Consider the following 72,089-nt stretch of genomic DNA (forward strand, 5'->3'; position numbering starts at 1 on the left):
GTACTGTTCTTGAAAAACATTTGCCAGGAGTTGTAAAATAAGCCCTATTTATGTTCGATTTTAAGTAAACTAGTAATATTAGTGTTTTAATATAAATCACTGACTTAACGCTTTTCTCAGTAGTGTAAAAAAATCCAATTTCATGTTAAACCACACCTGAAAAAAGTAAAAATCGATCTACATTTGTCAGGAACGGGAACGGGAACGATGGTTAAAATTGATGAAAAGAGCATTTCGACATTATTTAGCTATTCGAAGGAAGATATGATTATCAATCTTGTTTGACCATGCAGTCGTAGCCACCTTAATTGCATCCTCCGCAAGGCCTTTCGTTAGTACAATTACGAGACAAAGTCAGTTGGATGAATGATTTACAGTTCCCAGAACTGAATTGTCAGAGAAAAAGATTAATCCTCTTCTAGGTTTTTCTTCCAACTTTTTCCTTTACGGTTCCTCTTGCCTAGAAGATAATAAATTATAAAAGGTGAGTGCCTTTGTTCTTGTTTGTTGTGTCTGTTGACTATTTGATCCTAGCAACTTTGAAGAAAAGTATCCAATGAAGACGCTTATTGAGAATAAGGGGAACCATCCTCGTAAATGGATCAAGAATGTTAAAGGTTAAGTGTCTTTTCTTTGGCTCTTTCAAGTTAAAATACTGTGTATAATATGTAATTATGAATCATAGTTGGCCAGGAAATATGGGATCCGTAGAGTAGGCAGCATAGAGGCTTCGGTGCTTCACAAATTCAACTGTATTCGTTCTCAATTGGTTTCAAATTTTCTGGACTCCTAAACGACACTGGTCTGTATACGAAAAAGATCACCTTCCCTGGTTCCGATTGGTCATTTTTCTTCGAAGTGGCCAAATTCCATGCAGGTCAGAAATGGGTCGAGGGCTTCATTTTGAAATATTTGCAAAGCTCTATTTCAGTGCCCTCCAAACCGTCCACTTAAGTTCTATTCCTGTCTTAACATGTAATTAACGGCCTGTTGAGCTGATCTCTGTATACTGGAATTCAAAATGCTTCATTGTGCCCATACTAGTTCCACTCCTTTCTACAGCTAGAGACAATTTATGTATTTAAAAAGTAATTAGTTTTGCTCTGCTCCACCCCTTTAAATGTTGAGCTTACTGCAAAATTACCCACATGGAATTGTTTTGTGTTGCTACAGCATTGGAAGAGGAGAGGGAGGGCAGCCTATCAAAGAGTTTATGTTTGGTGTTTCCTGGGTTGAGTTTGCAAATTGCTGGAAACGTTATACTTTTAAAACAATCCCAAGTGCGTTTGTCTTTGGAGAAAGCTGCTTTAGGTAGCCTTGCTGATAGCTTCAGTACAAGGCAGGAAAAAAAACACCACTTGCGATTGCCCAGGGCAAGTAAATTTTGCTCTTGGGCTAGTGAAAATGGAAGATTGATAGTCCGGTGGGCAAGTGAAATTAGCCTCAGCAGTCTTGTTAAGGCCGCCGCACACTAGCCGATTTTTTGTCGGCTGACAAAAAATCGGCTAGTGTGCGGCGGCCTTTAGTTGATAAGGAATGAACAAAGCAGACTTATTGGGCAATTAATATTTTAGTAGGGGCAACTGAAAACTGAAATGTACTGGCCCACTGAGCAACAGGATTTCATTGTTTTCCTGCCCTGCAGTACCATTCATTTTCTATTGGTGCCATTTTGTTCAGTTCATTTTTCCACATTTACTTTGATGTAAAAATACCTGTTGTAAGACCTTGGTGTAGGCCATCTACTAACTGCTTGTCAGCACCTAAAACAACAAAGAACTGAGTCAATTTAAATCACTATTACTGTTACTGTTATTAAAAACCATAAAATGTAACCCCTTTACAACGACCACAGAGGAGAAACAAAAATGGGGTCGTATAACATGTGTACCAGGGTAGATTCTAATTATGATAGCAGTACTGATGTGCGTAATGAAATATGCATTTTCCTTTAAATCATGTGACCAACGACTACCTTTTGGAGTCCGAACATCATGCTTTCACTTTGAATAATTTACTTCTTTGATACCATCATCCAAAATGCCTGATGAGCAATTCTAAATTAGGGACAAGAAAAGCGGCAAATAGTAAAGATCAATTCCACTGACGTCATGACGCGCGTTCCAGTACGACTTTCCGGCCTTGCTTTTCCCTCGTGTAAGCCAGCTGTTTTCTCCTCATTTTAACGCTTTTTTCACTGTTTAAACAGCCTAGTTCGAAGATAAAGTATGGAATCATAAAATTCCGTCCAAAATAAATGTTTCTTTGTCATTTCTGCAGAAAATTTAAACGATTTAACCATCTACCGTGAGCGACAGTCGTATTTGTACCGGGCCGAACAGTCGCAGATGACGAGCTCTGTATGTACTGAGCTGAGCTATAACTGTTTTTTGCTGTTCAAAATGTATTTTATTAGGATCAAACTTTTTTTCTTGCTGATTACGTTGTACAAACACCCTGATCCTGCTGTAATCGAGCTTTTTATCAGTATTATTTTGTTTTGTGGTTGAAATTAAGCCTGAGAGGCAAATCTACATAGGTCTCGCAGATGTAAAATGGATGCAGGAGAAAGAAATCCTCGTCATTAATCAAGCCTATGTGGTAGAATAGAATAAATTCCCTGGTTTTGGTGAACGAAGCCATTTTTGTTAAGACTCGTAGAGGCCGCACACGCCGTTGCGCATGCCGTACAGCACAATCTCAATCAAGTCCATCCTTCATTCATTCATGAGCGCGCACTTAAATAAATAACCACGCGTGACACCACGCGTGTTTTCCTGATTTTTTTGACGTCAGCGTGACCAAATAAATGCTAATTTTCTCGCGTTCCCTTGGGTGAATTTTTCTTTAATTTGGCTCAGTTCTAACCACAAACAATGCCAATAAAATACCCTATTTTTGTGAAAATCTCTCAGAGCTAATCTAATATATTTAGAATAATGACAAATTACAGATTATTGGAAAAACCGTCTGAACAACCTTGACTTTTTACCAATTCAAAGTGTCAGGCAGTATCGTTTCCATGATGTGGAGAAGTATGAAACAATTTCACCAAAGGAAAGTATAAATATTAAGGAGTTTAGGTCAAAATGAGGAATACATCTGCCTGTCATTAGATTAGATGTTGCCATGGTAACGGCGTTAATCCAAAAGTTGACAACCAAAACATAAGCCTTATTTTAACAGTACCCATACTGGTAAATCTCTTCGGGTAAAACTTTAAGAGAAATTAGTTAAGTTTCGTTTTCTAACTCGCGCTCTATAGGGAGGGTGTTCGTAATTACCCTAGGGAGCCACCTTAAAAATAACCAATGAAAATGCTTCATGGAGGCTGCTTTTGGTGTTTTTACTTTATGTGCACCACAACATAAATGGTAATTTTGCAATATATTGCTTATTTTGTTGCCTTGTAACGCAGCCTAACCTTAATAAATCAGTAACTGAAAGACTGACTGACTGATTTACTGACTGACTGACTGACTGACTGACTGACTGACTGACTAAATTAATACATTAAGAAATAAATAAATATTATGACAGTTACCTTTTCTAACCAGGGCAGCCTTTGTGAACTCTTCATCCAAAGCCTGTTGATCAGATGTTGATATAACAATCATGAACAAGTACTGTGAAACTAAAACAACTGATATTTTACTAGGCAGAGTTCATACTTAAGTTTTCACTTGTATTAAATGATTCTAAAAACTCATCACATGTGATCAGTCAGTCACATTTGATGAATTTCGCATTCGGATGGTAATATTTACCACTAATTAACCGAGACTGAGGTCTTTACGGGAAAATCTCAAACCGGGACCATGCCGCATTAACCGAGCAATAGAGAGTTTAAGAAAGCCACGACGGCAACGGCAACGTCGCTAAACAAAAGGTTTAATGAGCAGAACAATGACTGTGCACGCGCGTTATGATTCTTGGTACATTTCTTTGCCGTCCCCTGCAAAACAAGAACGTGAAATGGCCAAATTCCGCGTTGTCTGAACAACGTAAACCACAACAGCTAAGGTTTGAAATTTCTATTTCAAATTTATCTCTGTGTCCCAGATTCAGTTTCGTGATACTTTTGACAGTCATAAACAAAGTAAATGACTTAAGAGTATCACGAGATTCGTAGGTAACATATAAATTCATTTTTTAATCGACGTTTTCCTCGGCGTCGTCGTCGTAGCTTCTTAAACTCCCTAATAGCAAAGTCAATACGGCAAGGCCGTGGCTTGAGATTTTTCCTTATGGACTGAATGTTCGAGGTTAATAAGTTGTTTATTATATGGCTTTTTGCTTTAGTTTAGCAGGCCCGTAATCGACCCGTGGGCATTACGGGAGAATAATGCCGTATAATAAGCTAATCAGAGCTCGCATTCTAAAGGCTACAAACACAGGCCATCTAACAAAGCGTTGTATTGTTTTTCCATTTTTTAGAAGAGAAGTTTTCATTCCTTTTCATCCACCTTATTGCCAAATTACATCATTTGATTACAAACTTCTGCAAGGAATTACTTTCCAACATGCCTGTCTGAGCATTTACTTAAACCTTTTGTGTAAAACATTGTGGTAACTGAAAAAACGTCAGTACTGTAGTGCTTTAATACACAGCTAATCCCAATAAACAGATTTACCAATTTGTCCACATCATCCTGGTCCATTCTGGCATTACTGCTGGTACCTAAATATATAGAAATCAACAAAATTGAAACAGAATACTTAGTTGTTTGAGCCACTAGTTGGACATTTGTATAGAATTCTGTATAGTTTCTTTCAGTACCTCTCATTTCAATAAAAATATCATGAAATAAATATTTTAATTTTAATTATTATAACTTAGAGATATATCATTGCCATCAGAAAGTAGCACAGCTATTGCATTTCTAAAGTGCATTTATACTGCCAAATAAAATTTATAATTCATCACCTTCTTCCTTTCCAGTTTTTGGCCCTTTAGACCTATGAGATTCCATTTCTGCAGGTATCAAAGATGAAAAGACCACAGTCAATTATAACCATTTTTCATGGTTTGAACATACAAAGCGTATTACAAAGAGAACTGTTATTTATAGCATTAATTTTGATAGACAGTCAAGTCCTTTTTAGGACATAATTTGCTCTAACTTTGTCACGATAAAAGGGCATAATATTGTTCCAAAAAGGTATTTTCAGTATTTGGCGAACATTCTGAAGTAAAATTTCGTCATCATCAACAACAGTCTCCAAAGGGGTTGATACCTATAAAAACAATAATCTAGAACTTACTTTATTAACATATTACAGAAATTGATTATAAAAAATTCATTAATACTCAATATAATTACTTTTGTGCTCTTGCCTGTAAATATGAAGAATCATGCAACATGCAGGAGTGAAATTTTATAATTTATTTTATTTTACCTGAAAGACCCCTTGGAAAACTATTTTCAAAAATTATGTTTACAAGTCCTGCTGCATTTTTAGTTTTGTGAATTTAAGAAAAGTTCAAAATACCTACAAATGCCCATGTGGGCCCCCAGAAAAATTGTTAAAATCATACATCTTTAACAAGTTAAGGTTGTGTGCATAAATGAAACATTGTGTAGTTACGCCATTTCAACAGTGAATAAACCATCCACTTCCCTGTTCTAGAATATAAAAATTAGGAGTCAATGGGTTAAAGTGAGAAGCTAAATATTACCTTGTCATTTAAAATGGTATCCACAGGAACTGAAGTTCCACTGGCTTCTTCTTCACTCTTTAAAACAACATACAGTGTGTTACAGCATTTTTTTTCTTTATTTATTTATGGATTCTACAAGAAGTGATAATTTAACATGGGCCACGAGCATCTTTGTCAATATTGCTAGCACTTTACATAGGTGATGGAACTGTGTAGCACAAGACTTTAAATTTATTATTTATAATTCTATGAGTCCTGGATTTTTTTTTTTGAGATCAGGTGTAATGTCTCACAATATGGCAAAAGAGAAGGATTAAAAATTAATTTTTAATTGGCAGTACTTTATAAAGACAGACAGCACAGCTGTTAATGGGAACTACATTCTTTTGTTGTTAAGATTATTACTAACTGTTAGTAAGTTATAACTTGATCAATTTTAATTATTTTACCTCTTTGAGGACATCCCCAAAAACTTGATTCTCTGGTTTCTTCATATGCTGAACGAATGTTTGAAAACAAAACAGAAAAAGTGAGTTCTGTACATTGACTTTATTCCCAAGTTGGTATATAGACCACATTTCAAAAAAGCCAAAAAATTATTTCATGGTGTCTGTTATTGTTATCTCAAAAAAGGCTTTAAACATGACAAGGAGGTAAAAACAATGATAATACAAAAACATCAAAGAAAATATATTTTTGACAGATAATGTTATCTAGTAACTTTAACAACACTTCAAACTTATTACTCAGGGGGCTAATGCAGCCACCACCATGACAGAAACACGAATGCCACCAAACAAAAGATTCAATAAGCTGTATAAGGGCTCTGCATCTGAGTTATCAATCTTGGTACATTTCTTAAATCAATCTACATTGTACAAAACAACAACTTGGAATAATAAAATTCTGCATACTGTTTGAGGAAAACGGAATCACTATCAATGGTGAATTTGTAAATTTTCAAGTTGGAATTCAACATGATCATATTTAGTTAGCTATAGACAAAGTGAATGCACGCATGCAGATTGTCATGAGATTATCATTATAGTTGTCCAACACATCACTGTCTTGCCGGTTGCATAACTAATAACAGTCAAATGGAACCAGGGGAACAGTAAATGCTAGTCACAGTGGCAGTCACTCATTGACCTGTGACATCATATATCCTCAGTTCCTAGCCCTGGACACCTTTGGTGTGTTGTTTACTATCACCATCAAAAAATACTGTTAAAAGAATGTCACAAACCTTCTCTATACGCATATACCTTCATCATTGTTGATTAGTATCTCGGTTGAAAAAAGGCGCCTTTGAACGTGCAAGCATCCTGACAACTGTCCTCTTCCTGGCAAAGTCAGTCATCCCACACATCCTCTTCCCAGTGAAAACAAGTGCTTCATCTACAAGTACTTTAAATCCTAAGACATCGCCACACTTCCATTTGGTTAAAGATGTTTTTGGGATAAAGAAATGCTTTGTCTGAAAAAAAAATACAATTACATAGCCAAAATGAGATTGGTTAAACAGTATTAGGCTATAACGAGCAATGTGTCTTACATGTATGTGTGATTAATTCCTGCAGCCTGACTTACATGTAACTCAGGATTGTGTCATTTGTACATTATTTTTCACTCAAGCAAATTATAAGTTATTGCATTTGACATGTTATCCAAAAGTATATAATAAACCAAAACCAAATTAAGCAAGACCTTTTCAGGAACAACGGAACAGCTTTGAACAATCCTGTTGACCACTAGCCGTCATCTCTGCCACTTCCTCCTCATTATAATCAACAGCACTGTCTGCCCTCCCTTCATCTTGATCCAGAAGCTGCATGTGCCTGGGCACTACTTTCTCAGAGAGGAGGCTCTCTACTATATTAAGATAGGCTTCTTTCAATTGGAGTTTCCCTAGTATCTACAAGGAAACAAATTTCAAAATTAAGCTCCCTTGCGGTATTTTATTGATGTCAGTCTAAGGTAAAGCTATTACAAATAATTTGCCAAAAGTACATGTTGTAAGATTTTTTAATTTTCTTACTGTTAATGAATAAACCTCTATGACTCAATTCTTAAATACCATGACCACATCCGTAACATATAACTGTTTCCCAGCTAACAGTCTAGGGAGTTTTGAAACCCAGGTTTCATAAATTTCATTCTATATTACTACCATTGATCTCATTCTTAATCTCCATAGCAATGTATGTCTGCTCAACAAAACTGTCTGTACAAAGATCAAGTCACAATCAAAAATATATAGTCTTGTGTTTGTAGCTCATCTTCATCTGTTGTCAGTGGTTATAGAGAGACTCAATTTTACAAGTACATTTAATTGTTCACAATGACTGCCTACTTTCTTGCACGATCACTGGCTTACATGTATTTTTATCATCAGTAGGAGTACAGACTCACAGCTGACATCATCGTGAACAGTTTCAGCGACATTTAGCATATGATTTTGATTTCTCAATATAGCCAAAAAGTGCATCTAAACAGGATTAACAGATAGCTAGCCTGAAGATCAGCTTGTGAATATAATGAATTCAACTGTGAAGTGAAAGAGATTGGGTAAATTATTGTAGTTTGGCATGAAAATTTACCGCAATACAGTAGAACCCTTTTTTTGCTGTGTTCGAGTATTTGATGAAAACAAACTAAACTTGGGAATAATTCAGTATGTTTTCAGGAATTTCCCAGTGGAATAAAGGCCGTGATTCTATGGATCATTTTGGCTTAATTCAATTTAGCTTTTAACCGGTGTTTTCCTCTAGTGAAGCCTCCATTTGACAATTTTGGATTTTGTTAACAGTGAAACCTGTATTAGGCAGACCCCATATTAAGCAGACACCCTCTTTTAAGTGGACACCAGCTTTAATAAGTCCCAAAATTTTTTCCCCACATTTACAGTTACTGTAATTAAAAATCAACCGGCATTCAGCAGACACCTCTTAATTAAACAGATGCAGACACCAATATTAAGACATTTTGTTGCACAAAACCTACAGTAAGCGGACACTTAAAGGGCTCATTTTACTTCTAAAGGTTCAGCTGAGACTCCTGTACATTGTTCAGCAATATCGTTTTTAAGCTGAGTGATTATTCCAGATTGATGCAGTGATCAACTGGACATTGTGCTATGAGCAGTCTTAGCTATTCTTTGATGTTACATGCTAAGCTGTGTTACAAAACGGTTAATAATTGACTATTATTGCACAACATACTAGAACCTGTTTTGAGCTGACAGCCTGTGTTAAGCAGACACTAGTAAGGGTGTCTGCCTAGCAATCACTAGAAGGGTGTCTGCCTAATACAGGTTTCACTGTAATGAAAATAAAAAGCACAGCAAGTAGATTCTTATGCATCTGTGTTCTTATTGATGATAAATTTGGTCATAAATATTACATTGTCAAAGTTGTATGGATGAAGGCAAGTGGATCTGCAGACTACTTTGACAATGAACTTTATGATGCAATTTACCATTAATAAGAGGACAGATACTTAAAAAACCAGTGTCAATTTGTTAAATTTCACAACTTTTATAAGACCCACATTCATAAATATCACATATTTTTAAAAGTATGGTATGGATTCACATACTTTGCCCTGGCATGGAAACCAGAATTCAAATAACTTCCACTTCTATAATATTACTGACATTTTGATAACACAGACAATAAACTCTACTCCTTAGGTTCAACTAAATTGAAAATTGAAGTACAGATCAAACTCTGAAAAAAAAAAGGAAATTTCTCTTACTGATTCTCTAAAGTATTTTCAGAGAACCGAAAACAAAATCAAGATTGTCAGAATTTTGTTGCATTACCTGTCTATATACTTACCTTTCCAGTTGCAAACAAAACAAGAGCATAATTCATTTGGCTCCTCATATCCAGTCTTGTTTCTCCCATGATGTTACATACATCTCTTTAAAAAGGTCATCTTCTCTCATTGTTGCAAAGGAGGATCCCAGCTCTATCAGTGTCCCTACACTGAGAAATGTCCTTTCAAGGACTGGCTGTAATTCAGCTTTTAAACTAAGGCAGTGTTCCAACCTTTGTTTCCCACCAACTTTACTGATAGGAATAACTGCTATTCTTGAAAAAACCCTGGAATGCACATTTCAAAAAGAAACAATCAATTACAAGTACAAAATACTTGATGCACTACACCTGAAACTGAGAATGCAATTCTCTTGGAATGATGGTTACCTATATGCAAAACCGTGTAATTGATAAACTGGTAAATAATTATCCATGTTGCAGTTATGCAACTTTAACATACTAATAACAAAACTTGTAATTATATATACAAATTTATACCAAAAAATATCTTACCGTATTCATCTATACAGGTGATACTCTGAATCTGCACAGACAAGCAGTGGTGATTAAATTTTTTTCAAAATGAAATGATTTAGAAAAAGAGGAACAAACATTCCATCCTGTGCAAAATCATAATAATAACAATCACATTCTAACTGGCTGCAGTACTACTACAGTGCAGCTCAGATATATCCGAACCAAAAAATACACGTAATTCGCGTCAGCCCAATACGCGTATGTGCGTATACATACATATATACGCACATATGCGTATGCATATACACATAATTATACAGTATATACGCATATGCCTGATTAGTACATGTATGTATGAGCTAACCTATTGTTTTTTTTCTTTTCTTAACAGGTCATTGTTGTTTTCAATGGCTTGACAGCTTGCCCCAGAGCAAGAAAGAGTTTTCTTTATTTTGAACACATGTATACAGTATATGCACATATGCCTTCAGACGACTTATTAGCAAAATGTAAGCTGAAACTAACATTTTGCAATTGGGCACTTGACACAAAATTAACTGACTGAATATTAATTAAAAGAGAGAGTATTTTGCCGTTAAATCATAAATTTACTGTTTTTTTTGTCAAATAGAACCGGGGATACACACTTCAGCAATTTCATCTTCATGGAGCAAACACAACCGAAAGATAACATTTTTTTGACGCAAAGTGAACAAGGGTCCAAGCAAGCAACTTGGAGACATGTGCTGAAACACCCAACTTTTCCTTGAAGAAAATTAAAAATAACAAAATGTGAGCAGCGCACCATAAAAACTTCGAGTATTTTATGATTTGAATGAACGGTTTGTGTCAGATACATGTACATGTATAATGGGAGATATCATTTTTCCACAAGGTCTTCGGAATACTTCAAAGTAGCCTTCAAACAGTAAACATCTCGCAAGCGACTTGCCGACGCATGCTGAAACACAGAACTTTTCCCTGAAGAAAAAAAATAACTAGATGTGAGCAGCATGCCATAGCAACTTTGGTAAACAATTCTTTGGCTAAAGAAGGATTATTTCACAGTTTAAATGAACCAGAGATATCATTTTTTCAAAAAGGATCCTCAGAACGGTTCAGACAATAAACATTTTGCAAATGACTTGCCAATGCGTGTCGAAACACAGAACTTTTTCTTGCAGAAAAAATAACTAAACATGAGCAGCGCATCAGAGAAACTTGGATAAACAATTTTTTCGTCAAGGAAAGAGTATTTTACCATTTGAATAAATGATCTGTGTCAAATATAACCAGAGATTTTATTTTTTTGACTAGGATCTTCAGAACGCTTAATTCAGACAAAGAAACATTTGCAAACAACTTGCCGACACGTGCTGAAACATAGATCTTTACTTGTAAAAACATAGAGTTCACGTGTTAAAATAGGGAGTTCAAGAGACTGCTTCAATTTTCTTCCCATTTTTGGTAGCTAAAGATCAAGCAAGTGTTAATAAACGGTAGTTTGTCAGCGAATTTGCAAAGTGATTGAAAACTCAAAATATAATAGCTTTCATTGATTGGCACAATGTTTTAACAATATGCAAATTTCGCTTTGAAGCATTTTCATTCCCAGAAATATAATGTCCTTTGTTTGACTAACAATGCTTCACATAAAGAACAAGGGCACCCAACGGAATATTTCGGTAAAATATCTGTTCGGATGGAAGGTTGCCTAAGAATTTCGAAATTTTTTTCCCAGCGACGCTCTAGACTTCTCAAATTTTTTCGGAAAACCATAAAGTTTCCCTAGAATTTTCGGAATTGATGTGCTCACTTTTATCATGTCCCATAATTTTCGGACGGTTTTGTTTGTTCTCTAAAATTTTCGTTTGGCTTAATTATTCCAAAAGCTGCTAAAAGTTTCGGTGAGCATTAGAGGTAATCAGGAATGTACGTGAACCTAATGAAAGATAAAGGCAATTGAGGTGATTGAGCTCGGCATTAGCCTACTTATCAGATTATTGGAGAAGTTATTTTTGTGGTCAGAGCATCTAAAACGATCAAATTATTCGGTTTTGACCGTAAAAAGATTCCTACGCCAACAACAATCCCTTGATCGGTTCAGAAACGCTCGTAAACCTACAAGAAAAGGTGTTTGTCCTTGTACAGTATATGCAGTGTTTCGTCACCAAATGTGAGATCAGAACGGAGATATAAAGAAAAGCCTATGTTTTCAGCTTTGCTTCTTTCTAAATGCCAGCAGTGCGTGCCTATTATGTACTATCACTTCTCCTTCCTCGCCACGTTAAAGAAAGCCATATATGCAGGATTCATCTCTGCTTCGTTTGTTTGACCCTGTTTACACCTATTATTTGTCAGCTCTCCAAAAACCTTCATTTTTTTAAGCCCTGAATTTGATTGAAGACCGGGATTTCATTAGCTTGTTCAATAAACAGATGGCTGTCTAGCTTGCTCCAGTTTCAGAGTTTGTGGAAGCCAGTTAGCCGTCATGTCAGCGTGTGTCCTGATTTTAACTTGCGCAAGCTTCTATTCCCATTTTTTCGCGCTTTAACTTTTTAGTTTATCGTATCTATAACAAAAATCTCGATCGTGATTGGTTTTCAGCGCGCCTATTTGTCACGTAATCCGCGCGCGATCACGTGGGTGTCCAATTACAGGTATCCAATTTGAACTTTTGTCGCTGGATACCTGTAATTGGACACCCACGTGACTCGCGCGTAAATTACGCGCAATTTAATGGCTTCCTTCGCACTGTTTCTTACAGTTCTCAAAATTTCTGAAAAGCGTACAGACGTTTTCGCTCAAAAGAATTTCTCAAAAAGACATTTTTAATCCCAAAATTTCTTATAGATACGATTAATTAGTAATTGGACCTCGTGTCGTACAATTCAGGGAGTAATCGTGTTCGTAATTTCAAATCGGCATCGCGCTTCGCGCTCGTCAGATTTTGAAATTACTCGCGCGATTACTCCCTGAATTGCACTCCACTCGGTCCAATTACTATTACTTCTCGGGCGATAATGGCGCGGCGACGTTATTTTATCGCGCGATAAAATTGAAAGACGTGTCCTTTATAGGGCACTGTGAAACTGACTTACAGCAGTCAATAGTGCTTTCGTAAATAAAACCACGCATAGAAACGCGGGAAATTCGGCCAATTTAGCGGTTTTCGGCTCAACTTCAAGGTGGATTACATTGTAATGCAAATGACAAAAGTTCAAGTATATGTGAAAAGAACAGTTCAAAGGGTAGTTGATAAATTTTACTTGAATTTGTCAAAAGGTGCGCAATTTTGTAGTTTCTCGTTTAAATTGTTTGTTCACAGATTTCCATCCAAGTTTTCGACGAAGACTGGTGGTTTTTCGACCAGTTATCGTTGGTGGTCAAGTTTTGAGCTAAAATAGACAATTTAGCCATACAATGCTATTTATTCATTTCTCCCAAGTGGGTTTTTGAGAACTAACTATACAGCAATATACGACTTGAATTTATACGAAAAATTAAAATTACAACAAGGTATTAAGGTATATATATAATATGTATTGGATCTGAAAAATAGCAGGAAAACCCTAACGTGTGCAATGAGAACACACAGAGGTCCAAAATATAGTGTGTATATATAGTATGCACTATTTTATGTCTGGATGAAAATGCTAGATTTTAATGATTGAAGGCTAATTAAACATACAGTAGAACCCCCATTTTCCCCGAGAGGGGCTGTTTAAGAGGGGTTGAACCGTACTTTCTAACCCTAAAAACTGCTAAGGGTACAACAATAGTGTTTACACCAGGTTATAAGACAACGCGGATAAAACCAATGGACCTGAACGTATTCCATGGGGTTAGCAATAGTCTGGCTAGTAGTATCCTGATGTTGTAAGGGCCCATTAACCGATTTGCTAAGGTCAGCCTAAGCACGGAAAATTTGAACAATTCAAAAGCTTTCACATTCGGTGACATTTATATATTTTTTTTCTTAGTGTTTAACACAATTCAAAGTAACAAAGTGACAAAGTACAAACCAAAACAAACTAAACGAAAAACAGAAAAACAAGCACAAAAGAGAAATCTTAATCACCTCCGTGGGGCTTTCGTGAGCTTCGTTTGACCTTATCGAGCTGCTGGTAGTGTAGACTGCGTACGCGCTGATAGAGTAACTTCCGATAGATATCGTGGGGACTTTAAATGCTAAGGGAAATGCTGTTTCCATTAAAAACAGCTCTTTTTGACGAGTTACGAATTAAACCAACGTTGGAAACAAAAAAATCATACTTTTTTTCCCGTAAATTACGAAGTTTTCAATATTTTGAAATTCTCTCAAAATCTGACCTTTTAGAAATGAAGCAAAATCTATGCATAGCGTAATATAGATTTAGGTTAGAATACTGAATCAAGGTATAAATCCCCACGAGGTAATATGCTTGGGTGACTTTACATTTTTTCAGATTGAGTCACATGACCATGCGCGTGGCCTGATGACTTCAACACTTGTGTAACTGATGATGGTTAAGATAAAGTACATGAAATAACCCTGAACTATGTACAAATGACAAGGTTATAAGAAAATAAATTTTCCTCAGCAACGGCTTAAAAAGATAAGTTAATGGGCCCTTAAAGTTGTAGTGATGCAAGTTATCACTCTAAAAGATATACCAGTTACCGCAAAGTGCCTACAAAACAACTCAACTTTTGTCTTCTAGGAATTAATAAGAACAGAACATATACGCACATTTCTTAATTTAAAGTCGTTACGAAATCTAACTGAAAACAGTAACTTATGATTCTTAGTTTAGGCAGATTTGGTCCGTCAAATCAAAGGCCCCAGTAGTTTCGTATACATAATACTACAACTTGCTGCTTATCGCTGCCACGTAAAAAATCACAAATACCCTTCGACCTTCACACTTTCTTCGCTTCTCGGGCAACTACAGGAACATTCTATTGTTTAAATAGAGTGTGGTCTATTGCTTAATTATTCAAACTCTTTTTCACTTACTGGATACTTCATCCATAATAGTATTTTTAACTATCTTACGGAGGGAGAGAATGTCTCGGTGGGAGAAGTTTGGCTTCCATGTAGACCACTGTAAGTCTCTGTTGACGAATTCCAAGAACTGTTCGAAACATTTCATTACGTATAAACCACAGTCTTTGTCGTTTGGCTGTTGAGGGACTGTAGGATAGCTGACCTCTTCCACCTCCAGGGTCTTTTTTCCACCTTGTGGTGGTCTACCTGACCACACGTCTTTAAGGTATCTAACTATCCTACGTTCAACAGTTTTTTGCTCCTTGTGTAGGGAATCGAGTATCATCAGCCTGATGCTGGAATCTATCCTGACGATTACCAAAATCCAATGGCGACTATTACACACGGGAATTACTAGATACTTCTTGGAGAAAATGTCTGTATTTTTTGTCCATTTCATTAACGCCTGTGGGTTGAATTGCGATAATTTCTTATAGAAACAGGAATTATATAGATATAACATCTTCTTTAAATCGCAATGTAGCTGATTTTCAGCGGCGTGGAGCAAATAAAAATCCAGAACGTCATCATTCATTTCTTGGTCTTTCTCGAGGCACACCGTAAAGCAACTGTGCACATCTACACTTCCAAAGCTGGTTTGATACGATAACAGACTGGACACAGGAAGAATGAGGACATCGTCACTTTCTGCTGACTTTCGTTCTTTGATGTTCAAGACGAGTGCTTCAAATGTTAGATCATCTATGGTGAGACTTCTTTGAGAGGTTGCAGCCTCAACGAAGGATCTTATGTAATAGATAAGGGCATTAAAGTTGTCAAATTTAAGCACCACTGAAGACCCCTTTTCATCTACCATTCCTCTCGAATTTCTTGCATGAGAATCTATGACATGCCATGTGGAATAGCTTGGTGCACAGGCAATAGTGTAGTCTAAAATTCGTAACAATAATCCAGTTGCTTTCTCTTTTTGACATTTTTCAAAGATGTCCTCTAAACTAGCGAAGTCATCATCGTCTGAGGTAGTGTCCCTTTTATCAATTGTCCCACCTACTATTTCTCTCTCTGTAAAAAACTGAAAACGGAAACATTGCAAGTCTTTAGGAAGTTCATCAAGAGCTAACTTAAGTCCACCGCTTGCGGATTTTCCAATGTAGCAAAGCTGGTTGAAATGTACTTTGTCTCCTGTGAGTAGGACTTGGTCAAGATCACTTGCTTTCCAGGACTCTACAGGTTTAACTGTAGTATATAGCAAAGAGGTAAGGGTTATCGATGAACACTGCTGTCCAGGACACTGGAAGTCCTCATGCCAAGACTGGTGAAAGGAGCCTCTGCACACTTGTAATTGGTCTCCATCGCTTTTTCCGTTATCAGACCAAGAGCCGCGACTGCTGTGGGTGGTTGATGGGTCAATATCATCTCCATGATCATCACCAGCGTATGACTGTCTTTTCTCCAAAATAACATTTACGCTTTCACCTAATTTACTGCCAGGTTTTTCACTTGGAGTCTTTCGTTTACATTTCCTCTTGGTTTGCGGAGCAAAATGGGTTTCCAGGTCGCTTCCACTGGAATTGCATTCTGGCAGAGACTGGCTGCGAAGGGACTTTCTGAAGTTTTTTCCGTCTTTCTTTTTGGTAGATTTCCTCTTTTTACCTGTCTTGGTGAGGGGAGTTTTCTTTCTTGGTAATGGAATCTTACCAGTAGGCACATCTTTCTTTATTCTTTCATGACTCTCTGAATTTGGATTATTGGCTGTCGTAACATTTGAACTCTTCATCTTCTTCCGTTGCTGGACTTCAACTTCGCCTTCATCTTTGGTTCTATGTTTCCGCGCTCTCCCTCTCTTTGAAACAGTCTGAAACTGAACAGGCTCTCGGAAAGAAGAACTTGGAAGCCACATGTCGTCCTCAGAGCTATATCCTTTGAAACGCACTTTGTACTCCTCGGAGTGGTACTGTCTATTTAGACGGACGTCAATTATTTTTTCAACCTCGTAAAATTTGTTGTCGTCAGCACACTCAGCAATTTCATCAATGCCTGTTTCACTACGGTTGTAATTTGCAAGCCCAGTCTCCAGGTCGAGTTGGCTCTTTTCAGATAACTTTGCTATGCCATCACTGTCGGTCTCAAGCACTACTTCCATTAGTACTTTACTGACTGGCAACCATCGAGAGACAAAAACAGAGCTCACAAAACCATACTGGTTACTTTCTACATCTCGGTAGATTATGCCTCTGACGATGTGTCTGCATTTAGAACTGGTGCTGACTAGTTCTTTTCCATCTTCAGATAAGATAGACAAAATATGAAGAATGAAGTAGTCATCTTTGTCTGCAACTGCCACGTCCCTGAACTGAATTACATCGTGAGATGGGTCAATGGGTTTGAGAGAAGTGTGGAGGGAATTAGTAACCCAATGTCTGCGGCTTCGTTCTTTCGAGATAAACTCTCTTGGGATCAGCAACTTCAAAGCTTTCTTTATATGAATCGGAGAACCATTCCTTTCAATGTACCATTTAGATTTCCTCTCGCTAGGTTGTTCTGAATCTAGGTCCTCATCATCATCTGACTCCAATTTCTCTGTTTTATCTGCAGTCATTTGCTGCTCATCGTCGACTTCATCAAGTTGGGAGGGTTGTCTCATAAACTCGTCTTCCTCGTTTTCTATAAGTAGGCTCTCCATCACTACTTCGTTTTCTACACTGTTCGGCGTATTTATGTCAAGAAAAACTTCCAATTTATCATAAGACGGCGGTTGGTCTGATACTATAACGATCTCAGCAGGCTTGGTAAATCTGTAAGGCATTGTCCAACAACCATTTACTGTTAGGGTAGTCTCGAACTCATCTGGTAAGAATTTTCTTATAACATCCTGTGCCTGTTTAACGCCAGCTCTATGCATAGAACGCTGTCTTTCTAAAAACTCTTTATAGGTACATGGGTACTGGTATGGAGTATCATTCCCTTTGCGGACTTGGAAGTGGGACAATTTCCTATTGCTTGTGGCAGGGATTCGTATTCCTTCATATGATGATAACTCAGACAGAGCTTCGTTGATGAATGCCAGATCTTTCGTCTTACTGATCATATCAGCATATGTTGGCGAGGTATCTAGTGACTGGAGTTGATTGGTTTTGCCCTGCAACTGTCCAATGATCTTCTCTGTGGTAATTGTTCCGGATCGATGTGGCGAACATACTTCAGGTCCAAGATGCTTGAAGTGTAAGAACATTGCCAAGGAGTGTTGGCAGCCAGCAGAGAAGAGTAGTTCAGATGTTGTGTAGGCTCCATATGTAATGAAGTTTCCTCGCCTTTCTTTGATTTTAGCTGCATTTTTTTGGGAGTGGAGCTTCATTTTCTTGATTTCAAGGTATCTTTTCCAAAGTCGCAAGATTGTAATTCCTGTTGAGAGAGCCTTTTGGATTTCTTCTGGAGAACCATAGCTCGCATTGAAGAAAGGTTCAGTTAAAAAATGTACAGCAGTAATATAGAGGCAAGTTCCTTCCGAGCCCTTGACATATTTATGAAGCATATCGACAACCTTTAGTGTAAAGATTCTATTGGCCGTGTCTGGTCGTTGGTCAAAAAAACTTATTAGGAGAAGATCGTTTGCTGAGAATGGAACACTCTGACCTTTTTCTTTACATATATGCATCAGTTCATGAAGGTGATTGATTGTGGCTACAGCACTTCCACGTGCATCTTTGTAGAATGTGAGATTTCGAGTGCTATATTTCAGTACACGCAGAAATGTTCTCCTTAAATGGTCATAGTCTCCATACGCAATACTAGGCAGCTTCCAAAAGTATGGGGCAACAAATTTTTCATCTGGAACATCAAGGCCTAAATAGTTAATACCCTCAGCAACTGCAGATTCTGTTGGTGTCATGAGCTGCACAGATGCTGAGAGAGAAAAACCAGCCGAGTCAACAGAGTGTCCAACAAGGTTAACATTATTTGCTGCACAGTGTTGTATAACCTTTCTCCAAATTTTCAGAAGATGGGAGCCACCGTAACCGCTGTTTGGTGTTGGCCACATAAGATATACTAGAGGCTGAGATACTTGACCTGTTAGGTTACACAAATTGTGTATAGCAACTTTAGAAGCTAACTGTCGGTTGCAATGATTTCATCCACCATTCTCTTAAGGGACGCAAAGTCATCTTCATCACCTTCAAATAAAAAGTCCATAATCATCAGAGAACTTCAATATGACACCTAGAACCTTGCTCCTAACAGCGAAAGTTCAGTAGGGAATTTTTGAAATGTTGCATCTTTTAAAGAGGCACTGTCAAGGAGAATAGAAAAATACTGCTTTCAAAAGACGACTAAATAATATTTTAAATAGGTAGAGAAAGTGTTCAAGAGTCTACTTTCATCTATCATAGCCCAGAATTTCCGCTCAAAGAAACGTTGTGTCTTGCTACCTGTATTGACCGGTCACCTCTGTTAAGCAGTTGCGGTCACCCTTTTTTAGTCCCATATTGCCTGTCTTCGATACGGTTACCTGTATAAGTGGCCATACTTGGAGGGCTCCTATACCCACATTTTATTACACGACTTTATTTTGCTTGAAAAAGGATTCATCATTGCTGTGCTTTTACCGATTTCGCAATTGCTCTCTAGAAGTCAGTGAACGTACTGTAGCATACAGCGGCGGATCCAGACCTTAAGCTAAGTGGGGGGCCCGGTGTTGTTTTGATTGCCCTGCTGGCTTTTCTTTGTTCTGTGATTTCTTCCTTTTTTACCCCAAATAAGGGAGAGGCGGGCCCCCCGGGCCCCTCCCCTAGATCTGCCACTGGCATAAAATGATAAGAAATTGTTTATGTTATATTTGTTTATTATATATTTTATTGTGTTTTTACTGGAACGAGTCGCCATCCAGAATATAATATCACAGGGTTCTCAGACCACAGCCGCCATTTGCACCGCCCATCAAAGCAAACAAAGAATCCTCGCGCGGAGTGGATTCTTCGGTTCCTTTGATGCACCATTAGACGAGCGATCCTGGATTAACCTGTTTGTAAAGAGACTCAATATCCGTTTTTGGATTTAAGAATGCAATCTTGGATTTCCCTTCCGCAAAACACCCTTAATCTGGGCCAAGTGTTCCAGGGCGACTCAGGAGCAAAAGAAACTTACTGACATAGCTATAATCGTACCTTTGCTCTCATCTTTCTTTGGAATTCTAAGAACATCATTGTCCCATTTGTCAACATCAGCATTCCAGCATTTTCCGATTAACGTAACATCCCCACTTTCATTCTGGACTGCCTGGAGGAATCTGCACTACAAGGAAACATATTTTACTAGCTGATATATGTGGTCTACACAATTATGGTATATTCAGTGACTTAGGCATACAAGGAGTTTGTGCTTAATCAGTAATTAGACCTTTACGGTGACGAGGGTCCCCTGATGAGACAACGACCAACGAATCAAATGCATCAATGTGTCGAATCAATGTATTAGTTATCCCTGCGGGAAACAGGTCAGCAGTGGTCACTGGGGCACTTGTTCTATTCAGATTTTCAATTCTATCACAGCGCTGCAAGCTCAAGGTTTTCAGAGATCGCCTTTTGGCGACCTTCTTCTATAAAATGTTCGCCTCTAAACTGCAATATTTAGAGAGGTAACCACATCAGCCTTAGTTGGTTTTCATGCGGGCCCTCTATCCTGGTCCAAATGGAATTTGTAGTGATGATTTCGTGGAGGAGGAAAACCGGAAAACCCGGAGGAAAACCCTCGGAGCAAGGCGAGAACCAACAACAAACTCAATCCAGATATGGTACCGGGCCGGAATCGAACCCGGGCCAAATTGTAGGAGGCGAGCGCTCTCACTACTGCGCCCTGTTCCCTGCTCACTCAGACAAATCTGGTCACCAAAATCTAAGCTTTTTCAAAGAAGGACACTTCGAGACTAATTCTTTTGACTATATTCGTTCGAGGAACGTTCCGACGCTATTAGTTTCGTTTGCCACTACTGTTCGCTCTGTGATCGGGAGGTCACCAGTGCTCCATAGGAAAATACCTTGCCAAAAAATCGCGTTAATTCCGATTTCTATCAAATTTGTACTACATGAATCGGATGGAGTATAATCAATGACCCAATCACTGGCTGATTTTGATCCAAGACACTTGAATATGGTATACATGACCATTCTTCTATCGTCAAGCCCTTTCGTAATGGCGGAGACACCACAACGAATCTAAGAGATTCTGAAGATGGTTTCTGGGGAGGAAAATGACGCAGGAGGTATCGTAAATAATTAAGGAAGTAAGTTCCAGAATTATCTTGAAATTCGGAGCAGGAATTATGGGTAAAGGTTCCCACGTGTCGTTTTACACGAGTTCTCGATGTGAAGACGTGTGTCCAAATTCGACTAAATACTCCTCGGATCGCCAGTTTGGAGCGATTTTTCAATACCGGGCTACTTAATTACACATGTCTCACTGCCTTTAAGAACGAAGCATACAGAAACAAAAGGAACCATTCAAATTCAATAAGATGCAGATGAGTGGCCCGGTAATCTACAATCCTGCCGAGTTTTGGTTACTTTTAGAATCTCACTTAATTCTTGAATGAAACTTAAGGCTTATGTGTATTAAGCCAACTTACGAAGCGTAGAGCTCAGTAACTTTGGATAAAAGGTTTGCTTTGCAGCGTTCGTTCCAGACTGCAATTTGCACATTTGTGCAGTTGCCATGGCGACTGAAACGCAATCTTTCTGTTAACGTCTCGCAAAAAATTATTGTTAATTCTAGGTTTTCTCGATTTCTGTTTTGTTTTTAGGATGCGTCTGCTCATATATACATGAGAAATGTTTCTTTCTGCAACAAATTCGAACAGCAGAGTTTAACAGTATTTTTTGTTTCTCTCAAATTTTTACTTTTTATTTTTACCAAGTTCTGCTGATTAAAATTCTGTAAATTTAATATTAGTTTCCATGGAGCCAGCCTATTTTTTTCTGGAAACTACCTTTTTGCCCTTTCAAATGATTAAGAGATGTGATATTAAATCTGCAATACTGTAAATACTTGGCAAGATATTAAATACAGAATCTGATGTGGTCAATTGTGATGTTTTTGTGAGCTTCCATTAAGGTTAAATTCATTAACATAGAACTCATGATGGCTAAGCCAGCAAAAGAATTGCATTATCCAATGATCCAGTTTTTAATACATGTCTATTCAACAATGTGCTATTGCATGACAATGCTATTTGAAAGGCTGCTGTATATGTAACAGGTATACAGATCTTACCTAAGAGCCCTTGCTTCATCACTAGCTTCAATCACTGGTACACCATTGTATAGTTGAGCTGCATGTTTAATGACAGGAAGATTAAAGCCTGGCTGAAGTTTTTCTTTGAGCATGTAACTGTCACATGTAGTGCTACAAGGAAGGCCAAACATACTCTGAAGAAGAGAAGAAAAATAAAATTAACATGAGGTTTTCATTGTAGCCATAATATACAAACTTCTGTTTCAGGAAATCAGTGTTACTCTGAGGAATGAAAAAAATGTCATTTATAATAACCGTGCCATATTCCTAATTCATTGGTATATTCATGATATTCAAAACCCCAAAACCACATAGAAGCTTCTACACCAAACTTTTAGGCTAAAAGAGGTTCTCAATGTACAATGGGTCTAGAAGGCAAATCTTGGCTTAGATTCTTAACCAACATGTTTATTTTTAAATACAGGCGTTTTTGCTGTATTGCAGATTACATACTTACACTCATTAGATCGTAGTTGGTCTCCCCAAGTCGTGTTTTGTGTAACTTGGCAATCATTTTTATGAGTGGTATGTATTTGTGATTGACATTTCCTTTAAGTTTTCCCACGTTGGTGAGAACTGTGACTTGCACGGGTTTTTTTACGTCTATATCCTCTCTAAACAATGCAAGTAAGTCAACAATCAGTTTCTCTTGATAACCATGCTTGCAACTGTTATGCAGCATCTCCTCGCAGCTCAGCACATCTCTTTGCTGCATCCTTGTTACGACTGTTTTCTCCAAATTCCTCTTCTCTGAAGTTATTGTATGCAGTTTTTCCTTTAACTCAGTCTGTGTTGCATAATCAAGGCGAAAACCTCTTTTTCCTACTCTTCCTTCTCCCTTCTGTGTCAGTTTTGCTCGAGACCTTTTCTTGTGTAGATCCAACAGATAATGCTGAAGGTTGTAACAGTTATCACAAGTGAATGGGTGATTGATGTTTCCGCTAGGTTTACCAGAACATGGAGGGTCTAAACTCTTGATTGCTGCTTTGACTTGGATGCTTTTTCCATCATAATTAACTTTCCTGTTAACTGTTACATATGCTGCCCTGCTTGATCTACTCTCAGTCAACTTTGCGGCTTCCTCTGCATGTATCTCTTTCCATCCTGCCCATGTTAAACATTTTTCATGTCCAACCTTGTGGAAGCACTGGAACTTTCCTTTACTCCTTTCTCGTTGAAACAATGTCTTGGCTGTCATCCGTCTTATACCAGAACTGTCTTTGTAGGATTCCACTATTTCTTGATTTTCGAAGAAGCCAAGACAATGTGCAACCTTACTTGTAGTGTTGGACTCATTCAGTTTTAGGGCCTGGAAAATAGTTCTCTGTTGTGTTTGGCGAACATCCCAATTGACGTTCGATTCCACCATTGTGACTGTTGCAGAAGAGCCACTGAAGTATGCTAATGCCGACTGGTGCAGACGGAGCTTATGGTGTATCATGGCCTGCGAGATTCCATCTAGATCTTTACCTCCACAACTAGACACTTTTGAGAAAACACCTTGTCTGGTACATCTTTCTTGGTAGAGAGGGCACACCACACATTGTATAGAGAATCTGGTTCGATTCCTAATGGAGCTGTAGCATGTACCAGTGAACTGTGGCAGGACATCACTAGGGAAAGTTAAGCTGCTAAAATCTTTTGCTGCAGCGTTGCACACCTGAACTGGTGGGAAGGCCTTGATCAGGAATGCCCTCAGACAGTTGTTTGAGTGGCTGGTTGAGTAACCAGATGACTGGTAAATCGCCATCCTTTCTTCACTGTTTACTCGTGGCAGTGGTTTAGGAACGGAAAAAGACAAGTACTGTTTAAAATTCTGGCAATCTAACTCTTGAGGCTTTAGATCCTTGACATTTGCATTGTTCCACTGTCTACTTGACAGCATTACCTTGTTACAAAACATATCCTCAGCACTAGCAATAGTACATGTGTGTTTTAGTGTTACTTCATCTGCCTGATCCATATCATCTGAATCAAGGTCACCATCACATTTCATTTTCATTGCATTCAGGTCCCACCAAGTTTGCTCTTTCTCAGTGTCAATTGTTACACCTTCAATATCTTCACTGACGGCTTTGCTGTTGACATTCCTTTCTTTTTCATCTTCTCTTCCTATCTTGTCTTCTTTGTTTCCACCAGTTTGCTCTATCTCAGTGTCAATTGTTACACCTACAATATCGTCACTGACCGCTCCACCATGGACATTCCTTTGTTCTTCATCTTCTACTCCTATCTTCTCTTCTTTGTTTCCACCAGTTTGCTCTATCGCAGTGTCAGTCATGACACCTTCAATATCTTCACTAACTGCTCCACCGTTGACATTCCTTATATTTGCATCTTCTCTTCCTATTTTGTCTTCTTTGTATCCACCAGTTTGCTCTTTCTCAGTGTCAATTGTTACATGTTCAATATCTACACTGACTGCTACACCACCAGCATTCCTTTCATTTTCATCTTCTACTCCTATCTTCTCTTCTTTGTTTCCACCAGTTTGCTCTATCTCAGTGTCAGTCATGGCACCTTCAGTATCTTCACTAACTGCTCCACCGTTGACATTCCTTATATTTGCATCTTCTCTTCCTATTTTGTCTTCTTTGTATCCACCAGTTTGCTCTTTCTCTGTGTCGATTGTTACATCTTCAATATCTTCACTGACTCCTCCACCACGAGCATTCCTTTCATTTTCATCTTCTACTCCTAACTTCTCTTCTTTGTTTCCACCAGTTTGCTCTATCTCAGTGTCAGTCATTACACCTTCAATATCTCCACTGACTGCTCCACCACGGGCATTCCTTTCATTTACATCTTCTCTTCTTATCTCTCTACCTTTGACATTCTTGTTATTTGTCATTTGCATCTTCTCTTCCTTTTCTTTGTTTCCACCAGTTTGCTCTATCTCAGTGTCAATAATTACACCTTTAATATAGTCACTGACTGCACCACCATGGACATTCCTTTCTTCTTCATCTTCTACTCCTAACGTCTCTTCTTTGTTTCCACCAGTTTGCTCTTTCTCAGTGTCAATTGTTACACCTTTAGTATCTTCACTGACTGCTCCACCACAAGCATTCCTTTCATTTGCATCTTCTACTCCTAACTTCTCTTCTTTGTTTCCACCAGTTTGCTCTTTCTCAGTGTCAATTGTTACACCTTTAGTATCTTCACTGACTGCTCCACCATGGGCATTCCTTTCATTTGCATCTTCTCTTCTTATCTTGTCTTTTTTGTTTTCACCAGTTTGCTCAATCTCAGTGTCAGTCATTACACCTTCAATATCTTCACTGACTGCTCCATTGTTGACATTCCTTTCATTTTCATCTTCTCTTCCTATCTTGTTTTCTTTGTTTCCACCAGTTTGGTCTATCTCAGAGTCAGTCACTACACCTTCAATATCTTCACTGACTGCTTCACTGTTGACATTCCTTTCATTTTCATCTTCTCTTCCTATCTTGTCTTCTTTATTTCCACCAGTTTTCTCTACCTCAGTGTCAATTGTTACACCTTCAATATCTTCACTGACCACTCCACTGTTGACAGTCCTTTCATTTTCACCTTCTCTGCTATCATTTTTAATTTCACATTTCATTTCTGTTGAATTGCGGTCTCTTGCTGATTGTGCAGCATTACTACCTGGTCGCACCCCTCTTTTCTGCAGCCCTCTTATTTGTTTCTTCGATTTAAGATTAACTGTCATGAACTCTGGGATCTTTCCAAAGATATTGCGGCCTATTATCTCAAAAAAAATTCTTTTATTGGATGCAGTGTCTGAAACCTTGAAGTAGTCGATGGCTTCTCTGAAAAGGTTGTCTTTAGAAATGTACCAGGATTTGTCTGTCTCCTCATAACTGCTGCACAACCACTCGGTTAGGGCTTCTAGAGAAAATTGGTTTTCTGTTTCTTTACCTAGAAAAAAACATAGGCACGCAAGACGTGCAAGAGTTATTTTTTTCTGTGAAGTTTTGTAGATAGAAGCATTCATGGTACAGTAATGATTTGGTTAATTTGACAAGTTTTTTTGGTTGCGATGTTACATCGGTCATGGTAAGATAGCTAAATAGTAAGCCATAAAATGTTTGACTGAACAAACTACAGTAATCTGACATGTCTCCAGATCAATGTAGTTATCATCTTATTTTCTAACGGGCAATTTGATTCGCTCTTTGATACAACCCGCACTGTGATTGCTGTGACACCCGCACATGCATAACTCCCTCGCTCACCGATCACATAACCCTTCCAACCCCCAAGAGAAATTTTTGCTCAAAAATACTCAAGTTAATTTAGAGACTTTTTCGCATTTTACACAAGTCGTAAGTTTACCTTTTTACACAACACAACACAACACAATTTCACCGAAAAAAGAAAGAAAGAGAAAAAAAAATCTCTGACACGTTGAAAGTCTGATTTAATTAAATGCACTTTAACTTGGTGCCACGCAGTCTTCAAAGAACATTTGAACAGTTTTCATACTTTTTCCCTTAAAAAATATCGGGCTGAAATGAATGTCATCAAATAAAACTATTAAACCGCTACTGCAGAGACGTAAAAACCGTCCAGAAACAAAACCTTCTTTTTTGTTTAATATCCTGGAAACAGTAGCCGATAACTTGTCAGCTCTAATTGAATTTACTCCCATATAAAAAACAAAAGTGTTAAGTTACCATTTGTTACTAAAGATAGCAAACATCTCGTGGGAAAGAGTGATGACGATTCGTCCGCTCTAATTGAATTTACTCCCTTGTGAAAAACAAGAGTGTCACATTACACTTTGCAACTAAAAACCAAAAATGTCTCGTTATATTTGCATGCAACAAGAACAAAACAATTGTTACCCGCACTTACTATTGTAAACGTTAGAACTGTTTCAAATCTAAAGTCTCGTCCCCTCTAAAGCAAGTCCTAAGAACTAGACGCGACGATTCGTGACCTCTAATTGAATTTACTCCTTGTGAAAAACAAAAGTATCAAGTTACCTTTGTAACTAAAAATAAAAATATCTCGTTGCATTTGCATACTACTAACTCACGAACTGTTTCAAACCTCAAGGCTCATCTCGTTCATTTAACTAAAATCCTCAGCCTAACCCACAGAAAATGTCGAAGTAAACCCAATATATGAATACTTCCTCCTCTTTTATAGAAGAATAAATATGGCCGTTCTGAACTCTATCGGGATCAAATCTTCTCACATACCATTTACCTTTACAACAAGAAATTTGATTGGCTGTTTATAGTAGATCCAATCTGATTGGTGTGACATACATACATCTCTCACTCACTCACTTACTCACTCACTCACTCACTCACTCACTCACCCATTGACCCGTCCATAACATACCCGACGCGCCGACTAAGAGGTATTTTTTTTACAAAAAAATAACTCAAAAATTGATCAGTTTTTTTAAGGTATCAGTTTATTCAAACCAAATTTGAGTTGTGAGTTTCTTATTCAACTTAACCAACAATAATCAATACCAACAGTAGTGGTTTATTGTGCAGTGAGTACAACATGTGTGGAAGTCAGCATTGGTTCTGCTAAGAGCATGATGAGGTTAAGTGACAAAATGAGCAAATGAATTTACCCCAGTATAATGAAAAAAATTAATTTTGCAACCAAATATTACTTTAACTTGTCCTTCAAAAAAATAACATTTTCTTAGATGCTAGTAGTTTATTTTGGTACACATTTGAATATTACCTCCTCCAAAGACAGGACCCTTTACCAGTGCTAAGGACATGACATCACATTTGAAGTCTGCTAGGTTATGAGCAGATGTAATCTGTAAGGAAATTGAAGTAGAATGAATTCAAAGGGCAGTTTTTCCCTTACTTAAAATAGATCACTATTGTGTGGTAAAACAATTATGGTCTTTAGATTTGCTCTACAACATGATTTTGAAATTGTTTTCACAGATATTAGAAGAGAATTACACTGCTTATTTTGTCCTGAGTGAATGCTCAGTTACTATGTCCCATCCTTGGGGAATTTCTCAAGTCATCACTCAGAGGTCTATGGCCAGTCATGGCTGGGTACCCACAGTGGCTATTTGGTTATTGACCTACCAGTGTGTCCTGATAAAACAGTCTCTGGTTCCGGGGTGGAATCTCTGTTAGGGTATACAGTTTTAATTGAAGTTGCTCAACACTTGTATGGCTTGGTAGACACATTTTTATTGTATACTGGGTATGAAACACTATAAATGTCATCCTATTAATAAACAAAAACAAACTGTATGTAAGCTAAGGAACCCATTTAGCAGTACCCTGTTATAATAGTACAGTGGATACCTCTTTGCTGGTTTATCACAATATGGGAACTAATTTGTTGTTCAAACAGCCTGTTGTCCTGCTGAAAAACTTTACAGGATCTTTTAGGATCTTACAACTATTATAACTTTTTAACACTTGCTTAAGATCCTTAAAGATAATGTTCTTGACCAGATCTTTGAGGATCTTGGTTAAGATGCTTGAGGATCCTTGAAAGATTCTCACTTGTGTGGCCCTGTGAACCTGCATGCTTGCCCACCGCATTGCGAATCTGGCACAATTTGTTTTTTTCCTCAATCACTACATGAACACATATAAAATAACCTCAGACTCAAGATACATCTGAGAAATGTACACTGTAGTTCCAGGGAATAATTATACTGAATAAACCAATGCTAGCTAAGCATTCCATTGAATGTACAACATTTTTTTTTGACATTATCCAGGGTTTTATCCTGGCCAATGTATCCCTGCCTTCATGGGATTTATTTAATCATTTACATGAAATGACTGAAAAGAAAAAGTAGATGGGAAGGTGAAATATGTTACCAGCTGGTTGCAGGTTAAAGCCGTTATGAGCCCAGAAAAAAATAATATATAGAAAAAATGTACACTTAATTGGCCACTCCCCATTGGGGCTTTTCAGGACCAATATGTAAACAATCAATGATAAATAAATATTGAAATAAACATAACTAGGTTGAGAATCCCAGCTGGCGGGAGTCATACCAGTTGGCTATAATTTACAAGTGTAGCCGAGAATTGAACTCGGAGCCACCGAGAACAACATCAGCTAGTGGTCAGAGCAGGATTTGAACCCGGGACCTACGGATTTCAATTCCAGTGCTCTAACCACGCAGCCAGACTGCCTCCACAAACATGAAAAAGACTGTTTGACTTGTACACTTACTTATCGACAGGATGAGAATCATCTTCAGAAAATGAATCTAATACAGGAGAATCAAAGTCTAGTGTGCTCCCGTATGTGTCAGATGGAGGTAATCTCTTGCATTTCTTTCTGCTTACATGGGCTTTAGCCTATGACCAGATACAAATTAAATTAATTATGCTTTACATCACATGTCAAGCATGGTAACTTATGCACAACACTTTTTTTCAGAGAAGAATTGGAAAATGTGACTGCAAAAGGAAACAATGTGACCAAGATTATTCGGACTTAAAATATCAAATCTGCAGAATACTATCAATAAATTACGGCCTTCCTCGAGTTTTTTCATAACTATCGAAAGTTTACCCTTAATTTTCCACCAATGTCTTCAAAACATAAGGTGTTTCCTTGGTTGCTAAAATAATTAAGTGTTGGTTAATTCACTCTGAAGCACGTAAAAAAAACCCTCCTCTTGAATAAGTAACAGTGGTACGGAATGTCATTTTCTAAATAAACCCCTGGAGAAGAAGGTATTTGAGCATTTACAAAAACAATGCCTTCATGATAGTTTGCTGACATGATAATTTACCTTTCCATTTTTATGGTTTGAGGGTATACAACTTGCTGGGGACTTGTTTCTTTTCCTCAACTTTTTTGAAGATTTGGGTAGGAATATATAGCTTGGCTCTGGTTTACGGAAAAATTTTCTGTATGCCACCAAATCAGTAGGATATTGCTGCAAACAGACAAAGAAAATTAAGCAAATGACCACTAAAAGATTCAGATACAAATATAGTAGATAGCTTATACTTATGGTGTAGAAATTGAAGTTAGTCAGTGTGCAAGAGACAACATTTGGTTAATTTGTTACAAGTTCCTTTTAAGCATAGAATTACTTTGTCTATATTTTTCTCAGTAAGGGTTTTATCCTTAAACTTTATGACCTAATTATATATTGTGTCATTGGCTATTCACAGAAAACAACTGTGAAGAAATAACTAACAAGTAAATGAAATAATCAGATGGGCAGAGAATCACTCTTTTCTTGCCCACCCCATGAGACTTCAACTAAGGGTGGCATCAGAAATATAAAAGCTACATTTCTTGCATCAGAACAATATGGCCATGCGACAAATTAATTAAAATTTTAAAAGTATCAAGATAATTGTTATAAAGGTGTTTTTGTTTAGACTGTCTTGTTTTTGTGGCATAAAACTGACTTCAGTCAACAATTCAGTTGGTAGAGCAAGTGGAAGAATTACAGTGGTCATGGGTTGCCTTGGAATTCAATTCAATCCTGAAATTTTTTTAAGCTGCTTTGTTTCTGCAGCTTACAAAGTAGCATACATAAATAAATTGAGATGATATTTCATGAAATGATGTTTCATCACTTTTACCCGAAAGTGTTCTCCTGACTCTTTACAAGAAAGATTTAAATCATCTGCATTGATGTAGTAGTTTTAAACCAAAAGACTCACTTTATGAGCTACATGTATTATAATTGGAGGGCTAGATTTTGAGTAAAAAATGGTGAAGTTCTTTCAATGAAAGCCTACACATACAGCAATGTATATATTAATGGCAGATATATGTGAAACTGGCTTGACTTTTTTTTTCCTTTATACTATATATGACTTCATTGCAAGGTTTTGTTACACCAGGTATTATTAGACCTCATTAACCAAGACCTGGGTCCTTGGCGATCAGATAATTAAGTGACAACGAAAAGTTACTTGCCCAGGAGGAAAATCTACTAGTCCCGGACAAACGGACGGCACTTTTTTCAAGCCCTGTGATAAATAGTGTGTGTTTTTGGGACCATTCATACACTAAATGATATCAATAATTTCTGGGACAAGTTTAGTGTTAATTATTGATTGATCATTAATTGACTAGCCTAAATCAGTGCAGCATGTCCAGTTCCTATTTTTTCCCCTTATTTTTTGAGCAGTTTCCTATTTCTTCTATTTTGTTGAAGTGAAACCTCCTATTTTTCCTTTTTTTGGCCAAGCATGTGTTACAAAATTAAAAATAGATTTAAGCCTTACTGGGTGTTTCAGATGTACATGTCGACTTATAATTAAACAATCAGTGTCATGACTTTGATGATATAAAATTAATCAACAAAACTGTTAGTGACAGTAATTCATTCTTTGTTCTCTGTTGCTTACTGGATTTCTTTCCATAAGTTAGACTTACTGTTTGAAACATATTTTTGCAATGATTTTCTTCTGCACCTCTTTTATCTACTACATTTATTAATGTAGTTCAGGTGACTTGTGTTAAAGTCAACAGATAATAACATTGTGCATTAAACCATGGAAAATATATTAGTTATCCATACATGTCCTTATGCCAAACTGTTGCATCACTGACTAAAGTGGCAGACTGACATAGCTGATGGGTTGCAGGGAAACTATCTTAGTCCATCAAAATAGCATTGATTTTCCTATTTTTTCAAAGAAAGTTCCTAATTTTCCTATTTTTTGCAATAACAAGTTTCCGATTTTCCTATGTTTCTGAACAACCATGCTGCTGAAACACACTGTCAGTGTCAAAATTAAACTTATGCTATTGATTGATTTAATTGACTGATTGAGAGTGCTTGATTGATTGATTGAATTGTTTATACTCCTTGGTCATTTTCATTGATAACATTAGCATTGTCTGGGACCATACAAATGGTTTTAACATAGCACATGAATTAATAACCAGTGCAGTACAATACAAGCTCTCCTGTGACCTGTATATTACATATTAAATTGTTATATAGCTGGCTTTTTTCCCACTTCATTACGCCCATTCATTGGCTAGTTAATGTTCACATGAAATATAACAATGAAACAGCTGTTTTCCGCCAAATGTCATGAGCGGGCAATATTGCAAAAACCATGACATCAAACAGGAAGCAGTTTACTGTTACCCGCGCAATGTTGACTGCTGTTGCATATCACTTGGCAATAAAGTGATTATTTGTTTTCTGTCGATTTGATCCATTTGTTTTGCTATACTGTAAATCTTCGCACTAGTGCCCCCCTCGAATAAGCGCCCCCTTTGAACAAGTGCCCTCTCGAATAAGCGCCCCTCCTATAGGCCAAAATTTACAATAAGTGCCCCCCTTCAAATGAGCGCCCCTTCCCCTCCCCCCATTTTGTGGACGACTAATACAAAGGATGTATACAGCAGTTTTCGTTGTGTAGTAATAGATTTGTGCATTGTTTCAGTTTGTGAACCGGTAAGTGAAAAAAAAAAATTTCAAGTACCAATGGTGCCGCAATTTAAAGTTTAGGATCAGCTTTTATGTTGACATACAGTTTATATTGTTGTTTACGCACAGATGATTTTTTAAAAAATGATCATGTCAGGCTGTGATTTGGGAAAAATTAAATAAGCACCCCTCTCCCCCCCCCCCCCCTTCTTCTCCTAAATTTGAAATAAGCGCCCCGGGCGCTAATTCGAGGATTTACGGTATAAGAAATCACTTGATGAATCGAAACTCAATGTTTCCTTCGACTTTGTCTCGGGAAACATTGAAATTCTTGGGAAACAAAATTCACTCTCCCCCAAGGGGCCAGTCACTAACATAACTGTTAATAATAATTATGATATTGTTTTGACGGTCCCACTGGTAATAATAATACAAATAATAACAACAACAACAACAATATTTAAACAGGGTGCATTCATCACATCAGTGTTTTCCAAATTGGTGCAGCTGTCTTCCAATATTACACCACAAAAATATGGATTAGATTTACAAAAAACCTAGATAAAAACAAGAGTGAATTCCTCATTTCTCAAACCCCCAATGACTCAAACCAAAAGTTGTTTCCCTAGTACATGTAACTCCACTGTATACCTTTCATTTCGGTACAGTTTGCATTTACTATTATCATTATTATCTTTAAGAGTACTATTATCATTGTTGTTTTCATTTTTATTCTCATTAATTGTTATAAATTTAAGAAATCGAATGTGGTTTATCGTGGTCTGCGCTCTTATCAACAACGATAACGTCATCACAGTGATCAAAATGTTGTGGACTCAAGAGGCGCAGCCAAGTGAGTCCACAACAAATCAATGTCAAAAAAAATGTTTTTTTTCAGAGTGCAAGCTGAAGAAGGCATTGCGTGACAACAGCAAATTACCTAATCAGATTGTGAGATTAATAGCAGTCGTGGTAAAATGATACATGTCCTCCTTGTATGTACATTTTGTAATTAGGTTGGGTAATTCAGTATCAACTGCAATAGAGTTTCAATTAATTATATGTCATGGTATTAGATATATTTTTAGTACTAAGGCCGGTATAATATGCAGTCCTTTACACCTACATGTACACATATGAACAGCTATGTGACTTTATAGAGACATACCTTTTTATGGCAACCAGATGGACAACATAACAATTTGCAATAAGCACAAAACAACACATTGCAGCACAAACTGTTTTCTGGGAAGCAACATTTCAAACTCAAAGTAACAGTAATTTACTTCTTCATTTCATAGAGGCCAGAAACTTTCTGGGAACTGACTGGTCTGCTAGTTTTGTCCCTTATCAAGAACAGTCACTCATGGGAAGGTACTGATCACTTGGTAGTGGCAACTTCTAATCATTTGTGCCGATCATAAGGCTGCTTCTGACATTTTGTCGAGTTCAACATGTGAACTTCAAAGTAACAGTATACATTTTTATCATGGAAAGTGATAGGGAAACTTACTGGTCACTTGGTGGTAGAAGTTTCATAAGTCAGTTTCGCCAATCAAAAAGCTACTAGAGACATTTTGTCTTCACCAACTGAACTTCAAAGTAATGGCATACATCTTCATCATGAAAAGTGATACGGGAACTTACTGGTCACTTGGTGGTAAGAATTTCTAATCACTTCTGCCAATTAAAAAGCTACTTATGATATTTTGTCCTCACCAAGTGAACTTTAAAGTAACGGTATACATCTTTACCATGGAACGTGATACGGGAACTTAGTGGTCACTTAGTGGTAGTAATTTCATAAGTCAGTTTCACCAATCAAAAAGCTACTTGAGACACTTTATCTTCACCAAGTGAACTTCAAAGTAACGGTATACATCTTTATCATGAAAAGTGATACGGGAACTTACTGGTCACTTGGTGGTAGTAATTTCTCATAATCATTTGGTGCCAATCAAAAAACTGCTTGAGACATTTTGTCTTCACCAAGTCAACTTTAAAGTAACGGTATACATCTTTATCATGAAAAGTGATACGGGAACTTACCGGTCACTTGGTGGTAGTAATTTCTCAAAATCATTTGCTGCCAATCAAAAAACTGCTTGAGACATTTTGTCTTCACCAAGTCAACTTCAAAGTAACGGTATACATCTTTACCATGGAAAGTGATACGGGAACTTACTGGTCACTTGGTGGTAATACTTTCTCATAATCATTTGGTGCCAATCAAAAAACTGCTTGAGACATTTTGTCTTCACCAAGTCAACTTTAAAGTAACGGTATACATCTTTACCATGGAAAGTGATACGGGAACTTACTGGTCACTTGGTGGTAGTAATTTCTCATAATCATTTGGTGCCAATCAAAAAACTGCTTGAGACATTTTGTCTTCACCAAGTCAACTTTAAAGTAACGGTATACATCTTTACCATGGAAAGTGATATGGGAACTTACTGGTCACTTGGTGGTAGTACTTTCTCATAATCATTTGGTGCCAATCAAAAAACTGCTTGAGACATTTTGTCTTCACCAAGTCAACTTTAAAGTAACGGTATACATCTTGACCATGGAAAGTGATACGGGAACTTACTGGTCACTTGGTGGTAGTAATTTCTCATAATCATTTGGTGCCAATCAAAAAACTGCTTGAGACATTTTGTCTTCACCAAGTCAACTTTAAAGTAACGGTATACATCTTTACCATGGAAAGTGATACGGGAACTTACTGGTCACTTGGTGGTAGTACTTTCTCATAATCATTTGGTGCCAATCAAAAAACTGCTTGAGACATTTTGTCTTCACCAAGTCAACTTTAAAGTAACGGTATACATCTTTACCATGGAAAGTGATACGGGAACTTACTGGTCACTTGGTGGTAGTAATTTCTCATAATCATTTGGTGCCAATCAAAAAACTGCTTGAGACATTTTGTCTTCACCAAGTCAACTTTAAAGTAACGGTATACATCTTTACCATGGAAAGTGATACGGGAACTTACTGGTCACTTGGTGGTAGTACTTTCTCATAATCATTTGGTGCCAATCAAAAAACTGCTTGAGACATTTTGTCTTCACCAAGTCAACTTTAAAGTAACGGTATACATCTTTACCATGGAAAGTGATACGGGAACTTACTGGTCACTTGGTGGTAGTACTTTCTCATAATCATTTGGTGCCAATCAAAAAACTGCTTGAGACATTTTGTCTTCACCAAGTCAACTTTAAAGTAACGGTATACATCTTTATCATGGAAAGTGATACGGGAACTTACTGGTCACTTGGTGGTAGTAATTTCTAATCGTTTTTGCCAATGAAAAAGCTACTTATGATATTTCGTCTTCACCAAGTGAACTTCAAAGTAACGGTATACATCTTGATCATGAATAGTGATACGGGAACTTGCTGGTCACTTGGTGGTAGTAATTTCTCATAATCATAGGGTGCCAATCAAAAAACCACTTGAGACATTTTGTCTTCACCAAGTGAACTTTAAAGTAACGGTATACATCTTTATCATGAAAAGTGATATGGGAACTTACTGGTCACTTGGTGGTAGTAATTTCTCATAATCATTCGGTGCCAATGAAAAAGCTACTTGTGATATTTTGTCTTTAATTTCATAAGTCAGTTTCGTTAATCAAAAAGCTACTTGAGACATTTTGTCTTCACCAAGTGAACTTCAAAGTAACGGTATACATCTTTATCATGAAAAGTGATACGGGAACTTACTGGTCACTTGGTGGTAGGAATTTCAGATCATTGGTACCAATCAAAGAGCTGCTTGAGACATTTTGTTTTCACCATGAGAAATTACAAGCGGTAATGGTATACATCGTAATCATGACAAGTGATACGGGAACTTACTGGTCACTTGGTGGTAGTAAGCTTTTGTAATAATTTTTGCTTATTAAAAAGGTGCTTTTGTGTTCATCATGTGAATCTCTCTTATTTTAAGTTACGGTTATCATCTTTGTCATGAATACTTGACATGAAAAGTGACATTATCCAGGAAATGCACTGACCAAAAGATCACAACAGTAGTCTTATCTCAAATTTTTATTGTGCTACTCACCTTGGAAAACATGATTCAGAACCATCCCCTAGGATTTGGGCCTGTGATTTAGGTAAAATATAATATGAGGTATTATTATTATTATTATTATTATTATTATTATTATTATTATTATTTCTGAATTTTTACCCTATACATGTAAGATGCAAGTTCCTTTTTATTATCATTATCAGTATCATTATCATTACCATTACTATTACCATTACCATTACCATTACCATTATCATTATCATTATCATTATCATTATCATTATCATTATCATTATCATTATCATTATCATTATTATTATTATTATTATTATTATTATTATGTCAGCATTAGTCAAGGTACAGAGAAAATTTAATACTCGGACTTTCGTAGGAAAACCCCAGCCATAGCCTTTTTGTCTTGTACGATGATTCTGTTTTAGTTTAGTGCGTGAACTTGCAGTTTAATGGTCACCCTCTTCTAAGCGGTCATTTCTTCTGAGAGGCCAGTTCCAGGTCCTAAAATGTTCACGTTATCAGTTTATGGTCAATGTGACCAGTAATATCTGTCATTGATAATTTCACTTTTCAAGAGCGGACGGTGAATTTACAGAAGTTGTCCACGTTCTTGCGTGATTGACATCTTGTGGTCATCAAATAATTTTGGATTTTAAAATGGCGGAGACGTTGACCAAATTAAAAATTGGTTGCAATAAGACTTTTCATAATTTTCAGCAAAGCCGAACGAATTTATTCAGCCTAGTTCGGATGGGTCCTATTGAAGTAAATGTTCCTGACTACTGAGTACGAAAATTCGAATTGGGGTTTTGTTCACTTTCCGTGCCATCGTCGAAACTGGGTCTCCATTTCCGGTAACAACTCAGGGATGCAAAATACATTGTCTACCAAAACCAAATGTGCGAAAAAACGCGCATTAACAAACGGAAACCCGTGAGAAAAAATAATGACGATTTTTGAGTTTAACATGATTACCTTCAGCTCTTTTCTGGCATGTGACAAGGCATGCCCTGATGTATTTTCCCTTCTAAATCGCAAAGTACAGTTATTAGATCCGTAAAAACCATAACTTCCACAAAGGCACAAATAAGCCCGAATAAAGATATAACACATATGAGAAGAATCCTGCCTGGCCGTTGTTAGATCAGAATTGTTTCTTGAATTGGCACCGTGCCTTTAGATCAGTCGAAGTAGAGTGGGACAGTAGAGTGTTGGTTAACACCTATTCCCGGGCAACGTTTCGGCTGTACCAAAAGGCAATAACAGGGAATCAGCTTTCGGTTCTATAAAGAACACAATCGGACAGTAAAGAAACTGATGGAACAATACTTTCTTACGCCGGGGAAAAAATAATCAACAATCATTACACGATCTCGTTTTGTCAGAAAAGGCAGATGTGTTTCCATAGTCTGCATAGTTCATGTTCGCATTGAAAGTACCAGTACCAGGATTTGATTTTACTCAGTGGTCGTGACAGAAATTGCACTTGGAAGTAAGATCACAGTAGATAAAGAGACAACTTCGAAAGCCCTTCCAAGTTCGAAAACATTTTAGACCCTTTTGTGGTCTTGCCTTTGACCAGCTCAATGAAGCTGTACTTTCGGCAGTTCGGGTGCGTTTGAAATACAATAATTGCGAATACGGTTTGAAAAACAGTGCCGGCTTTTCCCGCGGACTTTGCTTAACGTTGGCAATATTAAATATAATAATTTATAGGCTCATTTATTTACAACTCGAAGTAGTTCTTACCTCAACCTCAGGCAGCAAACGCTCCAACAACGGGTCGGCAAATCCAGACCGCGCTTCCCACCGTTGGACACAAAGTATACACTAAACATAGGGGAACGATCAGAACGATGTTAATTACAAAATATTTTGACGCTGCAGCCTCGAGCAAAAAATTGCAAAATGTGAACAGACTCTACGTACCGAGAAACGTAATTTCCAGATGACCAGATGTATCTAGGCAGAATATGACAGCCATGATAATTTTCCGCGACCAGATCAACGGATACAACTCAACGTGGGAAAGGGAGCGTCAAAGGATAAGAACAACGATCTAATTTCACTAAAAATGACAGCAGAACAGACCACTATTGTTTGCAGGTAAGTAAAATTTTAATAAACAACTAATTCTCATTTTTCAAACAAAAAAAGGTTCTCTACGCAGTCAGAGGATCAAGTTGCACACCTCAGTTCACAGTAATCGCGTTTCCAGCCAGAATTAATTTACAACATTTACAAGATGGATATTTAAGCTTTACTTGATTTTTTACTGGTAAACATTGTGTGTGTGCGAGCGCCGCTCAAGATAACAGAAAGATAACAGAGGTAAAAGTTCGATTTTACCATGTGATCAGGCATGGTTTAAGTCGGTAATCGAGGTCGAGATGACAGATACATCCGCTTGCGGTCGCATATTATTTCACATCCCGTGGTGTCCAGATTGCGTCGGTCTCATTCTATCACGTTTTCCAGCAACATTTGTTTTCAATTTACGTACGAGTCATGGCAAAACACAAAGACATTGGTTAATCCTTGTTTGCCAAATCCGGACCAATCACTCGGACAATATTCAAACGTGCATCTAGATATTTTGAAGTTATCTTTCCACCATTCTACGAAATTTCCGTGTAAGGCCCTCTACACGACCCCGGGTGGTTTTTCCTCCGGTTGAATCGCCGCGGCGGGCAACCCTTTTACAGTCAAATTTTTATAAGCGTTTACATGAAAGCAGTAGTCAAGCCGGGTCAGCCCCCCTTGCCGGGTAACCCTTGTCGAGACTCGGGTTGACCCGGCGAGAAGGGTTGAAATTTCGTCAATTCTTAGATGTAAACAGTGGCCTAAAAGCTCATGGTTGGAACTTTCAGTCAAATAACCATTTGTTTCACTTTTCTTTGGGTTCCATCAGGACCTACCACCATCCGTTATACCTGTTATACTTTCAATTTTTTTGTTGTTTGTTTGTTTGTCATCTTTCTAGCCCATGTTTTCAGTTTTTGATCTGTATAAAGGCTGGCCCGGGTCAGGCTCGACGTTCCCTGGGTACCAGAGGTTTTTACTCGCGCGAAGCAAACGAAAATACTTCGCTTCGCTTGGGCTGCCGGAGGCCGTAGCCACGATCGGCGAAGTCGCGAGAAAAAGCCCGGAAAACCTCTGATACAGAACGGTTTCATTCACTGTTCTCGTTGAACTTTGATCAATTTTATTAGGTTACATTTAAACCAATCACAGCGAGCATCGCCCACTGTGATCACATGGACCGGCACGTGAAGACATGACACTGATGATACATTCGCGTGACATGACAGATCTGCTTTGGTTCGAATTCATGGTTTCTGCGGGACTAAAACCTACGTTATACTCCCGTGAAAAAGGTTCCTAATTCGAAGTCTTCGCTGTCGTGCCGTTTATTTGACGCTACTGTTGTGTGTAATGGTGGATATTACAGCCTTGTATCTGGAAATGCTCAACAACTGAATCTCTCTTTTAGCGCTTTTCACTGTCGAGAATAGGCTCGATTTCCGCCGCTTTCTCGAGTCCGGTCTACGTTCCTCCCCGAGAAGAGACGGCTGGAAGCGTGAGCGGCAAAGCATGTCTGTGACGTCTCAAAATAATGTAATTCTTGCGACGCTTCAGGTGGCCGGAAATGTCATCTGATGACAATCATAGGCAGGCACACATGACGCCTACGGCTCGTAAAATTTGTGGCGTTTTTTTCACATTATTGTTGCGGAAGGGCTTTACATGCTGTGTTCTATAGAAGGGTTTTTTTTTTTTTTTTTTTTTTTTAAAGTAGAGCAGAACGGTTTGACTATACTGTAGCAAGTGTCATGTCAAAGGTCACACATATGTTGGTGTAAGTGGTGTTGACACCATGTTTATGTTTTACTTGTTCGGTTTGCTTTGGCTCATTTAAAAATTTAATTTTGTCTGACTTCGCCAGAGACTGGTGTTGCTTCTCTTCAAGAAGACTAAGGTGCACATCAATTTGACTGGGTGTTTTGTTTCTTGAAATCGATGTTTGCGTTTATTCCTCCCTTTGTTTACTTTGTTCGTTATCTCATATTCTGGTACCACATGATTCAAATATAGATTCTAAAGTATAAGTCTGTTGACTATTTTTCGTGTTCTATATGCTACTATGGTTTAGATCAGGTAAGATTTCATCAGTTGACGGTATTTGGTTAAATATCCCCCTAATGCGATCGCACTTCATATCGAACAACTCCTTTGCTACTGCGAGAAAGCTAATTTATGCAGCCTGCTCGATTCAGGCAGACAGATTTCTTATTGGTTGAAATTAACAATGCCAAGTCCACGAGTCCAGCCGTGAGTTCGGGGGAGGAGCGCGGGCTCTTTTCCCGAACAGCGGCTGGTAATCGAGCCTATGTCGAGAACGACAATCTGTCCGTCCGTAAGGCCGCGTATTCTTTGTAAGACGTCACTGAGACGTGCAGGTTACAATACAGATATAACTAGAGACATGACCAACACCAGAAACCGTGTAAGAAAAACTTCTAGCGTCCAGGGTAAATACGAATCATACCAGACGCTATTGCAGACTTGGTGTAAAGTGTTTATTTTCAGCGCTCTCCACGGTGATTCAACCCGGGCTAACAAAGAAGCCGTGCAAGACCGAACAATCAGATAAACGAAAGTTTAAACGAAATTTTCAAGCAGACCTCCTCTCAGTTTCCTGGAAAACCCAGTACACTCAGACACTGTCCAGCTGCCTGAGCTGTGGCAGTGATAGAAAACACCAGAAACACATCGGAACAACGACTGACTCAAAGGAAACTCAATTTGGCCCGACATCAAATCCCGGGGGGGTACTCCAAGAAAAATTGGGTGGGGATGTGCGGTTTGCTTCCCAAAACCCTTACCGTAAACTTTCGAAAGTAACGAGCCCCCGAAAGTAGCGATCCCCCAAAAGTAACGTCAAAATTTGTGACCGTTATTAAATCCCGAAAGTAGCGAGCTCAACCCAGCGACCCCTCCCAAAGTAGCGAACCCACCCCCCCTCCCTTTCCGGTTTTTTATTCCGTAAAAAAGAGCTCATGCGTACCAACTTTAAATAATGTTTCTTGCTTCCCGAAAGTAACGAGGGTCGTTACTTTCGGAAGTTTACGCTACCCTATTTATGACCAAAATCGGCGATTTTCCATCGCCTATTTATGACCAGAAAAACTAGTTTATACAAAAAACATACCCAGTTGAAGACTAGAGTGCAAAAACCATACTGTATTTATGACCAAAATGGCCACAATCGATGCCCTATTTATGACCAAAATGGCTGAAAACCCAACCCTTTGGGGCCGCACTTACCTGTATAGACTATGTTAGGGAGTTCCCCCGATCATTGAATCAGCCTACTCACGAAAGATTTTTCAGTATGCGTCAAATGAACGAGGGGGGATTAGCGAAGTTTTCAGTTCATTCAAGTGAACAGCTAATAGTTAGAGAGGAATTGTGTCGAGTGACAACGTTAGCTGGAGACACATGCTTGAAAATTCTGGGCATTATGCTTTTGACATGTTTTGAGCGTCACCCACAAAACAACAGCATTATGCCTAAAAATTATGCTCGAGAGGTAGCATTATGCTCAACTGATCTTGGTTATATATGATGACATTTTCCATCCCTGCAGACAAAACACACCTCCATAAGTCAGAAACACAACATTTTATTGCATCAGTTACGACTTTACAAGCAATAAACAACAAGTAATCTGAAGTAATGCCCAAAAGCGCTCGATCAAAATGTCAAATGTCTTATTTCTATGGAACCCTCCATCGATAAGGATACTTCGATCAGTTTATGGCTTTGAAAAAAGCAACCAAGCTTTTGAATATGCTAAATCCTTACTAAAAGCAATTGAAAGTGAACATTTCTCATTACAGTTATTGAATTTTTTTCCTTATTATTATTATTATTATTATTATTATTATTAGTATTATTATTATTCTCTTTATGCTGAACAGATGCCCATTATGCTGGCATTATCCTCGATGCTTCGACTACAGCATTGTGCCCATAATGTATCCATAGACCCTAGACAACGTAACTTGACATTTCAAATGTCACTGAAATGTCTAAGGGCTTGTCAAAGGAGTTTTCAAAGGGCTTCAGTGTACGAAATCAAAGGTCAAACAAGAAAGGGTGAGTCTTGCGTCACTTTTTTGGGTTAAAATAAAAAACATGTCTTTCTTTTTCTAATTAGCGGTCAAATTTAGGGCCCCGACCGCGTACTCGATCCTGTCGTATAATTTACACGCCCTAACGTTTTCGGATGAATAGGTTTAACGCCTATAATATTCGGATAAACATTTATATTGCCTAGTATTTTCGCGAAATTTCGATAGGCACACGTATAACGAAAAACTTCCCCTAAAATTTTCTAGTGAAAATATGGTCTCTCAATGTCCTCGAACTTTCGACAAGATCCATCAGGATAACTAAAACTTTCGGATGACTCAAAAAAGGACCCTAGAATTTTCGAAACGACGAAAGTTCCCCTTAAAAATCCGAACAGATAAATATTTTTTAGGGCATCTCCAAATTAACTAAAAAGCCTTCTAGAACATAGAGAAATCCATTTACGACACTTCTGACGTCTTTGGAAAGATTCGGTCGTTGGGTGCCCCTGAAAGAAACCTATGGGAATGCATAACAAAGAGACACATATGCACGTATATACCTGTATATGTGGGCATATACACGCACATATGTGCGCGTATTGACGTACGCGTATATGCAAAATATGGTCATATAAAATGCGTATGCGTAGTTTGCATATATCTGAGCTGCACTGTAATTTGGGGTACCTAACTAACCTAGCAAGAAATCAGGCAGGCTCCTAAATGCATACAACTATATTGGAAGTAAGTAATATACTAGGCTAAATAAAAATACATATGATTAAACAAGGGTAAATAGATTATGATGAAACATTCAAAAGTTTTAGTGGCAATGTATAAAATATAGTGCTAGCAATTATAACTGATCTGTTGTTTCTGGTTGTTTCTAGCTATAATTAGTACACTAGTACAATTTGTTAGTTTTATAACATTGGCTAACATGTACGGTCAACGGCCTTAAACCAGCTTACACGTAAACTATCACGATGTAGCAGGATGTATCCTGCTACATCGCTGCCAGTCATTAGCAGATAGCAGACTGAAGTTTGAATTAATAGTGTTGGCAGATAAGGTTACTTCTGAACTAGGTGGGGTTAAGATTACTTTCTGTGTGATTGTTCTTGGATAAAACGTATTTTACTACACAGATGTTTTACACACGGTGTAAGCTTATATATTAAAGCTAATAGTTTGCAACAACTACATGTACGTATAAATGTACATTGAAGTAAAGTGAGTTAATTTTTTTAAATAAAGAGATGATCAGGTCATTGCTGTACCTTCTACAACTCTAAAACATGGTATGTGGTGATACTGGAATGAAGTTTCCTAGCGCATTCGCGACACAAAAACGTTTGAGGCCCACAGTAACGGCATCTTATTGCAGTTGAAGTTTTCAGGCACCAAATACAAACTGCCCCAGTTGGAAGGGAAGATTTCTCAATGGCAACATAACCAAGGCGATCTCTGATCTTAGTCCACTTTATCTCTTGCTGTATTCGGCGATTTTCATGAGTAGTAAACGCTCCTCCACTACTCTGACGGCCTAAGGGCAAAGAAATAGCTTGCCTTCTTGAACCCCTTCTGTCAAGGAAAGTAGCTTTGAAAGAAACAGCCTTTCAACGCTTCAGGATTAGGGGAACAAACTACCCCATAAGTAGAAATTCGTCCGCCATGTTGGATTTAGATTGGGAAATTTTAAGCTAAACGAGGATTGGTCAGATTTCTAGTACGTCCCTTTCCATTGTCAGAAACCGCTGTCAAACGAGACTGTACTCGCAACCACTCGGTGTAGGCCTACTCCTGAGGAGGTTAGTCCGAATGTGTTCAAATATTCAATTTGGGGAAGACGCGGGAGTTTTTAAATCAAGTAACCTACAGTTATTTCATCGTGCTTTTGACCAAAGATGTTGCTCATGTTTAGTTTACGGTCATTTGAAGGAAGTCTAGCTTTGATATCTATGTTTAACCAGGTCCCTACAGTAGCTGTCGCTGCTTTACAACCCTAGCTTGAATTGAAAGGCCCAAGTTGTGCATGCTATTTCACGGTAAGATCACAAAATGTTTTTAATTGTGCAGGTTATGGTTATGAACAAGTAAAATCTGGATATGGGCTTTATGAGCAGTGCTTCATTCCACTGAAAATTATGGTCACAAGATCAACTTGTGAGCTAGGCCCTTCGGTATATACTTGAGCGAACTACAAACTATAAATTTAGTCTTAGTGAAGTATCCATCATACCTCAATGGAAAGTAGATATTTGTTTGGTCGGTTCTTGATGTTTTCCCCAAAGTTCCTTGTTCTCTTGCAGCATTTCATCGCTGTTGCTCGCATTTTGGTGGATTTGCAAAATATTCTTTCCTGCCTCGAGTGTGTTTATTGTCCATTGCTCACTGATAGTTAGATTGTTTGATATTGCATTATATTAGTGTACTTAACAGGTAGTGGATGCTGCCTGTAAGTTAGCATGTATAGAACCATATGTCGTGGAACAGAATAATTTTTTGTGGATAAGATACAGCAATAAAGAGGGGTGAGGCATTGTGTGACACCTAGTCACAAAAGAGATAGGTGAAGGTGAATGAAGAGGGTTAGCAGAAGAAAGGAAATTAAATAGCCCCCAAGAATGGAATAGCAAAATTGTGTTTTGTTGTCTTGCTCTTGTTCTGAAAAAGAATGAAAAAAATTACCAACAGGGCTCTACACTCAACCTCGTTCCCCGGGTCTCTCATCTTACCGCTCCCTGGAGTGAGTGAAGAGAGACCCTGGTTGGCCATGTTGCAAGAAGAAATGGAAATTATCAGTTGAGCGGAGTCGTTTGATTATGTTACAGCATTTTTAGAGGTCACAGGTCTGCATGGTTTCCGCTGTTAAGTGCACGTCGCTTCTCAGAGTTTGACACCTCTGTAATTTGCCATGCCGTGCTTATACTTTGTTTAGGTTCGTTTCTATTGCAAGATATGTTTTAAGGCTCTAAGTATTGGCTCTCCAGGGACAAAGATTAAAATATTCCACGAAGATATTGCTTACTTGCATTCGATATTGTGACACCGCAGGTGACGCCGGGCCCGGCTATTTGATTAGAACTGTTTGCAAAGTGCGTTGCACGAACATCATATTTATCTTCGTCCAGCTTTTCTTCAGAGAGTGTCGTAGCTTTACTTTGGGAAAGTTATACGTTTTCCTGGAGACATTCTTATGTTTTTTGCACCAATTTGATCGTGTGCATTCAGAGGAGAAACAACAAGTACTACGGGATGAAATTGTGCTGCTTGACGCCCACAGTTGAAATATGAGTGACTTTCCATAAATCCAGTGGGTAAGACGGCAACACTGAAAATCACGACCACTAAATTGCCTGAGACAGACTTGCTTAACCTTTAGGTAAACGTTGGAGTAGATATTATTCGAAATTTCAGCCTGAAAGCTAAGTATTGATAAACGCCGTAGATAATGGCAGTCGCAGGGCAATACTTTGAATTCGACAAAGCTCAACGCAACAAATTGCTGATTACAGAGGACCCCTGCCTGATGTTCTCAATTGTCAAAGTGGGATGTGACCAGACCCAGCCAGGGTCTCTCGTCGCTCGCTCCAGAGGGCGGTAAGATTAGAGACCCTGGGAACGAGGTTGCTCTACACTAGATTTTCAACTTACTAGCTTAGTGGCTAGTGACACCTTATGTTACTAGTCAAATAAAAATAATTAACTAGCCAAGTGTTGACGTTGGCTGGGTAAAACAACAGCAGAATTACTAGTAAGACTTGAATGCACAATGCAAGCGACTCTCTTTAATACCTATTGTTGGTAATTACTTTGTGTGTAAACCAGCTCCAATCGATTCATGGGAGACTCTTGCCAGTGACAGGAGTGCGTGGAAAACAAAGTGCACCAAAGCCCTACGAGAGGGAGAAAAGCTTCTGCACATCACAGCGGATACCAGGAGAGAACCTCAGAAGGCCAGGGCCCTTGCTCCATCCACTGATTCCACTTATGTCTGTGGTTCTTGTCATTGCATCCGCCGATCACGAATCGGACTCCAAAGCCATCTCAGAAAATGTTTAAGGAAATGTACAATTACTAACACGCGCTAAAATTATGGACTAGATTGTCCAATAATGCCAATACTACTACTAAACCAGTTCCAATAAAAGACTTTCAGAACTCTGTTTTTCTTTGAGACTTCCTTGTAAAAAATATCGATATCCCAAGACGTCATTGTAAAAACTGTCAAGGCCTCCTCACTCTCTTCACAGACAGGAGCTGTAGAATTCAAACTGTTTCAAAAGCAGCATTAGTGGAATTTGACTAATAATAAATGTCAAAGGAAATAAATCTTTCTCACGTAATTATTTCTGCAGTAGTAAGTTTTGTCAGTATGGACACAATGACAAATCATTTATGTTGTTATGCTAAATAAGATGTTATCCCTTTGCAGTTCTGTACGATTTTGTGCATGATTTTCTCAGTTCAAGATGCTCAAGTGTATCTCTTGCAGGAACTACAGTGCAAGGATTTTCTGGCTGTGATGAAGCAAAATCATCCATGCATTGAGGAAAAGTACCAGGTGATGAAATGACACATCTTGATGAAGAGGTGGCTAACAGCAATTGCGTGAACTGAGGAGGATTCAGGTTGTCTGCCCAAAGGTGTCACAGCAACAAAGATGCTACACATGCACCCCTGCCCACACACGCCAACCTTTGTCTCCAACCATGCACTCCAGTGTTGCACCATCACCACAGCTGCATTGCCTCCACGTTTGCTGCTGTAACACCTTTGTGCAAAAGCATGGTGAATCCTCTCCACCTCATGTCACTGGTGTAAGCTACTTCTTTGTCGAGGTGTGTCAGTTCATTGCTTGAGACTAACCCAAAGCAGCTAGTGGAAATCAGAAACCTACTGGCCAAAACAAAAATGTCTCCTAGTCTGTGGCGAGGTGTCTACCATTAATGTCGAGCCCTGTGGCTAGTAGGTTTCCACTTTGGCTAGTAAACAAAATGAAATTGGCCAAACTAGTTGCTGTCTTCCTCAATGAAGACAAACACTAACACTTTTCTCGGAAACAAGGTAAGAATTTCATTGTGGTGTTATCATGTTTACTTTTCGTTGTTTAGTACTTGAAAGGGTATCAAAACTGAGCATGTCATTATGTTGAAAGAAATATTTGACAAACAAGACAGCATTTTCTGAAAGCATACATCGATGTTCTTTTCTTGTTACAAATTAGTAGCACAAAACATGAGCACCCTGATAAAATCATGTACAAAATCGTGCAGAACTGTAAAGGGATAACATTTCATTTAGCGTAACAACATACAGGTGATTTGTTGTTGTTTCCATACTGACAGAACTTACCACTGCAGAAATAATTACGTGAGAAAGATTTATTTCCTTTGACCTTTATTAGCAGTCAAATTTTGCTAATGCTGTCTTTGAAACAGTTTGAATTGTACAGCTCCTGTCTGTGAAGAGACTGAAGAAGTCTCGACAGTTTTTACAATGACGTCTTGGGGTCTGGATATTTTTACAAGGAGGTATCAAAGAGTCCTTAAAGTCTTTTCAGGAAAATCACTGGATTTTTCTTTGTGATCTGTTGGCTTGAGAGATTTGATGTGAGGAAAACATGAGGCCATTGAACAAAATTAAAACCAGTGCAATTCGGTCATAAATTGGTTCGCCCTTGTGTTTAACATTACCAGTCAAGCGTGACACAAGGTGTGCCAACTGTATGTCAACTGGTCAAGAGGTTTCAGATGCAAAATTGCATTGTGTATTTTTTCCTTTAAAATTAATTCCATAATGTATTAAAGAGAGTCGCTTGCATTGTGTTTTCAAGTCTTGCTAGTGCTTCTGCTGTTATTGCACCCAGTCAACATCAACACTTGGCTAGCAATTTTTTTTTTGTTTAGTGACATATAAGTTGTCACTAGCCACCAGGCCAGTAAGTTGAAAAAATAGCGCCCAGCTCTGTAGCCAAAACTTAAAACCTACTCTAGCCTGTGGCAAGTTGGCTACCATTAGTGTCAAGCCCTGACCAAATTAACAGGATAAAGCAAAACAAACGTCTAACCATAGGAAGAGAATACATTAAGAGTTCACTGGTTACTCTACTGAGAATGAGCCAGGCAGCAAAAAGAGAAACAATTGTAGTCTATATACATTGCTTACTGGTAAGCCCTAAGTTCGCTCACTGCTTCTAATAATCAACTACATGTATCAAGGCAGGCTAAATTTGGCTACTTGAATATCAAATTTAATATATGGCATGTCACTTCACTTCACGTCACTGAGATGTTTTGTCAGAATTCTTCTCAAGTTAAAGGTGTTATCACAAGTGTGCACTGTCAGCAATTACTTTTTGGCAATGTTGGGAAGGGGTGGTGGGCCGGCCGGGGGTTGTAGGTTGGGGTGGTGAGTTGATGGCCTAATGGTTAGTTAGTTGGACTTTGGATCAATACGTCCAACATGGAGCCCAAGCTGGGGTTGCTGTGTCATGTTCTCAGGCATGGCACCTTACCCTTGCAATGCCTTTCTCCACCCAAGAGTGTAATGGTACTGGCCAATTTGTTAGGGCAACCTGACAATTGCTGGGGGTCACCTGCAATGGACTAGCATCCCATCCAAGGGGAGAAGCAACACTCCTAGACACTTCATGTTACAGAAACTGGAGGGGAGCACTCGTGCTGATGATCCATCTGGCTTCTCTGTTCCCTTGGGTATGGAACAGACTTTCGTGCCCTGTAGCCAGGGAAGACATCACTGGAATGTACCCATTCTTAGCCACAAAGACTGGCAGGGGGATTTGGTGTCCTGTTTGAAACAAACCTTTCACCATTTAAGTCCAACACCCTTTACTGGATATACCATGAAACGTTTAAGTGAGGGAGGGAAAGGGCATTTGTTAACATGCACTTTTAGCAAACAGTTATGCAACAGACGACTGGAAATGTGAAATGGCAGATTGGGACCAGGGCAGTTGTGGATTGTGTAATGGGGTGGGAAATCAGGGAATGGTACCCCTTGAGTCTGGTGGTACAGACAGGTTGATTCAGGAGTCCACAGTGAAGGAGAACTCCTCAGTAGTGATTTGGTTAGCACATGTTATTGTGGTCACCAAGGTTAGAATTCAGACCTCTGAATGAGTCTTTTTGTTATAGGAAAAAGATAGGTTATAAAACAACAGTTATTCGTGCTTGATATTCAGATGACACACCTTATTTGGATGATGCGCAGCTTCTGATTGGCTGTTGAAAATTGGGAAAATCATGTATTGCATGCTTGGTTGGGATGATGTCACATGTTTTATACTATAACAGAGCAGCAGATGGGGTGGAAAGAAAGTCATGGTTGGTGATCCTTTTATCATTTCAGAGACGTCTCCATCCTTTTGGCATTTAGCTCAAGATGTTTGAGTGTGTTCTTGCGGGAACTACAGTGCAGGGATTTTCTAGTTGTGATGAAGCATTATCTTCCATGTATTTAGGAGAAGTCTCAAGCAATGAAGTGACACCTCGACAAAGAAGTAGCTTACATCAGTCACATGAGGTGGGGAGGATTCACCATGCTTTTGCACAAAGGTGTTACAGCAGCAAAGGTGGAGGCAATGCAGATGTGGTGATGGCGCGGCACTGGAGCGCATGGTTGGAGGCAAAGTTTGGCGCGCGTGGGCAGGGGTGCATGTGCGGCATCTTTGTTGCTGTGACACCTTTGGGCAGATAACCTGAATCCTCCTCAGTTCATGCGATTGCTGTTAGCCACCTCTTCATCAAGATGTGTCATTTCATCACCTGGTACTTTTTCTGAATGCATGGATGATTTTGCTTCATCACAGCCAGAAAATCCTTGCACTGTAGTTCCTGCAAGATATACACTTGAGCATCTTGAACTGAATGCCTGAAGGACAGAAATGTCACTGACATGAAGGAAAGATCCGCCACCATGTCTCACTCTCCACCCCACCTACTGCCATTATGGCTTGGAACATGTAACATTATTTCTACTGGGCATGGAATGCATTATTCTCCCAATTTTCAACAAATATCAAAAGCTGAGTTTCATCCCTATCAGATGTGGCATTTAAATATCAAAAGGAATAACTGTTGTTACAAAGGCTGCCTGTCTTTTTTCTATAATAAGAAATGGCTCCTTCAGAAATCTGAATAGTGGCCTTGGTTACCACAACACCACATGCCAACCACATCACCACTGGGGGATCATCCTTCATTGTGGGTTCTTGAATCAACTTGCCTGTACAGCCGCACTCGAGGAGCATCACTCTCCGATGTCCTCTCCTCATTCCATGATCCACCATTGCCCTGGTCCCAAGCTGTCATTTTACATTTCCAGCCGTCTGCAGTGTAGCTGTCTGTTTGAAATGCATATTAACCAATGTCCTTTTCCCTCCCTCACTTGAACGTTTTGTTGGTACATCCAGTCAAGGGGGTTAAACTTTTATGGGAAAAGGTTTGCTTTAAACAGGAAATCAAATCCCTCGTCTGGTCTTTGCAGCTCAGAATCAGAACACTCTAGTGATTATTTCACCGGCTGCAGGGCAGGGAACTCTGTTCCACCCCTTCGGGATATGGATGAGCCAGATGGCTCATCAGTGCTGGTGCTTACCTTTGGTCTCTGCAACATGAAATGCCCAGGGGTATTGCCACTCTCTTTCTGGGTGGGATTCTAGTCTATCACAGGTTACCCCTTGTTTTTGTCAGGTTGCTCCTACAATCGGTCAGTACCATTTTCACTCCTTGGAGGGGAGAGGTACTGGGAGAGTCAAGTGTCTTGCTCGAGAACATGACACAGCAACTCTGGCTTGGGCTCCATTTTGGACCTATTGATCCAGAGTCCAACTGATTTACCATTAGGCCATCAGCTCCTACCCCCGCACAACCTCCCACTACCCCTTCCCAACATTGGCAAAAAAGTTATTGTCAACAGTGCACACTTGTGATGTCAACTTTAAATCATGAAGAATTCTGATTCAACATCTCAAAGGCAGACCATACATCAATTTGGATATTCGAGCAGCCAAATTTAAGCTGGCTAGATACATGTACATGTAGTTGACTGATGCTAGCAGCTGGCAATGAATTGACTTAGGACTTACTGGTAGGTAACGCTTAAGTATAGTCCTTTCCCACCTTTTCCAGTTAATTTGTCTGGTACAGTTTATACCTTATAATGGGACTTTGGCTTGGGAAGTATTAATGGATATGGAAAAGACAAAATTTATAAGTTGGCCAGACTGCCACAGGCTATTTTAAGGGAACGTCCATAGATAATAAAGAGTCTCCAAGCAGCTTTGCTGGTCAAACCTAAAATTTTATATTATAAATAACTTTTAAGCAAACTTCCCTTCATTGGGTGGATTTAAGTTTGGGATAGCAACGAGAAACAGAAAACCTCTAAATTAGTAAAACTTGAAGTTGTGCATCCAGATTGGCATGTATTGGTATGGTGGATACTTCGCTCATAATTAATTTTAAGTCTGTTCTTGATCAGATTGATCATCTAAAATGGTGATAAGAGTGAGGAGTTTAATATGAAATCGAAGGTCTGTAGTGACTGGATCTTAAAGAGCTCATGTAACTCTCATGACTTGTAATTTAATACCAAGCAGAATTTTGCAAGACTCAAAAGCAAGATGTCGAAGTCAACATATTTTGTCAGTGTCTAATCTTCCAACACATGTGAAAGAAAATGGCCAGCCTTTCAACCTGTTTAGGTCCAGCTTTGAAATGAAAAAAGTGAGGAAAGAAGTCAGGATGGATAACCCCACCTTCCCCTTCCTCTGCTCTAATTTTATTGCAGAATATATTTGTGATTGTGACAAATGTTAATGTACTTTGCATTTTTAGTATGGAACATGAAACTTAATATGAAATATTCTTGGAGGTATTTTAAAACAGGCATGATTCATGACAACTATATGGGAAACTACTTGAGAAATTCAACTGCATAGGATGGGATCAGTGATGATGTTATTAGAAAACTGCAAGTGGCGATGGAGCTTGTGGAGTTTCAGGACAGCACAACAGCGTCAAGTTGATGCAAAATGAATCACCAGCCCTGCGTGTTGTTGGAATGCAGAGTGTGAATACTTGGTTTGGTTTAAGTTGCTTGAGGTAGATTACAGTACATTCAAAGTGTATTGTATGATGAAGTTAATGTTGTCAGTCTTGTTCATTTGCTTATTCTTTGGTAAGAAGGTTTAAGGGGTTTATTTCAACACCTGCAGTGCACCAGGTGCTAAAATTTTCCCCTTTACTTGATCATGCAACAAAAAGCTAACTGTTGCTTTAAAAAGGCAGAAACAGCTGTTTACAAGTGTCTTTGTAAGGATTAGATGATAAAAATTCCCCATAATCTTTTTTTTATTTTAATTTTTATAGAGAGACGATAGAGTATTGATTTGAAAATAATATACTCTATCATCCAGTTTAACATTTCACGCTCTGAGCAATCAGGGATGGTTAGACCAAATAGTCTAAAGCTGTGAAAAGTCCTCTGCAAGGCAGGGATCACACAGAGTGCGCAGATGTACATGTACACATAACCACACATTGTATGCTTGAATGCATGAATGTAAGGCCTCAATATAAGAAATGGTATGTTTCAACTAAGTGGAAAAACAGCAATCTTACATCATGCCTTTTCGTCTCAAAAGAAATTTTGAGACAAAAAGAATTTGAAAATTACTCTGCAAGAACAAAATTCTACTGAAGATTAGTCATGGTAGATGAGCAGACCTCCAGCTCCCCTCTTATGCAAATCCTATGGTCTCAACAACTTTTCATTAAAGAAGATTATAAAGCATCGCATGTTTAACCCAAAGGATCTATAACAAAGGGCAGAATTATATCTATGGCTTCCTGGGTTTTATTTGTGTTAGTGTCACTCACCTCTTGAATATGTCAAGCTTCAATCTGGTGTCAGAAGGGACGAGAGGCAGCAAATTTGTGTATTAGTAGCAGAGTGTGATCAAGGAATTTTTGCCTTCAAAAGCACCAGAACTGTGGATTTGAAGTTATGAATATTGCTATCTTAACTGATGCAGATCAGGAACACCCTGAAAAGATTCTGTATTCCTCAGTTAAGCAACCATTTTATGCCACAGAAACATGTTATTTTAAGGGGTCAAGTTTCAGAACAACTCGCATTAATATCGATCGAATTAATGTTAATCCTAATGATTATTATAATCCAGCAATGGATTATTATAATCCAGTAATAGATCATTATAATCCAGTAATAGATTATTATAATCCTTTACTGAGGTTCGAGCCATGCCTTAATTAATCAGGATTAATATTAATCTTATGTAAGATTAATATTAATCTGATAAATATCAATCCTACATAGGATTCCAATTAATCCTTTGTGGCATTAATATTATTCCTACCTAGGATTAATCTTTGACCAAAGCTTCTGAAGATTGACATCATTTAACAATCTAAGGCATCCTTATCACTATCTCTTGGCAATTTGTTAAATAATGGTATCAATCGCTTTACATAACTATATAAGCTGTGGAGATATTTCGTTCATGTGACACAGACTTGGCAGCACAAATTTGTACAAGTCTGTCAATAAAGAAAATATTCTATTCCAACCACAATGGATATGCTTCTTGTGCTAGTAGTTTGTGAAGAAAACTCTTTTATGTTGTTACACTCAGTCAACTTTTGCAATCTTTATTAATGGTTATGATATTTTAGTAGCAGAAGTTGGCAGTTGTGTCAGCTCTGCTGGTAATACAGTACAGTTGCAACTGACTTTTTTGCAGGGCCATGAAAATTCTTAATGTAGAATAGAATAAAGATCTTGAGTAACTTAAAAAATAGCAAAGTGAAATGGATGTCAGTACGCACGTCATCAAAGGAAATCTGTGAATCCCTTCCAGTTATAGCTGAAAGACTTAGCCTTTCTGAGTTGGATCCATAGAGATTGCCATTTCCTTGGCAGCATTTCATAAAATGGACCGTCTACGTATATACTGGACTTAGAGTAGGAGTTTGTGATGAAGGACAGGGTTTCAGGATTGATGTCATAGAAGGGGCTATTGTTGCTGGTTGGTTAGCTGGTGAGGTCCACGAGGGCGCCTGACTTACTGAAGAGCTGCCGCCAATCTCAGCTGTACGGAAGAACCCTAGCATTATGTTGGCAAGTGACCTTGCTGATAATATATCCTGTATGCGTTGATAATGATACTTTATACATGTCTTGTTATTCACTGTAATGAGAATGTTGCCACTTCTAACCTGGGACAATGATGCCAACTGTTCAACTGCTTCAACAGTCCATAAAATTTGTATCTAGAGAAACATATAGCTTTCTTGAAGTAAAGCTACAGCATCTCCGAAGAAAACCATTCGAGGACAAATAGTAGGATTTCTGTGATAAGGATGTACCTACTGCTTGCAAACAGTTCTTATCACAGCCTGGCCCGGCGTCATAATATATAATGCAAGTAAGTAAAATGTTCACGGAAAGCTTCGTATTTTGTCCCTTGAAAGCAAACATGTAGAGACTTCAAACAAATCTTGCAATAAAAATGAGTCTAAACAATGCGTAAGTACATGACAAACGCTAAAGGCAAAAAATACGCATTTGGGTACAATGGGAGTTGTGCAGGCCTGTCGCAACTTTTTAATTTCTGAGATTAATATTAATCCAAATGATATTAATAATCTAATCCTTCCAATTTTTTTGCCTTGCCTTAATCTATTACTGAATTATAATAATCTATTATTATTATAATCCATGGATTAATATTAATCCGAGTTGTCCTGATGTTTTGATGAATTCAACAATCAAGCTGAACATGAGGTTACTGATTGATTATGATGTGAGTGGGCAGCTGGCAGAATCCTGTGAATTTGAGGACCTGTGTGAAAGTTTAATCATGAGATATTAGTTATTGGCTTTCAAGATTCCAGTATTAAGAGAACGGCTAGTCTCTACCTCACCACTATGCATACTGCACACCGTGTCCATTGTAATGTTGGGATGTCACCATTTCATGCCCCCATACTGATGGCTGAAATGGTAGTGCACAGGTCTACGCACACAAGTGGTTTGGACATACAGCCTGATCTAATCTCGGTTAGGTTGTTTTGTTTCATGCCTTATTGGGTATTTGATCCAGACTGAGGGCAAGTCACTTTCCCTTTACTATATAACATTGGACTTGGTTGGTCGACTGGACAGTCTGATATATTTTGAGATGGTGCTGCCATTGGTTCAGGGGCTGTTTCTGTTATGCTCTCCGGTGTTGGATTACCCAGGGTATTTAGCTGAGAAGCTTGGGGTTTGGAGGAGAGCAGCACAGGCACAGGATTACTGTGGGTAGTATGTCAACAGTCGGTTGCTTCATGAAGACCATGGAAAGAGAGCATATATTGTTGGGGACATTGCTGGAGGCAAAACTGCTTTTTAGATATCTTTTTAATCATTTTATCTTTTATTAATTGTAACACTTGATATGCATTTTTATCAAATGAATAAATACATTATGATTATTACTATTATTATTACTGTTGGAGGTAACTCTTTGACATTTATTTTGTAATTGTAGGTTGTGGACCTAGGACTTCTTCTTGTTCTAGATCTGTAAACTTTGCACCAATTAAAGGGCTCGTGTAACACTAGAAAGTACAATACAAATATACAAATTAATAGAAGTAACAAGATGAAAGAGTAAAACAAAGCAATGACAAATGATTAGTCACAAACAGAAGTAAATAGGCACCCTGCAAGGAAGTAAGTGAGGTTGGCCATAATTGAAAACTTCCTTGAAATTACAAACATGAATGAAGGGAAGAAAAGCAACACCAATATAATAGTAAGATAGTAAAAATCATATGCAAGCGTTTTGCAAAAGTAAAATTATATAAATACCTAAATGAACTTCAAGTTCATTTTTGAAAGCTGACAAATTGCCTGCTATAACGACAAGTGGTTGGTCATTCTATGACTCAATTATCCTGGTAAAGAATGCCGAGTAATATTATATACATTAACCTTTCTGCCCTCAACGTTCAGCTTTTACAGAATGATTTGCTTTTGTTGACTTTAATTCAAAAACATCGTTTGAGTTGAGATGACTTCAACAGAAAACAACAAACTGCAGCATGCTGAAACATACAGTCACATTTTTTTTGCAAATCAAGTGTGAAAAATATTTCTCAACAGGCTGATGTTGACAGAAACTTTGGCTAAGTCTTGCACCTTACATGGCTGCTTGATTGGAACATACAATTTTATTCCCCTTCAGGTCCATCATTTGTGTACCTGATTTATCTATCTCCTGCAATCAGCCCACCCTCAGCTTTTTCAGCCACGCCCAAGTCAAAGGTCTGTTGCACTAATGTGTGCATAATTCCTCTCTTGCAGTCAAGAGGTGAAGCCAGCTTGACTTTGGACATAAAACGTTGTCCAGTGGATCTTAAAATTGCAACTGCACCAGGGACTGTTAGGGAATGTTATTCAGTAATCAGCGTTTAGGACTGCCTTTGGTAGATGAAATAGCTGTTTTAAACACTGCCAATAGATTACAATTGTTGTTGGCAATGAGAGATCCTGGTGTAATGAGATGATACAAAGCTAAATATGCTAAAGTAATAATTAAACTGAAATAGTTGTCTTTATGAAATATTGTATGCAGTAGACAATATTATGTTATATTCATCAAGAAATAGTTTGTTTCACAGCTTTCATGAAAACACCCTGAAAAGAACAAGCCATTTATAGGAATCAGTTGGTACAAACCGGTACACATAACAATTAAAATGAAATGAAATAATTTCCACAATAATGATATGATGACAAATTACTGGTATATAATAATGAAAGGTGCATAGAAGAAACATCACTCAATTATTTTCATGCAAATGAAAATAATTTATTGCAAACTTAAATAAAAAAGATGAATAAGCTACACTTGTGCCATGGTCCTTAATTAATTTTGTTACTGGATTTTGTTTAGTTATATTGAACAGGATGATGGCCTATGAACTGATTTTTTTTAAACACAAAATGCATCCAAATTGTAGTCGAAGACTAAAAGAAGAAACAAAGAAAACATGTCTTAGCAACAATGGACTCATCATGCCCTGTAGGGTACAGGGCATTGTGGAGACTGGTCATCATTTTCATCTGACTTGCAGTCTTTTTGTGGCCTTTGCCCTGGCCATGTGGCATTGCATTTAGCTTGGAGAAGTTTCTCTGATTAGCTCTTGAAACCTTCCTTCCTCAGCAACATCAGAGAGAGAACTTCCCCAGATTTCGGCGTGGGCGAGGATTGGTGCTTGTAAGCTGATCAGAGCTCAACGTTGTGACTGCTGGGGTCACCAATGCAACCCAATTTTTTCACTGGCAACTACCTTTCCATGCTTTTTGCTGACTGAAATACTTTTGCTGGTGACTAAAATTAATATGAAAACTAAGGGGACAGCTGGCCCCAAGGTTTTTTCCTGAAAGTCGAGCCCTGCTGAAAGTATCAATCAGTCATCTTTCATGTTTTTAAGAGAAAAATTGTTGGCAGCTACTGTCATTTTGTGTAGCATACGGTGTTGATCCATTGCCTTAGTGGTAATAAGTTGGCAAGGCTTTTACAATAAGGCAAGAGATCTTTCCTTTCTAGTTTGCAGCCTTTCTTTTGCAATAACTGGTAGCACACTACAGACAACTCTTGCCTTGCAGACCCCCTGCTATTATGGACAGCCTGATGTTACTGATAGAGGCTCTATATGAAAAACCATAATTTAGATGTCAAAATTGGCAAAATAGAATATAACTACATCTGCACTTAGTTAAGTCGGTAAAAATCCTGTGATATCACACCAACTATAAAAATCTCAGAAAAAAAATATAATAGGATATTAAAACTGAAACATTAAAGCTAATATTAAAACTAATACAATGGACTACAAACTACTAAGTGTTAGAATGAAAATAGCATTTATTATTAAATCTTAATAATAAATCTTAATCACTTTCTGAAACAGATGGTGTCTTATGGCCTTAATGAATGAAAATTAATCTGTCAATTTTCCGACACTGTCTGGCAGAGAGTTGAATGATGGAGCAGCCATTGATTTGTGGCTATTATCCTATCCCTATTGCAAAATTGTGAACACTTCATATGATCCCACACTGATTCTTTTAGTGTTTCTCAATCGTTACGAGGGACACCTTGAATGTATTGAGTGATTTGTCATTGTTCTGTTGTCTTGGAGTGTTTACTACCGGTAGTTTGTACACTATTTTGACCTATAGTACATATATTACAATTTTTTGCTTAAAAGCACAAAGCAGTACGTGCACTGCATGTGGGTTTATATGACTTGTATTGAGTCATTTTCATCTCACCCCTCTACTGCAGACAGCCCTGCTATAACGGCAACAAATGACGATCTCAAGGATGTGCACTATAACAAGAGTCAACTGTATTGGTGTCCACTTCTATGGTGAATTTGATAGAGGGATGGTAGTTGTTGAGGGTTTCAAGGAAAGTTACTGCTGAACTTGAACCAGTTGCTAGTGAAGTGGTTTTTCTAAGGTAATAAGTCTGATGTCAGAATCTGTGAATTGGGTGATGGTTGGGAGCCTCATTTCTCGATAAATTTTATGGTTTAGCTTTCTGTGTAATAGTTAAAACAGGGGTGCCATGGAGAATTAGAACAATATTAGTTCTGACAGAGGACAAGATGAAACCGAACAGGAGTTAGTGTAGAGAACTACAACAACATCATTTCTGATACTGGACAAGATAAAAATGAATGACAATCAGCATGGTGAATTACAACAATATCACATCTGACTCTGCAAAAGAAAAAACTGAATGACAATCAGTATGGAGAATTAAACAGTATCAGTTTTGACACTGAACAAGATAAAGAGAAACGGCAGTCAGTGTAGAGAATTACATCAATATGAGTTTTTGACACTGGACAAAAAAAAATTAAATGGCAGTCAGTGTGGCGAATTACAACAATATCAGTTCTGACACTGGACAAGATAAAACTGGATGACAATCAGTATGAAGAATTACAACAATATCAGTTCTGACACTAAGCAAGATAAAACTGAACGGCAGTCAGTGTGGAGAATTACAACAATATCAGTTCTGACACTGGACAAGATAAAGCTGAACAGCAATCAGTATGGAGAATTGCAATATCAATTGTGACACTGGACAAGATAATACTGAACGACAGTCAGTATGGAGAATTGCAACAATAGTTCTGAAAACGGAGAAAATAAAACTGAATGGCATTCAGTATGGACAATTACAACAATATTAGTTCTGACACTGCAAAAGGCAAAACTTAATGGCAGTTAGTGTGGAGAATTACAACAATGTCAGTACGGACACTAAAGAAGATAAAACTGAATGGCAGTCAATGTGAAGAATTAGAACAATATCAGTTCTGACACCGGACAAGATAAAAATGAGTGACATTCAGTGTGGTAAATTACAACAATATCAGTTCTGATACTGGACAAGATAAAACTGAACGACAAACTGTATGGAGAATTGCAATATCAATTTTGACACTGGACAAGATGAAACTGAACGACAATCAGTATGGAGAATTACAACAATAGTTCTGACAATGGACAAGAGAAATTTGAATGGCAGTCAGTATGGAGAATTACAAAAATAGTTCTGAAAAGGACAAGATAAAATTACACGGCAGTCAGTATGGAGAATTACAACAATAGTTCTGACAACGGACAAGATAAAACTGAACAGCAGTCAGTATGGACAATTACAACAATAGTTCTATTAATGGAAAAGATAAAACTGAACAGTAGTCAGTATGGAGAATTACAACAACATCAGTTTTGACACTGCACAAGATAAAACTAAATGAGAGTCAGTGTGGAGAATTAAAACAATATCAGTTTGGACACTGGACAAGATAATCTGTAAGGAGAATTACAACAATATCAGTTCTGACACTGGACAAAATAAAACTTAATCAGTATCAGTATGGAGAATTACAACAATATCAGTTCTGACACAGGACAAGATAAAACTGAACGACAACCGTAGGGAGAATTACAACAATATCAATTTTGACTCTGGACAAGATAAAACTAAATGAGAGTCAGTGTGGAGAATTAAAACAATATCAGTTTGGACACTGGACAAGATAATCTGTAAGGAGAATGACAACAATATCAGTTCTGACACTGGACAAAATAAAACTTAACCAGTATCAGTATGGAGAATTAATACAATATTAGTTCTGACACAGGACAAGATAAAACTGAACGACAACTCTAGGGAGAATTACAACAATATCAATTTTGACTCTGGACAAGATAAAACTGAACGACAGGTAAAATGGAGAATTACATCAATAGTTCTGACAATGGACAAGATAAGACTGAATGGCAGTCAGTGTGGAGAATTACAACAATATCAGTTCTGACAACGGACACGATAAAACTGAGCGGTGGTCAGTATAGATCATTACAACCACATCAGTTCTGACACTGCAAAAGATAAAACTGAATGACAGTCAGTTTGGAGAATTAAACAATACCAGTTCTGACACTGAACAAGATAAAACTGAACGGCAGTCAGTGTGGAGAATTACATCATTATCAGTTCTGACAGTAGACAAGATAAAAAGTGACAATCAGCATGGTAAATTACAACATTTTCAGATCTGACACTGCAAAAAATAAAACTGAATGACAATTCGTAATGAGAATTACAACAATATCAGTTGTGGCACTGAAAAAGATCAAACTGAAGGGCAGTCAGTGTGTAGAATTATAACAATATCAGTTCTGACACTAAAGAAGATAAAACTGAACAGTCAGGGTGGAGAGTTACAACCACATTACTTCTGAAAATGGGCAAGATAAAACTGAACGACAATCAACATGGAAAATTACAACAATATCAGTTCTGACTCTGGACAACATAGAACTGAACGACAATCAGTATGGAGAATTACAAAAATATCAGTTCTGACAATGGACAAGATAAAACTGAACGACAATCATTATGGAGAATTACAACAGTATCAGTTCTGACACTGGACAAGATAAAACTGAACAGTAATCAGTATGGAGAATTGCAATATCAATTCTGACATTAGACAAGATAAAACTGAACAGCAATCAGTATGGAGAATTGCAATATCAGTTCTGCCAACGGACAAGATAAAACTGAATGACAATTAATGTGGAGAATTACTATCTTAGTTCTGAAATGAGCAAGATGGAGCTGAATGAACATCAGTATTGAGAATTAATATTGCATTTTAGTTGACACTGAACAAGATAAAAATGAATTACATTCCATATGCATGGTGAATTAATCCTTAGGTTCTGGCCCTGGCTAGAGCAGGAATTGTTTGTAATAATCTGTTGATCGATTACCGAGATGCTGTTTCGCATTGTAAATGACTTTTTATTGAAAAAAAAACGAATACTCGAGGTGATGGCAAGACTTGGCTAAATGCAGCTTAATAGTAGTGTTCATGAGAAGTATTGAGTATTTTGGCCTGTTATTGACATTGCTCCTTTTGTTTTCCTCTTCGTAGATATGGATGTGTTTCCAGCTTTTTTTTAGATAATATTACCATTCTCTGTTTGCTTTGGAATGTTTTAGGAATAAAAATTAATTTGTGTTTGCTGTACATTGTGGTATTTCTTTTCTGTTACCTTTGCAGCCGTGTCACTGAAAACATTATTTTACGGCTGTAATGATATTTTTGTTATTTTTATAATGATAAACCATGTATACATCCTGCATAGCAGGTGTAAACGGGGAGGGAATAGGGGGTATCCTTTCCCACGCAACGCTTATGCAGCGCTTTCTCTTGTGTCACTTGTATTTTCTTTGTATATACCAAGTGAATACAAGTGGGATATTCCAATGTATACCAAGAGAAAACGTTACATAACTAGTTTATATTTCATCACTAAGTTAGTTCAGAGGGTTAAGAACTCAGATTAACCAATCAAATTGCTTCATTGCTGGCACAGTATTCCCTAAGTATTGGACCGGGCACTGTCCAGAATGATCCCCCACGATCACTGTTAAAGATTTTTGTTAGTGTTATGGCGTTTCTGAAAGAGCTTGCTTTGATCACACGAAACACTCGCTTTGTTTTCTTTCCAACTCTTTTTCCCTTCTGTTTTGTTTAACATCAGGCGCGAGTATGCGACTAGTCGGCTTTCAATCAGAATTGCGCGTTTGAAGTTTGCAATGTTTCTCCAGTTTGTGATCGTGGCATTTTTCTGAACATTTTCAGTTGCGTAATAAATCCCTTATTAACGAAGCTTGCAATTCTTGTTGCCTAATTACTTGTAGAAATTTATGGACGTCCGGCCCATTAAATCCCAGGCATTCTGGATAAAAGTCAAAGTAAATTTATGGCCACACATTGTTTAAAGAGTTGGGTTTGCTTGACAGTATCACATCTGACAACGTCTCAGATGTTGAGTCTTGTTAGTGAGCTTGCATACAACATATCCAGTCATAAAAAGAGCCCTTAACCATTTTTCACCGTGATTATAGACCTCGCCCCCAATCAGTTTTGTAATGAATTTCAAACATTTCTTCTGGTTATTTATGGAAAAAAACTCAACAACTCAACAATCAACCAATCAACCAACTTTGGGTCGATTTCCAAACACTTGGGCGATATTTCCCAGCCCTAAAGACTTTGGTTTTCAATAAAATGGCCAGAAGAAAAAGTTTTGAACGCTTACTTATGAGCAGTCTGGCCGAAATAATAACTCCCTTAGTGACTATGACCAGAAAGTCGCCGCGACCGGGCTACGCGCAACGCGATTTTGACCAACTTTTAGTCGATTTCCTCTGGTCGATTTTTCTTCTGGTCAAAATCACGCTGCGCGTAGCCCGGTCTAGTCATAGTCACTAAGTGAGTTATTATTTTTGCCAGACTGCTGATAAGTAAGCGTCCAAAAATTTTTCGTCTGGCAATTTTCCTGAAAACCAATGTCTTCTCATATTAGTTTAGACTCCTTAGGGCTGGGAAATATCGCCCAAGTCCCTGGTAATCGACCCAAAGTTGGTATAAATCGCGCTGCGCGTAGCTCGGTTTCGGCGACTTTCTGGTCATAGTCACTAAGTGTGTTAATATTTCGGCCAGACTGCTCATAAGTAAGCGTTCAAAACACCTTTTCTCGCCATTTCACTGAAAACCAAGGTCTTCTGGAATTAGTTTCGAGTCCCTAGGACTGGAAAATATCGCCCAAGTTCCTGGATATCGACCCAAACTTGGTATAAATCGCGCTGCGCGTAGCCCGGTCTCGGCGACTTTCTAGTCATAGTCATTAAGTAAGTTAATATTTTGGCCAGACTGTCCATAAGTAAAAGTTCAAAAATATTTTTCTGGTCATTTCACTAGAATCCAAAGTCTTCTCGAGTTAGTTTAGGGTCCCTAGCGCTGGGAAATATCGCCCAAGTTGTTGGAAATCCACCCAAAGTTGGTCAAGATCGCGCTGCCGGTAGCTCAATCTCGGCGACTTTCTAGTCATAGTTGCTAGGTGAGTTAATATTTTTGCTAGACTGCTACTAAGTAAGTGGTCAAAAATTCTTATCTGCCCATTTCTCTAGAAACTAAGGTCTTACTAAAATTAGTTTAAAGTCCCTAGTGCTGGGAAATATCACCCAAGTTCCTCTAAATTGACCCAAAGTTGGTCAAAATAGCGCTGCGCGTAGCCCGCTCTCGACGACTTTCCAGTCATAGTCACTAAGTGAGCTAATATGTCGGCCAGACTGCCCATAAGTAAGCGTTCAAAAATTTTCCTTCTGGCCATTTCACTGAAAACCAAAGTCTTCTCGAATTAGTTTAGAATCCCTAGGGCTGGGAAATATCGCCCAAGTTCCTGGAATTCCACCCAAAGTTGGTCAAAATTGTAAAACAATAAAAATGCAAGCAAGATATAAATTCCCAACCATATTTATTCGTTGTAATAATGGGTAAAAAGGTAATGGTAATGTTTTAAGAAATAGGTGTTGGGTCATTCGAAATATAATATTGGAATATTTTAGGTGTTTGGGATACATTGACATTATGGACTTGCTCCTTGACTAGCTGATCAAATGTTGCCTTTCTTATCGTTGTTGTTGTATACGCAGGTGCTGCGTTTCCTAGGAACTAGTTCTTCGTATGTGTAAATTACTTGACTGTTGTTACACTGGAAATAGTGCCATGTAATCTAACTATTTTGAATATAGTATCTACTTAAATAATTTGTTAACTGATTGTTAGACCTGTTAAAATACTTTGGTACATTTATGTTGAGGGCCATTAGGTTATCAGTTTTATTACTGTCAAATGCTACCCTAGTAAACAAAAGTCTTACTACTACTACTACTACTTCTGCGAGCACCGTTGCTACACTACATGTTTTCGGGTCAGCTGCGTTGTTCAGCAACTCGTTTGTTTACTCGCGGGTGTCGATCGAGAAAACAAAATAAAAATTGAAATCTAGATTTTGGAAGCGCTCTTTTTGGAATTAGTCGCGTTAGACTCCTTAACTTATTTTTAGTCTCCTGTCCAATTTTTCAGAATTTTCAACAACAACTTTTATTAGAGATCCTGGCACTTTTCCTTGATTTTAATTTGTTAACTTATTCTTGATAATTGTTATATTGAACGTGCTGATTTATTTGGATCATACACCCTATGCTTGATAGTGGAAATTCAGAAATGAAAAGATTTTTCACTAAGTGAATTCTGCGAATTCATGCTAGTAGAACACTGCGCATGTACTGAAATCAGCGTTAATTTTCGAATTAGACGAATTAGACAGCTGATTGACAGCACGGGTGTGATCCAGATAAACGAGCGCGGGCCAAACCTACGCATCAGAGTTGTAGTAATCGCTGTAATCAGTCAAGAGTGGCAGTAGGGGAACGTTGTCAGTATTGTAATGAAGTCATCAATGGTGGAAATAAAAAGCGAGCTAACCAAACAAAGAGTGTTTAAGTGATCGGCTAATTTCCCCAAGGTCGCTTTAACAAGCTGGTGGAGTTCCGGTTTCGGTGCCCGACGGCCCGGATTTTGTGTCGAAAATCCGATCAGTGGATGACTAGACGTGGCTATGGCCGTAATGTTTTAACCGGACCACTCCGGTTACCAACTGCTCGACCGTGGATGTTGTAATTATCATCATCATCATATGCAGATGGTGGATTAAACGCCAACATTAACGTTTACAGTCGCTGTCTAAAGGGAGCTGAGACAAAAAATAAACAGAACTGAACATTGAGGGTTAAGTTCCAAGAAGTAGAAGCCGACGCGTGCGTGTCTTTCTTTTACGGAGTTACTTGCAGAACTAAGAGAAACAGGACAAGCTGAGTCAAGCCAAGTCAAGCCAGCACAAACCAGGTCAAGCCAGGACAAGTCAGGAAATCAACCCGCCAGATGGAGCGTAAGGCCTACTGATGTTGCGTACTCATTATTCCTTTTTCGTAACCTTTTCTAGCACCCTATGTTAGTTTTAAATAATATATTTGTTAGTACTTACGTACTTGTGCTACTGTTCGTTGTGGTGATCCAATTCTATTATCTTTTAGTTAAAAGTTTGCACCGACATTTAATTGGGATTGATAGGAATAGTGGTTGTTGCAATTTATGCCACTTAGGTCTAAAGCCTCTAAAAAGATCGTTACGCGTTCTCAAATACATCAGGCACAGCTGATTGAAACGCACAGAGAAAGTAATATTTGTGTTTGTCCTGTATCCGGTATCATGAATGCTGCCCAAAAAGAAGAATTTAAAGCCTTCTTTACCTCTTTTCTGACGACAATAAAAGGCGATCTAGAAAAAGAAGCGCATACGACACGCACACAATTAGATACTCTACAAAATAAGATTGACCAAAAAGGAACTAGTCATGATCACGGCTTGAAGCCAGAAATTTTTGATGGAAATCCTATAGCGGACGCGTCAGTATGGTTGGAGAAGTTTCGTGGCATAGCCAAATTAAATAATTGGTCGGAGGAGTTGCAACCTAATGCTTTTTCACTCTATTTGCGGGGCATTGCGCACGCCTGCTTTGTCACATTAGCTGAGGAAATTACCAGCACTTTATCTGCTCTTTTTCATGCGTTTCGCGCACGTTTTGGCTCTGGCCCACAGGATTGGATTTTAAGTCAACAATTAAGTGCGCGTAAACACGCTCCAAACGAGCCCATCGACGATTACATTACTGACATTACGCGCCTATGCAAACGATTAAAATTGTCTGACGTAGAAACAGTGAGATATTCTATTGAGGGATTACAGGGCGACCTTTAAGCCTATGTGTCACTATAGGTAGGCCAAAGACGTTTCAGGAGGCCGAGCCTCAAGCGTATGAAGGACATCGTCAATCGCCGCCAGGCTGCTTCAGATACTCAATCTGTGTTAACGAAAATGCAAATCACGTTTACTAAATTCCTGGAGCAACCTTCAAGTACTTGAACAATGCGGTGATAGCCACCGCTGCGCCAGCTCCAGGTCCTTCAGCTGCTGAAAAGAAACTGGACGAATTGTCCAATCACATTAAAACACTCCAAAAACAACAACAGCGTCAGCAGCAGCACATAAACGCAACTTATGCTATGGCTGTTTATGATGATCAGCCTCCTGGGACATCGCGCCCTTTTCAACCTAGTAATTGGCAGGGACCAAACAGTCAACTAGGCCAGTTACAGCGACGGTTAACATATTTAGAGAGTGTTTTAAGGCGGTATCAGAATCCGCGCCATTCCGCCAATCGCTCATATGACCGATCTTACAGAGGCTGGAATGATGAATATAGTAATGAATTCCGTATTCACCCCTTCTACAATCGACGTTCTATGTTAGCCATAGAGGAACCACCAAATTCCAACCAGGGAAACGCCTAAGGACTCTTGTTGGTACCCCAAGAGTCCGTTTTGGCAGAACAAAATTATTTAAATATTATAGACAAGGTTTTCGAAGAGCAACTAGAAACAACAATCAAGTTAGTTATAAGCCCAGAAATTGTTTTACCACTATAGATAGCAGATTCTCTCCAAGACATTCGGTTGCTCGACATAATGTTTCTACTTGTAAAACAGGTGTAAATAGTATTGATGATATTCGCACGGAATTGCCAATTGTAAATAGTCACAATCGCCTTGATGACAGTTTTTCTGACTCGCCTATTTCGGATATCGTGGTAATCCCGGGACACCCATATCCTACTAAAAATATCGTGTCTGAAACACAGTCTAGGGAATCTTTATGTCCGCTTTCTTCGGCGACGAAAAATAGTAATCACAATGTAACTTTTGATAATACATGTTGAGAAAATTAAATACAGTTACCAAATTGAACCAGAGTTCCCAACATACGAGACGCAATAAAAGAAAGGTTAACAGAAATACACAAGTGAAAGTGCGCAAATATCATTTATCAGAAATTGAAAATAAAATGGAGACTGGCTATGTCCATATTAATATTACCAAGAGAATACCACAAAATCAGACAGTTTTCTCACTCGGCGATGACGCCGCACAAGGTGTTAACAACATGTCAATTTGTCCCGATGGAAACATTAACGCTGGCGTTACCGTGATTATTGATAAACATCATAGTACCTACGTAGATGACCTAGAAAGGAAAGAATTACATCTCAAAGATGTTATCACCACAAACAGTGACGAAACCATAGGAAAACGGAAACGCATTGAAGAAGTTAAAAATAGATACAAGAAATCATAATATATCGTCAGTTAAATTAAAACCAATATTAAAACAGAAAAGAAGTTACCCAATTTTAAGAAAAGAGATTAACGAGAAAATATTTCACACAGAAATGGAAGACGCTCCAAAGGAAAATGAACAAAGCATTGTGAGTAAACAACCCTTGTAAACCCCTGATCAAGTTGTACAACAGGTTTTACCAAAATCTGACTTACGCAGTCAGACCACTTCAGGTATTTTCAGGACTAGGAATTTAGATTCGGAAGCCATACCCAATGTGCACACAAAGAAAACCGAAACTCTTTCGTATTCACAGGAAATTACCACTGACTCTCGTCTCTTTGTCTTGCCCAGCCAAGCAAGCTGCCAAGAAGACTTAGTTCACGACAACGCGTGTGAAACACAGCAAATTTCCAGCTCCAAACATAATGAAACAAGCACAACAGTTGACTCAGCTAAAGATTTTTCTAAATTGCCAACTTACGAAGAAGCAGTAACCTTTCCTAGTTTAACAGAATATCTGACCAATACTCCTATGACGGAAGAAATAAGGAAAGTTTTGGATTTTGCAAGGCACAGCCCTCTAAAGGAAGCAATTGTTACTGTTTGTCAGGCCAATACACCTCCTTACAAATTCTTCATGCCAAAACAACGTAAACCACCCGATAAATCAGAAATTCCGTCTTGTATTACTAGAATGAGCCATTGACACGCTTTGGTTATTTATAACTACCAATCATTCACGAAAACAAAGAAACATAAACTAAACCAAAAAAAACACTGAAACAAACAAACAACAAACAATTTTGTTAAGTATTTCATGAAGTTACTAAGCGGGGTTTGACACGAATACTACTAAATTTTTGTCTGTTAACTCAGCAGTAAGAAACTCAACTAGGTTTAATCTTCTGTTTACACTTTATATTACAATTAAGATTTTACGTGAGCATTTTTGAACACTGTTATTCCTATCAACCCTTCGCTTATGTGATTTTCTTTTAATGCCGTATGTCCACATAATTTTTACTTGTAGGTTATACATTGTTCAGCTGTAGTGTTGAGTTCGTGAAGATATATATATGTATATATATATATGCCTCCATTTTTTTTGTTATGGTATTGTCATGTTATCTTGCTTGCATTCTATTAACTCACTGTGAGCTAGGGACTAGCTCAATCTAAGGGTGGAGAATATGTAAAACAATAAAATGCAAACAAGATATCAATTCTGAACCATATTTATTCGTTGTAATAATGGGTAAAAAGGCAACGGTAATGTTTTAAGAAATAGGTGTTGGGTCATTCGAAATATAATATTGGAATACTTTAGGTGTTTGGGATACATTGACATTACGGACTTGCTCCTTGACTAGCTGATCAAATGTTGCCTTTCTTATCGTTGTTGTTGTATACGCGGGTGCTACGTTTCCTAGGAACTAGTTCTTCGTATATGTAAATTACCTGACTGTTGTTACGCTGGAAATAGTGCCCTGTAATCTAACTATTTTTAATGTAGTATTTACTTAAATAATTTGTTAACTGATTCTTGTTAGACCTGGTAAAATACCTTGGTACATTCATGTTCTGCGGGCACCGTTGCTATACTACATGTTTTCGGGTCAGCTGCGTTGTTCAGCAACTCGTTTGTTTACTCGCGGGTGTCGATCGAGAAAACAAAATAAAAATTGAAATCTAGATTTTGGAAGCGCTCTTTTTGGAATTAGTCGCGTTAGACTCCTTAACTTATTTTTAGTCTCCTGTCCAACTTTTCAGTCAAACCTTGCCCTTTTTACTGAGCTGTTCAGGGAGTTTTATAGCGATGTTTAATTACTTTATTCTTACAATCTCCGACAAAAGTCTTGGCACACCTTCCCACTTTTGCAATATCTGTCAGGGCAATTTATCACTTCGCCCCGTTCCGCCCAAATCAATTTTGTTAATCGTGATGAAGTGGTCATTGCCCGCTTACAACATTGTCGGGGGGGAAGGGGGTTCCCCCTTCTAATGATGTGATTAGGTATTGTCCCCAAAATACCTTGTCCACGCATTTTCGTGCTGTCTGATCCAGGTGTGCCAAGGACTTTTGTTGAGGATTGTCGTTCACACTTCGACCCAAATAAAGAAAAGATTCCTTACAATAGCAGCGGCACCTCGTTAAGATATGTTTGTACCAAAAGAGCACGTTCACTTAATGAGATGGATGGCTTCAACTGGAACTCCCTCCCACGAAGCTGGGAGTTTGCATACCTATTTCTTGTAACACTTTAGTCGTACAGAATTTTCAACAACAACTTTTATTAGAGATCATGGCACTTTTCCTTGATTTTAATTTGTAAACTTATTCTTGATAATTGTTATATTGAACGTGCTGATTTATTTGGATCATACACCCTATGCTTGATAGTGGAAATTCAGAAATGAAAAGATTTTTCACTAAGTAAATTCTGCGAATTCTTGGTAGTAGAACACAGCGCATGTACTGACATCAGCGTTGATTTCCGAATTTGACGTATTAGACAGCTGATTGACAGCACGGGTGTGATCCAGATAAACGAGCGCGGGCCAAACCTACGCATCAGAGTTGTAGTAATTGCTGTAATCAGGCAAGAGTGGCAGTAGGGGAACGTTGTCAGTATTCTAATGAAGTCATCAATAGTGGAAATAAAAAGAGAAGTAACCAAACAAAGAGTATTGAGGTGATCGGCTAATTTCCCCAAGGGTCCCTTTAATCACGCTGCGCGTAGCCCGGTCTCGGCGACTTTCTGGTCATAGTCACTAAGTGAGTTAATATTTCGGCCAGACTGCTTATAAGTAAGCGTTCAAAAGTTTTTCTTCTGGACATTTCACTGAAAACCAAAGTCTTCTCCAATTAGTTTAGAGTCCCTAGGGCTGGGAAATATCGCCCAAGTTCCTGGAAATCCACCCAAAGTTGGTCAAAATCGCGCGGCGCGTAGCCAGGTATTTGCGACTTACTAGTCATAGTCACTAAGTGAGTTAACATTTCGTCAACTGAAACCGCGCTGCACCTAGCCCAGTCTCGGCGACTTTCTAGTGATAGTCACTAAGTGAGTTAATATTTCGGCCAGACTGCTCATAAGTAAGCGTTCAAAAATTTTTCTTTTGGCCATTTCACTGAAAACCAAAGTCTTCTCAAATTAGTTTAGAGTCCCTACGACTGGAAAATATCGCCCAAGTTCCTGGAAATCCACGCAAAGTTGGTCAAAATCTCGCTGCAGCGTAGCCCGGTCTCGGCGACTTTCTAGTCATAGTCACTAAGTGACTTAATATCTCAGCCAGACTGCTCATAAGTAAGCGTTGAAAAATTTTTCTTCTGGCCATTTCACTGAAAACCAAAGTCTTCTCCAATTAGCTTAGAGACCTTAGGGCTGGGAAATTCCTGGAAATCGACCCAAAGTTGGTCAAAATTACGCTGTGCCTAGCCCGGTCTCGGCAACTTTCTAGTTATAGTCACTAAGTGAGTTAATATTTCGGCCAGACTGCTCATAAGTAAGTTTTAAAAACGTTTTTCTTCTGGCGATTTTTTTGAAAACCGAAAGTAGTATAGT

The 72,089-nt window shown here is 38.3% G+C and overlaps 3 protein-coding genes and 1 long non-coding RNA gene across 7 annotated transcripts; all 4 read right to left on the bottom strand.

Moving 5' to 3' along the window:
* Nucleotides 1–420: 420 nt before the first annotated feature.
* On the bottom strand, nt 421–9,966 carry LOC149095523 (uncharacterized). 4 transcript variants are annotated; one of them, XM_089281920.1, is made up of 10 exons: nt 9,502–9,966; nt 7,370–7,577; nt 6,928–7,139; nt 6,112–6,159; nt 5,681–5,737; nt 4,928–4,975; nt 4,635–4,681; nt 3,545–3,587; nt 1,716–1,763; nt 421–460 (listed from the first exon to the last, which is right to left on the bottom strand). In XM_089281920.1, the coding sequence occupies exons 3-9, from the start codon at nt 6,934–6,936 to the stop codon at nt 1,746–1,748; spliced, it is 270 nt and encodes an 89-aa protein (XP_089138046.1). In that variant the 5' UTR covers nt 6,937–7,139; nt 7,370–7,577; nt 9,502–9,966; the 3' UTR covers nt 421–460; nt 1,716–1,745. The 4 variants fall into 4 exon arrangements, with proteins under 4 accessions (XP_089138046.1, XP_089138044.1, XP_089138043.1 ...); XM_089281918.1 differs by lacking the exons at nt 4,928–4,975; nt 6,928–7,139; nt 7,370–7,577; nt 9,502–9,966 and having other exon boundaries at nt 6,112–6,375; XM_089281917.1 differs by lacking the exons at nt 421–460; nt 1,716–1,763; nt 6,928–7,139; nt 7,370–7,577; nt 9,502–9,966 and having other exon boundaries at nt 3,506–3,587; nt 6,112–6,375.
* A 4,853-nt stretch (nt 9,967–14,819) lies between these two features.
* Nucleotides 14,820–15,806, bottom strand: LOC110052320 (uncharacterized). The gene has a single exon (XM_020758434.2). It carries the CDS (start codon nt 15,804–15,806, stop codon nt 14,952–14,954), a length of 855 nt encoding a protein of 284 aa, XP_020614093.2. The 3' UTR covers nt 14,820–14,951.
* Nucleotides 15,807–19,071: 3,265 nt separating this feature from the next.
* On the bottom strand, nt 19,072–22,267 carry LOC149095524 (uncharacterized). Its single transcript, XR_016204818.1, has 3 exons — nt 22,214–22,267; nt 20,113–20,234; nt 19,072–19,122 (listed from the first exon to the last, which is right to left on the bottom strand). It is a non-coding gene; the product is annotated as an uncharacterized LOC149095524 (long non-coding RNA).
* Nucleotides 22,268–22,837: 570 nt separating this feature from the next.
* Nucleotides 22,838–39,143, bottom strand: LOC149095525 (uncharacterized). The gene is made up of 8 exons (XM_089281932.1): nt 38,406–39,143; nt 36,672–36,712; nt 29,979–30,125; nt 29,411–29,538; nt 28,297–28,441; nt 27,932–28,013; nt 22,892–26,137; nt 22,838–22,848 (listed from the first exon to the last, which is right to left on the bottom strand). Exons 2-8 carry the CDS (start codon nt 36,681–36,683, stop codon nt 22,838–22,840), a joined length of 3,771 nt encoding a protein of 1,256 aa, XP_089138058.1. The 5' UTR covers nt 36,684–36,712; nt 38,406–39,143.
* Nucleotides 39,144–72,089: the final 32,946 nt, after the last annotated feature.

The sequence above is a fragment of the Orbicella faveolata genome, unplaced genomic scaffold, assembly GCF_042242905.1.
Source record: "Orbicella faveolata isolate gen_17 unplaced genomic scaffold, um_ofav_v1 contig_50, whole genome shotgun sequence".
Classification (NCBI taxonomy): domain Eukaryota; kingdom Metazoa; phylum Cnidaria; class Anthozoa; order Scleractinia; family Merulinidae; genus Orbicella; species Orbicella faveolata.

Bases quoted from the DNA above. Each gene is read 5' to 3' on its own strand.
- LOC149095523 (XM_089281917.1), bottom strand. From the start codon at position 6,240: ATGTGGTCTATATACCAACTTGGGAATAAAGTCAATGTACAGAACTCA. The intron at 4,682-4,927 runs GTGATGAATTAT...CTATATATTTAG, and splicing joins AAAAACTGGAAAGGAAGAAG to GTACCAGCAGTAATGCCAGA. The intron at 3,588-4,634 runs GTAAATCTGTTT...TCTGATCAACAG, and splicing joins AGGATGATGTGGACAAATTG to GCTTTGGATGAAGAGTTCAC.
- LOC110052320 (XM_020758434.2), bottom strand. From the start codon at position 15,806: ATGGTAGATGAAAAGGGGTCTTCAGTGGTGCTTAAATTTGACAACTTT.
- LOC149095525 (XM_089281932.1), bottom strand. The intron at 28,014-28,296 runs GTAGGTCAATAA...ATTTCCTTACAG, and splicing joins TGTTTTATCAGGACACACTG to ATTACATCTGCTCATAACCT. The intron at 26,138-27,931 runs GTAATATTCAAA...GTTTTTTTCTAG, and splicing joins GGGTCCTGTCTTTGGAGGAG to GTAAAGAAACAGAAAACCAA.